General features: G+C 40.1%; 2 protein-coding genes across 3 annotated transcripts; one reads left to right on the forward strand and one right to left on the reverse strand.

Annotated features, from left to right (window-relative positions):
• Nucleotides 1-3,146: 3,146 nt before the first annotated feature.
• On the reverse strand, nucleotides 3,147-6,697 carry LOC139983637 (uncharacterized). Its single transcript, XM_071997311.1, has 2 exons — nucleotides 6,420-6,697; nucleotides 3,147-5,196 (listed from the first exon to the last, which is right to left on the reverse strand). Exons 1-2 carry the CDS (start codon nucleotides 6,559-6,561, stop codon nucleotides 4,310-4,312), a joined length of 1,029 nt encoding a protein of 342 aa, XP_071853412.1. The 5' UTR covers nucleotides 6,562-6,697; the 3' UTR covers nucleotides 3,147-4,309.
• A 4,147-nt stretch (nucleotides 6,698-10,844) lies between these two features.
• Nucleotides 10,845-50,906, forward strand: LOC139982054 (uncharacterized). 2 transcript variants are annotated; one of them, XM_071994561.1, is made up of 15 exons: nucleotides 10,845-11,271; nucleotides 16,809-16,896; nucleotides 17,660-17,715; nucleotides 19,150-19,219; nucleotides 20,981-23,932; nucleotides 24,666-24,912; nucleotides 25,601-26,187; nucleotides 27,421-27,564; nucleotides 28,895-28,993; nucleotides 30,301-30,449; nucleotides 31,930-32,078; nucleotides 40,481-40,575; nucleotides 42,261-42,360; nucleotides 45,281-45,414; nucleotides 46,179-50,906. In XM_071994561.1, exons 3-15 carry the CDS (start codon nucleotides 17,678-17,680, stop codon nucleotides 47,214-47,216), a joined length of 5,802 nt encoding a protein of 1,933 aa, XP_071850662.1. In that variant the 5' UTR covers nucleotides 10,845-11,271; nucleotides 16,809-16,896; nucleotides 17,660-17,677; the 3' UTR covers nucleotides 47,217-50,906. The 2 variants fall into 2 exon arrangements, with proteins under 2 accessions (XP_071850662.1, XP_071850663.1); XM_071994562.1 differs by lacking the exon at nucleotides 10,845-11,271 and adding an exon at nucleotides 16,519-16,542.
• Nucleotides 50,907-57,242: the final 6,336 nt, after the last annotated feature.

The following is a 57,242-nucleotide window of genomic DNA, read 5'->3' on the forward strand; positions in this document are numbered from 1 at the left end:
GTAATAAAAAAAACGTTATTAGCTATAGCATGCTATAATTGGAGCCAATAATGTACATCTTTAAGGGACATCGTGTGACAACCGGTATCATAACGAAATGTGTCCTTTCCGCCGACTACGCCACTGATGTCGCCACCTACTGGGGCCTGAGGAATACAGTTTGCGTGCACACGCGGTAAACTAATCTCAACTCGGTAACACCCCCCCCCCCCCGCCTTCCACCTCCCCCAACCTGGCTTTTCTATAAGTTAGTCCATATTCCGGTTTTTTATGTATACCCTCGACTCAGCATCGGAGCTAGGGGTATTGGTCAGGGGGCGAGAATGGTCTATAGGGGCGCATTCGACACTATCTAAGCGGAGCGCCACCACAGGTTGGCGCGGAGCATAGCCTACAGAATTTTTTTGAGTAAAGATACTCCATAGATCGACGGAAAATAATTACCCTTTATTAAATTACCCGGGCCTTGCTAATTTGAAGATAAACGAAGAATAAATAGGTGTCATCGCCATATTGTCAGAAGATTACACCAACAAAATGTGATAAATGTCAATAGGTATTTGAGAGCGCAATAAAAAAGTAAATAATCGCATTAACTGTATGGACGCTCCACCACTGCAGGCTCGACTAATCATAAACCGCAGACTAACAATAAATTGTTAACATCATGTATTACTGTTTTGAAGATATTGTGCTAGCTTAGGCCGGGCTTAGGGCCTACAGCCAAGAATGTGCCTATATATTCGGTAGTCATGTACCGTACCATATAGGAAAAGGGTTAAATTTAAATCCGACGTAATCCGACGTGCAGTGATTAAACTCGCAAAGAGCCAAATATTCCACACAGTATATGCCAGGGGCGTATCCAGGATTTTCCAATAGGGGGGGGGGGGCGTCAGGCATGAATGATCGCCGTCCTGGGGGATGGGTCTAAGGGGAGGGGTGTACAATTTTTGCTTTCGAAGAAGGGATGAAATGCAAAATGGTGTCATATGCATGGACGGCGATCCGTACTTCCGAGTGGGGGGGGGGGGGGGATATGACCTTGTTGACTATATAAGCGTAGCGCCACCATGAGTTGGCGCGAAGCGTACAAGAAAATTTTGGATTAACAAACCCTCTAGATGGCCGGAAACGGCACTTCCCGAAGTTTCCAAGCGGCATATACCCAACTTAAAAATAGGGATGTCATGTCCGAAATATCTCATAATCAGGATCCAAAATACTTTTTTTTTAATTTCGGGTGTTATTTTGGGAAAATTGCCCCTGTCAATCTTGTTTCAGGCGCAACGTTAGAATGTTCGCGAGCTCTTTTATATTATTCGATGAAGAAAATGGCCTCATGCAGGCTATTATAGGCCTATACACATGCAATACACAATTACACATAGTTACATTCCTAGGTACCGATTGCTAGGGCATCCAGGTGAAACGTGTATTAAGCATTACCCTGGTTACATGAGATTCTCAGCTGTTCGAGGGAACATGTACGTGTGTAGGCCTACTATAGGGCCTATATGAATCAACGAGGTAAATGAATCTGGAGGATTCATGTCAATTGGGTGCGCGCGTACCATGTATGGAGGGTCATGTGATGTGTTCCAGGGTGGTACTATACTGATATTTCTCTGTAGCAGTTCGAGAACAGTGTTAGTGACTTCGTGAAAGATTGGTCGGTTCGGACATGGGAACTAACGGCATAAGAAGGTACTGGTACTTCAGGCCTACGAAATAGTGCTAATATGCTAACGTTCAACCTTATTCTCTTGAATGAAGGCAGGCTTTCTACATAATCTTACTTATTAATACAGCTCTAGGGGCAAGCTTTGTCTCATATGGCTTAACGTTATTACTACACGCTATAAGTGAGTGTAGAAATGGGAAATGTGGGGAAATGTTTAGTTCAGTGCAACCACGAAATTCTCCATGGAACAGAGCCTAATGCTGTTCGACGGGAATATAGCTATCACGTTAGGCTACAGGCACGGTTATTGCTAGGTAACGGGTGTCGTCTGCTGCTCTAAGCGCGCAAACTCATTTACGTACTAGTTGGATGAAATCATCATGCGTAATAGGGAGAGTAGTATATTAGTACCACCCTGGAACACATCACATGACCCTCCATACATGGTACGCGCGTACGCGCTTATTTACTGTGTGATAGTTTCTCCAGATTCATTTACCTCGTTGATATGAATACTATGAGGGTGCATATATGTACTATATCAATACCGTGGGCGCAATAATACATGTTGTTGTTATAGGGCCAATGAAGCCTACAGTCAACTATTTTTGCTTTATAACGACGCTTTATTTGAAAAGATCGCACTGCGTTTATGGTAGGCGAGAAATGAAGCTAAAAAAGAGCCGTACATTAACGAAGATGCATAAATGTAGGCATGAAAATATTCTTATCCCTGGCATTTGGTGGGGGGGTATGGTGCATTACATCCCCTCCACCCATTTTCATCCCCCCTCCACCCAGGATCGCTGCCCATGGCCATATGTGATCCATTTTTCGACCTTAATAATAAGCAACATTTCCAGTAAATATGGACACAAAATGCACAATTTAGTATGGCTGGCATGTCACTTAGTGTTTATAGTGATAATACAAACACAATTACCATCTATGTTTCTAAAACTATTATGCCGCCGAACTTCGCCAGAACCTTTTTTTGGCAAACAAAAAATAAAGCAAACGGGAGGGGGGGGGGGGGGTTGAGCGATCACCGACATCTCACATAAAGGTCGTCATCAATTTTTTTTTTTTTTTTTTTGCTAAACTTTTTTTTTTTGGTGACGGCCAATAGGGGGGCGCGCGCCTGTTGCGCCCCCCCCCCGGATACGCCCCTGTATGCATCCTTATAGTTTCACCGAAGTCTTCATAAGTTTATTTCACAATAACGTGTATTGTACGGTATCAGTTTCACGAAAAGAAAGATTCAATTGATATTCTTACGTGTTTTTGCACTTTGGTCATTTGCAATATATTTGCAAATATATATTTCTTTGGTCCCATGAATGAAGGGAAATTTACTAGACAGTGAAAATCGTGGTTTGTTTTAATTGATATCTTCAAACTTATGTAATGAAGTTGGGAAAGTGGCGTCCGCCAAGGGATCTAGCAATTAATAGCCAACAATTCTGAGTATTTTTTATTATTTTTTATTATTGTCATCTTTAATGAGGGTAGTCCTGCTCAGTGCAAAAGCATTGCTTTCCAGAGGAGCCCTCAATACAAAATACATAAACAATATTATGCAGTAGAAAAACGGTTAACATCTAAAAGCACAAAAAGGACGGCAAAAAGATAGACAAACAAATATCAGACATCTAAACAAAATAAATAGTATGTATATAGTGACTTGTTCTCTTTTTAAATCCCTACCCCTCCCCGACCCTCGACTCCATCCAGGAGGCTTCAAAGGCCAATTCGACAGACATCGGGCCTAGTTTGCACTCTTCATACATATTTCCATATTTTACTGTGCTAAGTCAAGTATTAGTTAAGTGTTAAGCTAAGTATTAAGTCAGACCCGTCAACTCTCCCGGTTTTACCGGTAGACTCCCTGTTTTTACCTGAATCTCCCGGCCTCCCGGTATCATATTCTATTCTCCCGGTTTTTTAATGTTTCATCACTTGCGACATTTCTGAAAATAGTCAACAATTAGTCCTATGCAGTGACGCTGAACAGGAAAGGCATTCACTTCAGTGTAGTTCGCAAGAACAAGACAGACAGTCGAAGCGAGCTGTTGTTAAACTACAACAAGAAACACTGATTGGATGATTCTCTCATTGTATTGCATAAGTAGACTATACTTATTTAGGAGTATTTATGTCATTTCAGTTGAAAATTACAAACCTCCCTTTTTTCCCCTTTTTCTCCCTATTTGTTGGTCCTAAAAAATGTTATTCTCCCTATTTTGGGGTCAAACAGGTTGACAGGTCTGGTTAAGTATCAAAAGTCATCGATTTAACAATTCTCAGCAAATTGATCACTAAATAAATATCTTTCACCATTTCAACATTTTTTAAGAAAACGATGAATTACACCCAGAGAGTGGCATCATTTCAACAAGTTGTAGCAAAATGAGAAATTGATAACTTCAATATCTCTTAAATACAACATTTTGCGACACAACGTTTGTTTCTTTAATAATGATACGTTTGCACCACAGTGTTATCATTTCAACATTTTGCAGCAAAATGATGAATTGCAACAAAATTGCAGAAATGTTCACATCATTTTGGCGGTCCCTTGACATTTTCATATACGAGACACCCTATAAAGAGTCACGTGGTTTTTCAGAATCTGAGGAACCATAGACCTACTTTCCTGAACCAGCTCTTTTTGCTGTCGTGTCTACCTAATCGGTTGCCATGCACAACGTACACATCTTGCCTGTGATCTCGTCTCCACTCTGGTTTTAAGAAAAAAGATTCGCCGGTCGGAAACTGTGTTTTGGGTAATTTGTTCACCTTAAGCAGCCTTAAATCTTCTCTTACTTGCATAACCTTTCCCAGTGCAATCATTTCATTCTCTGCGTGCAGGTTGGTGTAACATTTATTCCTCTGTACCCTGTTTAACCACTCTGTTACCATGGTGATCGTGGCATTGTTAGCTTTCATGTACATAAAACATGGACAAGGTGTGGTCCCGTCGTATCCCATGGCAACCCACATGTCAAAGTTGTGGAATTCAGATGAAATGACCTCGAGTGGGTTCTGAACCCATACTGCGTCGATATCGACGAAGAGAACGTCACTTCCGGTCGATAACAAATCTAGAATATATCGAGGACGCTTGCAGACTATACTTCGGTACTGTTGAGTGTTCACGCCAGGGAATGAATTCTTCACGAACTTTGAGTTGGTGTAATAAAGATCAATAGCCATAAATCTTTTATAACGAGATTGGGCTTTAAAGAATTTTCGAAATGCAGAACCGTCCTCTGCTATCAACGTGACGTTAAATCTAAAATGGAGTCGTTGAAGGCTTTCTAACCAGTTTCTTAAGAAGTCTACAAATCCGTCATTAAACGTCGCCAGTATAGTCACTGACATATCTTCCAGACTTATTCCTCCGATGTGTATTACCTGATGTACAGTACTGTGATTGCCCCACTCACTGGCATTCACTACGCTCTTCCGTTGTGTAACAGAGTTGTCTTCCTCAACACTGCGTAATGAACCTGTTTGGTGAAAGCATTGCAAAAATGAATCTGTGTTTATCGATCATTCTGTTCATTTTAACAACTGCATTTTAACTAATAACGCTGTTACGGCGTCCATTCCTCACCTTCCGAAAGTTGTCTGTCCCTTATAATTTAATGTGTAGAAGTAAGTTGGCCTGACGTTTCGATCCTAGCAGGATCTTCTTTTATAATTTAAAATAGACAACGCCCTCATTTTCAAATGTGTAACTCAACTTGACTAAATGATGAGAAAAAAATTGCAACAAATGATCAAATGTGCAATATATTTCATACTTATATAAAATATGATAAAGGAAAGAAATATGCATGAATTCGCTTTGATATTTGTAGTCAGTACTACAAATCATTGTAATAGATTAATCTTGGATCTTGAATTAGAAATTAAGATGATCAATTGTTTCACACTATAAATCTTGATAGTTAATATTGAAATACATCGATTGTATATCATATTTTCCTTGTTTTTATTGCCTTTAAACAAAAATATAAAAGCAATACAACAGAAAATAAATAATACAAAATATGGTCAAACTGACTTTATGATTAAATTAGATATACCCAAGGCAGCCAGTATTTCTCTCAATTTTTTCAGTCATATTTTCTCTGAAAAATCACCTTTTGCATTTTAATTTTGTAATTCCAATCATTCATATCATTTTAATTTCTTAAGTGAATAATAACCGTATTTTTTGTCAATTGAAAACGTCGCATTTTATCAAAATAAGAATTACATCAAATATATATATATTGTATATATATATATATATATATATGTAAATATATATATATATATCACACGTATAAGTATAATCAGTAGTAGCAGAAAGTGCTCAATACCGTAGTAGAGCAATAATATCACATATAGACAAGATATACAATTTACACCATATTGCTACCCTGGGTTTCACGCACGCATAGAGCGACGATCTTCAGGCCAGTGGATGCCATCCACTGGCCTGAAGATCGTCGCTCTATGCGTGCGTGAAACCCAGGGTAGCAATATGGTGTAAATTGTATATCTTGTCTATATGTGATATATATATATATATATATATATATATATATATATATATATATATATATATATATATATATATATATAAATATATATATATATATATATATATATATATATATATATATATATATATATAAATATATATATATATATCAACCATTTTGTGGACATTTATACATACCATGGTGGTAGAAATGTGGTACAATATGAGTCACTGACCACGTGACAGCGGTCAAGATTGCTATTGTCTGCAAAAACAAAAGAATGTAAAGCTGCTTTTGCAGGGAATGTCGCTCTTTATTCTGCATCTTAGTCTCCATCATCTCGTGTCTGACGTCACCATCTCTTGTCCGACTCCACCTTTCACTTACGAATGGTGTCCGTCGGCACGGTTACAGTTTGACCGAGCAAAAGAATAGCAATAGCGCCACACATCGTAGACTTATTGTCTGTGAAATAGATAGCGGCAGGTTTAATAAGTCACAACCTCGCCATACGAGAAGAAATATTTATACTGTTAATATAGTACCGTGCCGTATACTTGGGTCCAGTCAAGGACATGGGCGTAGATCTGGGGCGACTTGGGCGTCAACATTGGGCGACATGGGCGTCAAAATGGGGCGACGTGGGCGTCGATCTGGGGTGACTGGGAACCCCCCCCCCCCCCCCCATCCAAGCAATTTTGACCAACAAACTAAAAGCCACATTAAAAAAACCGTTTTAAAAAAAATGTTAAATTACGTCTGTAAATTCTAAAGTCCACATTTTGAGATATAAAGTGTAGCTTTCGGTAAAGTAAAGGTTCAAATTTCTCGAGAAAAATAGGTTAAATTTTGGAAATTAAAACGGTTACCAATTTCGAGAGATATGGTTGAATTTTCTAGTGTCTGTCTCATAGCCCACCGTTCGGGGGAAGAAAACTGTTTTGAAAGATGAATACTTCTCTAAACGAAATGTCTTACTTATTCCGTTATGCAGACATGATTGGTGCTCTTAAAAAATTGACACCATTCCTAACACAGGAAACTTGTAACCAGGAGATGTAGATAAACTTCTTTTTACGGGCGTAAGCTATTCCAGAGGGCAGGTAAAGTCTATGTTTTCTATAAAAAATACTTTTTATTTGGGGGGGGGGGGAGTGGGGGCAGACAAATTTTGAAAGTCTTGGAAACCCGCACCCCCAATGTCAACGCCACTGCTAATTGTAAGGGGTCATTTAATTAAGATGTCAAGTGAGGTCGAAACAAGTTAGAATTCCTGGTTCAAGTCTAGTCGTTGACCTGGGTCACACTGTATTATATCCATTAGCAAAAGCCCATTTTTTTTTTGGTTACTTCACTTTTACTTTGGTGAATTAGGTCAAGACTCGTTACAAAACAGTTCAGCAAATATACATAATACGACAGATCTAGACGTTCCCTTGGTGTACTCCACCTACCCCCCCCCTCCCTCCCCTACCCGACCCCCTCCTCCCACACCCACACCACACCGTCCCTCCCCCATCCGTTTCATATTACCACCGCCTATAGATTCAGTAAACAATGTGGAGTCAGTATATGGATGTATATAGCATAGGGAACCACATAATAATGGCACGTGACTTGATTTTGTATAAAAGTGGTATCATTAAAAACCATGCACCCAAACCGAGGTATATTGGGATTTTGCTATATACGCCGTAGTTGGATTAGGCCTATAGATGAAGCTTTAACGTGTTATTGACTACATATAGTTTGCACTAAATTAGTCCTGATAATAATAATAATAATAATAATAACAACAATAATAATAATAGATTCTTATGTAGCGCAATATACCTGAGGCGGTCTCAATGCCCTTTACAACAAAAACAAGAAAAGGTCATTAAGCAAAATAAGAAGAAACTAAATGTGTTTTCATAACAGCAGTCTTAATTAAAGGTTGATATAAAAGCAGAGTTTCTGATAGTAATAGGAAGATTGTTCCATAAATCTACAGCAGCAATATATACTGTAAATGAATATACTTGATTGAGCCTACTGTAGAGATGTATACCAGTTATACGTCGTTGATCAGCCTACTTCTGTTTATCTTCTTCTTCTTCTTTTTCTCCTTCTTCTCAAGAAACAAAATGGCAAGAAAACTGAGAATGATGTCTTCCTTGTCGATCTGTCACAGCCGAGTATATCAGACGAGCTCCTATACAACAACACTTCGTATATGATTGGCTATATAGGTCCTATACAAGAGAAACCGGAGCACCGCTCTATAGCTTTATATAGTTACGTAACTAGGCAGCTGTCCGTATATATATATATTGTACAAGTTCTTCGTGTCAATCCCGCTCAGCAGCGGTCTCATCATATAATGCATGCATCCCACTCTGACCAGACCCATTGACTATGACAACTAAATAGGATGGAGTGTTGGTCTAAAGCAAATAGTCAATTTGATTAAGTATCGGTTCTTTATAGTTAGTGAAATAATCTTGGTCTAGTGTCGTGCATACAGTTACTGCACTAACTGCGTGGTTCCGTCATGTTAAACCGGGTACGCCAAAGACTATTGGAGTACCGTACATATAGTCACATTGTAAACCGTTAACGTTTCTATGTTCTTTGTTATTTCTTCATTTTTTAGGTCATAATAATAATAATAATAAATGAACTTATAAAGCGCTAAAATCTACGGAGTATTCAATAGCGCTGTACAACCCTAATAGAACGCCCACTTGAAAAAACAATGAGTCTTCAAACAAGATTTGAACTGACTGAGGGTGGGAAAATCCGCACAGATATGGGCAGACCATTCCAGAGCTTGGGCCCGGCTGATGGAAAGGCACGGTCGCCATAAGTTTTCAGTTTAGTTCTGGGAACTTTTTATTGTTACGTCAGTTGCATTGCTTAAAATGATATTTCAGGAACTTATAACTTGTGTAGAAAATTTTCATAAACCAGTTCGATTTTTTTATTTTATTTTTTATTTTTCAACGGCTATGAGACGTTTTGTGTCCGATATCAGGGTCTTCAACGTACAGTGGGAGTGGGTATAAGGCACCGAACTTCCAAACTGAGGTCACCATATCATCGTAACAAAGTGAATTAAAATAGTGTAGGCCATGGCAGTATGTGTGTGGGCCTTGCCATTGACCGTGTATCAGCTCCCCGCGAATGTGTGAACCTGAAAGCCTGGAGCTCCATGGCGCACAAAAGTGGAAAATACTGCGGAAAGACTGGGATATATTGTAAACGTATGACTCTAAGAAGTGAGGGCGCTGTGTACTTTCCGTCAGCAGAGCCGTATATGTATAGATACGGCTATGTCCGTCGGCAGAGCAGGAATGGAATCAAATCATAACTGAAATGAAATGAAGTAAAAAATAAAAATAATTATGATAATGAAATCAACAAGTTTGGCTCGAGAAAAATAAACCTATTCTAAGTTGATTTAACCTTAATTAAGCTTGCTGTATATTTAGTTCATAAGATGTTTGTCTGTAGTGCAACTTGTAATCCACCGTAACTGTGTTCTGAGTTGTGTTGTCGCATGTTTATCGTTGTAACCCCAAAAAGCACACAACGGGCTATATGCACGGTAACAATATTATTAAAAGCTTAATGTGATGCAGGATATTGAATGTACTGATTTTTATGTTTTATATTGGTATTTTTTTTAGATTTCCATATTCTTCATCAGCCTCTTTGAGTGATTTTGGTAAACTGATTTAGGGGAGAATTTACTTTTTTAAGATTCATTATCTTACCTCAAGTTCACTTCGAGTATGACCAGAAGACAGTGGCAAAATTCAACCAAAAATGCTGCATTCACGGCCACGACCCCTCCGTCGGCCTACCAATATCCCTTTTACATTGAATAATATATAATAATACGTCGATGTGTTATACAAATTCTATATGTTTTTGTAATATAAGTTATACACGTATGAATATGGAACCATGACTTACCCTTCCCACGCCCGCCAAATTTATGTATTACTAATTTTGTTTATCTTTTTTTATCACAGTTATTATATCAAGAAACATTAGATCATACAAAGAGCTTTCAATAATATAAATTTACCATACATATGCAAAGCCCGTCTCTATAACAGAAAATAGACGTAAAGAAAAATATAAACATTTGAACCGTGATGAGAAATTGACTTGATCAAGTCTTCAGCGTGTGTGTTTGGTATTGTGTCTCCGCCTGTGGAAATATATTGTTTATAATCATGCTTGACTTGTGTAATAGTAAATCTCACCATTATTGCGAAACCTTACCGTATATAACCCTAATCTTTCACAGTCATCTCACCGCTGAGTTTCCTTAGCGTAATGCATGTTGCTTTTTACAATGAGTCAAATGCATAGACCAGGATACTATAACAACTTGGTCAGGTTTCAAAGAATAAAACAACGGAAGCTGAAAAGAGCAATCTTAAAGCTACATTCGTAATTGTTTTATGTATAAACACCCAGTCAATTTATTTGTCGGAATGGCAGAACTGTTTATCCTTACAAAACCAGGCTCCTCCACTTGCGCGAGGTGTTGAGATACGACATTATTTATCACCAAGGCAGTCAAGCCTTTTGAAATACGACTTTTCACGTAAAACCCTTGAGTTTCTTGATTTGTAATTTATCTTATTATTTAGAAGGTAACTAATATAAGGAAAAATGTTGGCGAGAAATTTCAAATTTTAATAAAGGAGAACAAGCATTGCTTAGACTCGTCCATTGTTATGATTGGAAAGACGATAGTAGTCACAGAAACATGAGTTCTGTGACAAGAGCTCGGTTCTGACGTCATTTTGTAAAGAAACCGCATATGTCAGACAGTGTACAAGTGCAATTGCTATGTATGAGGAATTCCTGATCGCGAGCTTGGGACACCCGACTATTTTCCCTCTTAGGAAGAACAATGTGGTAACTTGAAAACTGTACTGTAAGTGGTGCAGCATTATGCAAACGAAGTTATGGTGCTCAAACTAACCAATCAGATTGCTTGTACCATTCGATACAGACTATTATTCAACGCAAGCTTGCAAACTGACGGTGAGTTGAAACCAGAATATTATTTCTGATAAATTTTAGAGGTAAAACGTAGGCTCAGGTGCTCTTAGTTCTGTAAAGCCTCCTAAATGAAACTAATTGTTTTTGTAGATAACATTTATGGATGCAAGTAGCATTCCGGCACCTGTTTGTTGAAGTGTGTATTTTGGTCGTGCAATAATGCTTAGCGGAGTACCAGGTCACGTAGGACCGCTAGCAGGCATTGAATCAACCTCTGTGAGAACATATGTTGATACGAATTTCCCGGGTCTGGCATTCCTCAATGTCCTGCATGTTCAGGCCTTGTTCCTTGTAGTTAAACGTTGCCATTTCCAGTTATGTTTATGACCATACATTTCTGGTTAAACAACGAAGATTTTGAAGCTATTAAAGAAAGATAACTTAGTGACTTCCATTATTAATTCGTGCCGTACTTAGATTAGGCTAGGCCGTATTACGTTTGTGTGCGGGCGAGGGAGGGTAACGTACGCTTTGTGGGAAAAATCATAGTACCAATTGATAAGTAAATTGAAAATCCCACATTAAACTTCCTCTCGCATTCGGAGAACATGAAGAAACAACTACATATTGTGCTAGCCAGCCCTGGGGGTCCACTAACTTAATCTTCCATCAAAAAGTGTACAGATTAAACTGGGGGTTTACAACAAGAGAATTGGTTGAGCAGTAAATTGGCTCTGTAATGACAGTTGGATAGCCTAAGCTGTGCATCACACATTTATAATTTCATGTATGAGGGATATTTACTAAAATTCAGACAATAAAATTGTCCTGTGTTTGCCCCCATGCATTCATGAAGCAACTCTGTTAATTTTCTCACCCCTGCTGAAGGATTAGTCTACAACATGCTTGCATGATTTGCTAATTTTCTTGTTCGTGCAGTTGCATTTTTTGAGTAACTGCAACTTGATATGTATTGCACAGTCATACAAGGTGAACAAAATTAGGACCCAAATGAAATTATTACTACTTATATACCATATATACCTTAAACCTGACAAAACAATTCATTTATGCCAAGAATGACTTCCAGAGCATGCTAGGCTTAGTCTTTATGACTCACTGGCATAACTCAGAGCATGTTAGAAAGTGATCAGTTTAGCTCAAGTTTAGCTGGACAATTTGGTGATAATGTTGGAAATACTATCGTAAAGACAGGAGTAGCTTCATGTATATAGCCATTACTGGTCAGTGGATTTCTTACAAACTTTCACTGTGCTTACAAGATCAATTTCTAGGGGGCAGGGGCGGGATTTGAGTTGTGAAAGTGGGGGGGCAAACCTGCCAGCAAGACTATCTAAGCGGAGCGCCACCATCGGTTGGCGCGTAGCGTACAAGAAATTTTTTGGCTTTACAAACCCTCCAGACGGCCGGAAACGGCACTTCCCGAGTGCTCTAAGCTGCATGTACCCATCCTTGAAATGTGGATCTCATGTCTGCAGTTGTATCTAGATAGTTAATTTTCGTTTAAAAATTTGAAGAGGATTGATAGTAAAACATATGGTCAAGATGGTGATGTACAACTTTTGTTATACGTCACTATCTAAGCGGAGCGCCATCATCGGTTGGCATGGAGCGTCGAAATTTTCGATGAAAGGTACCCTTAGATCGTAAAATCCGCTTTCCCCCTAAAATTATTAGTATATTGTGAATTGGACCGATCAAGAATATGTTCAGCACCCACTTCTTGGAGCACTTGGCAAATATTGGGAGCTGAACATACCTTTACCCCCCCCCCCCCCCCTACCGAAACTGCCGAGTGCTGTATACTGTAACAATGGATTTAATGTGTTACTGTGTTAGTGCCAATTTGTAATTTACATTATTCGATTTGCATGCATCATTCCCAGTGGCGGAGCTAGGGATATCGGTCGGGGGGGGGGCGAGAATGGTCTGTAGGGGCGCTTTTGACACTATCTAAGCGGAGTGCCACCACAGGTTGGCGCGGAGCGTACAGAAATTTTTTGAGTAAAGATACTCCCTAGATCGCCGGAAATGACCCTTTCCGGGCCTTGCTTATTTGCAGATAAACGAAGAATAAATAGGTGTCATCGCCGAATTACACCAACAAAATGTGACAAATGTCAATAGGTAGATGAGAACGCAATAAAAAAAGTCAATAATAGCGAATAAGTAAAAAGTAAAAGAGTGCCAGCAGTCCACTGACTGTATGGACGCTCCGCCACTGATCATTCCAGGATTTCGAGCAGTAAAGAAATTACATCGGCATTGGTTGCCATTGCATATTGTTGAATGACACTGGGGGGGGGGGGTTCATGTCTCAGTGTATTTAATTTAATTATTGATATATCCAATATGAAAATCTGGCTTTCGTAAATCGTTTCTCTGGATTTAGTTATTCAACGCATTCAGTAGAGCAGCAACGTTGAAAATCAATTCCTGAAGCTAGCACTGTAGCACATGCCGGGGATTCATTACATGCAGAATTGAATCGCTAGTGTGTTAGCTCCAGGATTCGTAACCTGTGCTGCGAACCATATCCTAGCTCCAGCTCCAGTTATTCTGCATGTTTCATGTTACGATGTTAAACACAAATTCGACTTAGATTCGAAACAAATAGGCCTATTTGATAGAGCTGTTGTGGGGGAATAATTCGATTAGGGTTGTGCACATTTGTCTGCAAAAACGACAAAAAAGTGAACTAAGGTCTGGGAAAAAGTGGGGGGGCAAATGCCCCCTCTTGCCCCCCCCGTAATCCCGCCCATGGGTATACATAACAAACACTACAGTTCAAAGACTTTCCCAGTTGATTCACTGAGATCTTATGGGTTTCTTCATTCCACAATTTTTAATAATAGTATGGCCTATCTCTAGAAGTTTAGACGAGATTTGTTTCACGTTCAGTGTTGACTTTTTTTCTAATTCCACACAAAGTGAGTAAAAGAGTTAGCAATGGTTTATCAGAGACCCCATTCATCCGTATGTTGGTGTATGGTAAGTTTGCATGTATGATCCCCTGGCTTGGCATAATGTGTCGTGTTCCTGTTGCTCCCGTGCGTGGAAGTGAAACGGTATGCAATTTTAAGCAGTACCGTTATGTGGGAACCAACGTAATGTATGAACAGTAGTACAAGAAGGAAACATAAACTTCACATTTTGAGGCACTATCATAAAATATTGCATCCATTCGAGACAGGAATTGTACTGTAAATTTTAACACCTGTATGTGAATGTTTTCACTCGAGACCATAGCAAGTAGAACTCAAAATCGCTATCTGGTAGTAATCTGATCAAACTAAGTCACATATTTGAAGATGAAACTAAACCACAGAGCAATATAAAAGATATATCTTTGACCATTGAAAGAAATTGCATGCTAAAGTTGCAGTTTACCATCCTGCATAGATCCCTATGGCCTTCAGTGACCTTGTGTATTTAATGAAAACCTGGTGTGGAAATGCATCGTAAAATACTGATTTTCTAAATGCTCAAGGTTTAACGTACATTCACTTTATTACACTGTGCCCTTTTTTTGAAAAATTGTTTGTAGCCATAAATTTCTGCTTCAAATTCAAAGCACAACCTCACAGCCTGTTCAGAGCAGAAGTAAACATCAAACTTCCAACATTTTAAATTGATAATTTAGCTATAATCACTGGTGGTTGACATGGTGGTTAAATGGAAGCTGCATTATTGCATTCTGTTATAAACATGAAGAAATAGATCCTTGTATCTTCCCACTGCTTGGTTAGCTGCTAGAGTGTAAAACTTAGTAACCGCCCAGACACGAGGGTGTACCTCTTTACCATGTTTTTTGCCCGTTCACAAAACTTATGAAAAAGTCAAACAATAACATTGTTGTGTACTGTGTTTGTCAACACCCGGGTCATGAATCGGACGCAAGCAAATGCTTTGGCTGTAACACATAAGTAAGGAAGTGGGCTACAAGGTGAACATTTATCACCGAACTGGACTGCCAGTGAAGAATTTACGTCTGGGGTGGGGGGGGGGGTTGGGTTAAATATAACCTTCAAACTGCTCTCTTTCAGACATATGGAAATGTTTTACATGAAGGACAAGATTACTAGAGCCAGACATTACATAATGCCATCAGTAATGGAACTACTAGGCATACGATACATAGTGATTGCACAAATACATAGTCCAGTGTACTGCCTAATATACAGTTATGCACAGATAGGCCGTCATTAACACCTCATGACAGTGCAAGTTTTTTTCTTAGACTGTCAAGATTGAATGTATAATACGGTTTGTTTTTAAGTGTAAAGTAAAGTCATTTCTTCACTTTGACTAAAGGAAATGTTTTCTGCTACCACTATGCAGTACACCTTAGACATAAAGGGAAATACGGTAGAAACATGTTGAAAATAAACTGCACTGTACATGATACGGAGGTCTATTTGCATGAAAAATAAGATTGAGATTTTTCGAGTCATGAAACATTCAATGCTACTTGGCCTGAGTCGGGATTATAGACAGGATAACAAACAAAAATAATCGCAAGTGGCTTTTTACTAAAGGTTTATTCCAAATATGCGATCTGACTTTAGCGATGAATGTTTTTCTTTATTTCATGTGCATTTGCATTATTATTTATTAAACATGAAATTTAGTTGTTCATAACAACAGACCTGTGAATTGATTGAAAATGTATGTATTTCGGAGGTGTAATGAGAGGTGGTACTGTATAGTGAGCTGCCATTTATGTACATTGTCTTTGGCTAGTTCCGTGATTAAGTTTTCCAAAGGGTGTTTAAATATCGAAGTGATTATTTTAAACAGTCACAGAGCCAAAAATTCACAAAACGTAGTTCAAATCTTAAATCATTGAACAAAGCTTATTCAATATTAGTTCTAGACAGTCATTTTCGGGTACCCGTTACCAGACCAGGTATTGAAAACAGGTACCCGGTTCCGTTTTTTTGCTACCCGACTCAGGCCTAAATGCTAAGAACTTGAGACTTGGCTCAAGGGATTTGAGACTTGACTCAAGGGACTTGATACTTGGCTCAAGGGCTCGAGACTTGGATCTAGAGCTCGAGACTTGGCTGGAGGGCTTCAGAATTGCATCAAGCACACACTGGTACCTGGATTTATGACACTTTACCAGTCCTTACCAGGTTTCTTAGTCTCTCAAAGCAATGTTCATTTACTTTAGAACACAGAGTTGGGGTATTTTAATTAGTTCTCGGGCCAAGTAGGTCTACAGTTTTAAACTACAAGATGAGACGTCAACTTTTGTGAAACAACATCAATCGGCAAATGTGGCAGCAGGTACTACATTTCGCCCATACTGATAGGTTGATTCACTGTATTTTACCGATGATGCATGTGCCAATAATCAGCTCAGAACTGGTTGCATCTATTTTGACTAGATTCATCAATATTTAGGAATGTTTTGTCAGATATATACTTAGCAATACTGGGTATGTGTGCCTTAAACTTGTCAGATTACAGAACCAGCAGTTTATACTGATCTATTCATTCTAGTAGATATCTCTCATACATTATAGCGTCATGTTTCTTTTCTCATTTTACAGAATTACACTAGCAAAGAGTAGTCAATGAGAAAATGGCCAGAAAAGAGTGTGATCCCACTTGAGAAGTCTACCGGTTTTAGCAACACAGGTACAGTACTGTATGATATAGTAAATCTGATCAACAACAGCCAAAGTAGCTTAATTGAATGCTGGTAGCCTAGTAATGATACATGGACTGTTTTAACCATCAATTTCATGATGGTTTGTCATACCTTCCAACCCACACAAACAGAGAATAGGTAAAAACTGGAGAATAGTTTAGGTCTGCACTGAGGACTCATCATCAATTTAACCTTAAAGGGGGGGGGGGTGGACATTCAGTGATTTACTATATTTTAACTTGAAGGTGAATATTTTGACAACCAAAATAGCCATAGAAAGATTACAAGCACTCAATTGTTTTAGAAATAAAGGGGGGAAACATATCAGCAAATATATTAATAAAATATGGTGTCTCAATGATATCATGTTTAGACTTTATCCTTTAAATAAAGTGATATCTCCCAAATGAAATAAGTTTTTCCTAATCTGTTAAGGGAAGTTGTTCGTGACATTTTGACTTGTATCGTTTAGACCAATAATGACAGTAGGGTTTTGTGTCTCTGTTTAGTGGAATGGAAAGGAAGGCTTTATAAAGCAAATTATACCAAATTGTTATTAATCTGAAACCTTGAGCATATGGCAGCAGATAAAACTTATTATTGTCAAGTTTCCATCTTTTCTGTTGCCCTTTGATGCACATGATAATATGCTGTGCAGCACTTAGTGTGTATCTAAATTTAAAGAGGAAAATATGTAATTGTTGCTAAGACTATATTGATTTTAATTTTTTTCTCTCGCTTGTTTTGCAGGCGTTTGTTTGCCAGGAAATGGAGGAAGATGGCACTTGTCTCTTGGATGTGATCAAGTACGTTGAGAACGGTAGAATTGCTCGTTTATTAGTAGAAGTTGCTTCACAACAAATGTTGCTAACAACTTGTTATAGTATTACTAGTTTGCCGTGAGTCAGATTGTTTCCCTTTGAAATCCATCAAAATGGCTGACAAAAGTTACTTTCCAGGTGGGGTCAGTCTGCAAGGGGTAACATTTGAACCTTATGTTACGTGAAATAACATTGGCTATGTCAGGGAATGGATGTGACATGGTATGAGAAATACTGTTACGGAGTGTGGGGAGGTTTGGCTGTCACAGGGTTGGGGAGAAGAGGAAAGGTTGATGGAAAGAAGGGGTCGAATGATTAAAGGCTTGGAAGACTCGCCCCAACTGCTTGCAGCCCTCTGAAGAAAGTTAATTTGCTGAGAGGTTCCCATACATTTGGCTACGTACATAAAAGCAGATACTAAAGACAAAGAGTAATCCCTTCAGTCGCAAATGTACTGGACTCCTTTGATGGGGTTATGACAAACATTAAGGCATTGAAGACTCGCCCCAAACCACGCTCTGAAAAAGTTAACTCTCCGTTGCTTGCTAGTGAAGTTTTCTTCTTGTCGCTACAGTATGAAGACAGTAAAGAAACGTGATACCTTGTTATCTTTTATCTGGACCTGAGATCAGGGAGTTCCATAACAACTCCCTGCTGAGATGGCCATCGCTGCTACTGTATGTACACTGTGTTGTGGGTATTGACCGTAACTGCATGTATTGACTGTACACTAGTGTCTAATTACCGACGGTAGCAAGCTGTGTGTGTATTTTCTGGGATCGATGGAGGTGTCTAACACTTCTGTTACACCTCATTAGAAACTAGGTCAAATTACCGGCATTAGACATTTCTGGTGCACGAGTCTTCACACCCTTTTAGTTCTATATGAAGGTAAAATGTTGTACAGGAGATAAGCTAGCTTTAGCCATGAGAAGTAAAAAACACAATTCAGGGCACAAAATTCTGGCTATTTTCTGCCTAAATGTCAGTGGCTCTCGCTGTTAGCCAGTAGCAAAATAAAGCACTGGCATTTTGTCTTATTTACTGGCATTTATTTGCAAGTGGCTTAATATTTATAGAATTCTAGGGTCTGCAGTTTGGGACAACCCTTAAACCACCAGCAGTTGAGTCTAAACATCATATCTTCCACCACAAAATGACATGCTTATCATATTTTGGAGGGCTTCAAAATAAGTGATAGGAACAAATTTATTTCATGAATCTGGTGGGAATTTTTAATGTGGTTATTGAAGTTGATGGTAATAACATTGTGAGCTGTCAGGCTCACTGACTTTACCAGTTTAAGTTTCACAGTTTGCAATGAAATGATATCATCTTTGCTGGCACATTTGATAATTTTGTAAATTCTCTTCTTGCTTCGAATGACCTTCCATCTTCATCTCTTTCTTTTTGAAACAGTGACCCAGATGCCTTAGGAGCCTTTCTTACAAGTGACCAACAAGATGAAGAGGATAGCAAACAGACCATGGTGAGTCCAGACAGTGGCAGAGCTAGGGGTATTGGTCAGGGGGGGGCGAGAATGGTCTGTAGGGCGCTTTTGACACTATCTAAGCGGAGCGCCACCACAGGTTGGCGCGGAGCGTACAGGAATTTTTTGAGTAAAGATACTCCCTAGATCGCCGGAAATTACCCTTTCCGGGCCTTGCTAATTTGCAGATAATGTGACAAATGTCAATAGGTAGATGAGAGCGCAATAAAAAAGTCAATAATCGCGAATAAGTAAAAAGTGGTAAAAAGCTGAAAAGGGCGACAGCAGTCCATTTGAGTCCGTCAGGGGGCTTCCCTCCCCCCCCCCTGACTGTATGGACCCACCGCCACTGAGTCCAGAACTGAACTAGCATTCAGTGAAATAACATTGATCCCATAGTAATAACCACCTCATGCATTAGCTATTACAGGAAAGGTAACCATGGTGAAATTAACTGTCACGAGAAAAGAATTCGCCACTTGCAGGTGGTGGAAACCACATCTTGCAGGTGGTGGAAACCACAGAAGTGGAAGCTCAAGTCATTTGGTCAACGATCGTTTTCTAATGCCGCTCCTACTCTTTGGAACTCACTTCCACCGCACATCAAGTCGGCACCCAACGTTAACATTTTCAAAAACAGACTCAAAACTTATCTATTTTTGTGACTGCCTTCACTGAGCACTAGTGCCACTGAGCATTGGTTTTCCTCTGGATAGTGGCGCTATTTAAATTTGCATTTATTATTATTATTGCTTGTTAGCATGGTTAATGGGCAAGGATATGTAGATTGGTGTTAAAGTTAACGTGAAGTGTATCTGGTAAACAGTAGAGTGATGGACAACCCCACGCATGGCAAATGTTTATGATATTATGCCGAGGGACAACCAGGTCTTCTTTTTCTTTTTTTTTCTTAGCAGTAAATTTGGTTTTTTTAAAAATTGGGCAGAATAAATAAACAGGGTTCCCACTGCCTGGAAAAGTCATGAAACTTGATTTTCATTTGCCAGGCCTGGAAAAGTCATGAAATTTTGTAAAAATGATCGAGGTCATGGAAAAGCCATGAAATTTGGTAAAGACTAACTTTTTTTAAATGCAAGTGCAAGGTGTATATTTATATTTTTATCATAATCCCTATTGTAAGTAATCGGGTTTGAAGTTCGCCATTTTGGTTGGATCATGTTTGTTCATGTGTTTTGCAAATGATACCTGTGTGTTGGCTGATAATTGAAGTACAATACCCAAGCTCAAAACATGTGGAACATCAAACAGGCAAAAACAGTTTTTGGTAAACTTTGAGGATTTTTCATTTCAAAATAAGGCAAAAAAACCTCCTGAAATTTTTGGTACAAACAAGGTGTGGTACTAAATCTCTTCCAGAAAAAAATAATAAAATTTTTTCAACATGACACGTTTTGCGTTACTGGCTGTCAAAGATTGGTATTCCAATCATATAATAAATTTGGTAATTTTTAAAAGATGTCGAACTACAACATACTCCAAAATTTGGTGATTTGATGGAATGACCCTGATAGTACATGGGATTTAAATACAAAAACCGGTTGATATTCTCTGAAGCATATATGCCTCTTATTCAGTGTTTGAAGATGTTCGGGTTGGCAATGAATGAAGAGAAATTCAAAAGATCTGCCTCAGCTATAATACCTACTACCAATCGATATTTGAATTTGATTCCAGTGGCCAACAATGCTTTATATCGCCTCTTCTTTGGACCGATGTCATTTCTCATTTTGTATCTTTCAGGATAACATGGACATCATGGCTGATGGTGGTGGTGGTGGCATCGGTTCCTCGTCCTCCTCTAAACCAGCGTATCCTGACTTCCTCAGCATGGCTATGGCCGAAGCGAATCTGGAGCCAGATTTCGGTAGCCTCGACCAAGAACCCTTCTTCACTGCCACGGTGGACTCCGCCGAGCTCGGTGGTGTACCTGAGCAGAGGACTTCAGTGACTTTAGATTCCCTCGTGGAAGATACGAACATCAGCGCCAACAATGCAAACGAGGAGGGTTCTGTGGGGATCGTCCAAGTGAAGGATGAACCGGTCAAGACCCACGAAACATCAGCAGCTGCCAAAACGGCCATCTCAGCAGTACAGAGATTGATCTCTCAGTCATCGCAACCGCTGCACCATGGCGCTCTGGCTCCAGACATCCCTACTCAAAAGATGATCCACTACAAAGCAGAGGATCACCCTCAGGGTAGTAAACTACTGGGGGAGGCGATCGGTCAAGCGGGGGGTATCATCCAGCCAATCAGCATTCATGCAGGCACGAGCCAGGTGGTAACCAATCCAGTGCAGCAACTTACGACACAGGCACTCGACTCTCTGCAGCATAAACAGGTATCGGCGAAACAGCTGGCCACTCAGCAGCAACTGGTCCAGCAGTCGGGCCAGGGGCTACAGCTGAATGCACAGCTACAGTCTCTCGGTCCTGCCGTACAGCAGCAGACCGGTCTGCAACAAGTCCTGATTGGTCAGTCACACCAGTTGCAAGGGGCAGGCAATGTACAACAACTCGTCCTAGGATCAGTCCAACCACAGATTAATGTGATTCAAGGACAGGCCAACATCATTCAGCCAGGTCATCTCGGTACTCAGGTCCTCCAGTTGCAGAGACCGCAGTTGCGCCCCAAGATGGGGGTAGTCGGAGCTCAGCCCGCTATGAAACAGATACAGCTAGTTTTGAACCCTCAGACTGGTGTCATCAGTCAGGTGCCTGGAAACATCCAGCTGAGAGGCCAGTTGATATCGCAACAGCCTGGAATGATCGGCTCACCTCAAGTTATTATTCAAAATCAAGCCCAGCAGCAGCAGCCCCAGCATTCACAGGCTCAGCAGACGACTTCGAAGGCCAAGACGATAACTACCAGCGCCACCGTGAGCTCGCAGCCAGTCATAACTATGGCAGCCAGTGAGGGTAATATCATAGTCCTCACAAACTCCACTCCGATAGCTCAAACTTCGGTCTCCCAAAAAACAAACACTGTAACCGTGAACAGTTCTACTACACATGTTGCTAGCAGCAGCAGTAACAGTAACAGTCAACCGAGCAAACAGTCCAAGAGCAAACCGGGGAAGACTAGTAAAACTAAAAGTAGAAGAAGTCAACAACGAACCAGTAGCAGCAGCGGCAAGCCAGTCACGACAGTATCGGTCACTACGGTCACAAACTCTTCAGCCGGCGGCCAATCCCAGAGTGTCCAGAGTCTAGGCTCCATTCCCTCCATCCAGGCAAGCTCTCCCTCCCCTGTGACGTCCCTATCCAACGCTTCCGGTCTGACCTCGGCCGGTGGGCCTATCGCCACGAGAATAGGACAAGCCGTCACTACTTCCCAGAACAATGTTCTCCAGCATTTGAATATTCCAGGCATAAAGCAAGGTACTTTGACTATCAGAAATAAAGATCCTCCGAATAGTGTCGTCGTGTCGGGCAGTTCTGTACATACCAGTGAACCAGCTCCGGTCATTTCCCACCAGGCAGGAACGGTCCACTACCGCCCCAGACAGATGGTACCGAAGCAGCAGTCAGATAAGAACCCGGCTTTACAACAGCTGGTTCAGAACCTCAGAGCTCAGGGTGACAACGAAAGGCTACGTAGCCTGAGGCAACTACAGAAGCTGTTGCAGCAGAACCCTCAGGCCAGCCAGCAGTTGCAGGAATTGATGAAGAGTAAACTGGTGGGAACGAAACCGGAGGTATCGGTCAAGAAGCCCCCAGTGACCAGCTCGGACGTGACCAAACCACCCAACGTTTACCTGCAGCCTCAACCTGCAAACTCGTTACCCTTTCAGACCGGTAGTAAGTTATTCAATACCAGTGCTCCTTCTGGAGGTTTGACCATACCACCTCTGTTCATAAACAAATCGAACGCCAGGATGTCTCACTCCCTGATCGTACCAACTTCCACCGAAGTCTCTAAACCTTCGACCCTGCAGAACCTATCCGGAGTTCTCTCGAGTTTTGTGAACCAAGCGACCACTGCGACTTCGACTTTGCAGCAAGTGAGATTCAGCGAAGACAAAGATACCTTCTTAGATAACCTTGATTTCTTGGATGCAAAGACTGTCGGGCAAACTGCGGCACCTGCCGGTGAGAGCCACTTGGCTATTCCGGGGGTGAACCAGTCGCCTGTTACTGCTATAAGTGCAGCGACCGGTTCTAGTTTGGCCGCTGCCAATGGTAACTCGCTTTTACAGCCTACACAGAAGATAAGTGTTACTACTGCTGCTCAGTCATTCACCTCTAATCCGTTACCGTTGAGCAGCGTACAGCTGTCTGTCGGTAGTGATAGTTCAGCAGTGCTGGATGTACCATCATCCGTAAGCCAAGCAACAGCTCAGTACTCGGTAGGATTAGCTAATGCTGCCACCGGTCTCTTAAACAACCAACCCAAACTAGTCGTTTCGACCCTCGCGGAAACGATCAGTTCCTTGGTGAACACTTCCAAGGCGAGTTTCATGAACAAAAATCCACCGGCTGGAGAGGGCAAAGACGATAAGCGAGAGTTAAATGTTGGGGTAAGTGCAATTCGCGGACTGCAGGGTCAACCGGAGGTCGCCGCTACCTTGAGAGTCACTAGTCCTGTCCAACAAGCACCAGTTCAGGCAGCACGTCCCGAAATGATACAGTCAGCCAGCCTTCAGAACTTGAATGCCAACAGCGGTGTAGTATCAAGACCTGCTATAACACTGGTGAGTGCACTGTACACAACTGACTATATTTCAGTTTTGACTGTACTGCCAAGTAATTCAGGTGGTGTGTGATATATCATTGCAGGAGGCAAGACTAAGAAACTTGCAATGATTTGTGGAAATGACTTAAAATTGTCTTACAAAATTGGTCATGGTGGAAATAAATGATGAAACGTTTATAGTTCCAAGGATTCACTGTGCTTTAGTGCAGGCAGTGATGAACAAGGATTGGAAGAATGGGTATGTTTATGCCAGCCACGTTTTATTATCATGAAGTTTTAAGTTTAATGCTAATACACATTATTTTCCCAATTGCATTATATGCAGTGGCATATACCTATGCTAATCCTAGAAGTACCATGTTGGTTTTCTACCATTACTTAGCCTACATAACATTATGTACATTATCACTGCATATGGCATAAGGTCTAATTTAAGCACTAAAGTCGATATATTTCATCGTAATCTCCATTCTACCTTAGTAACCTTACATTTTACATATGAACACTGCCTAATTGCTGGTGTTAATTCTCCTTTAATGATATCTGTGTGCTTTAAGTTAGATCTGTCATTAAAACCTCTGCCATAATACATGAACTCAACTTGACAGGTTTGGCTTTCATAGTAAAACTGTAATTCCGGAGAAAACAATTACTGCATGTTTAATTACGCACAAAAAATTAATATTTCATATTGCCACAAGTTGTTGAACCTGAGTTATGATAATTCGCAGACGAGTGAGCAGATCGGTATCCGAGCGCAGCAACAGCTCCAGCAGATACAAGCACGCATCCAGCAATTGATGAGTAGACAGGTGCGTTCTGACATTGAGAACAGACAGTTACAACAGCTCCTCCACTACAGGCAGAAAGTCATTGTGAAAGTCAAGGCACAGCTAGCACAGTTAAGCCATCAGCAGAGGTTAGCTAACCTCTCAATGGGGCAACAGTCAAGGGATAAGCCGGGTACAGCTGATGCTGGTAAGTAATATCAAAGTGTTTGGATTAGTCTAATCCTTGTATCAGAGACATTTCATATATTGTGACATATGATAGCTACACTCTCAATGGGGCAACAGTCAAGGGATAAGCCGGGTAACAGCTGATGCTGGTAAGTAATATCAAAGTGTTTGGATTAGTCTAATCCTTGTATCAGTAAGTGAAATCACACTACAAGCAATCCTTGAATCAGACAACCAATCCTTGGAACATTAAAGGGTGTGAAGACTCGCGCAAAAAGAAATGTCTAATGTCGGTAATTTGACCTAGTTTCGAATGAGGTGTAACAGAAGTGTTTAACACCACCATCGATCCCAGAAAATACACACACACAGCTTGCTACCATCGGTCATTAGACACTAGTGTACAGTCAGTACATACAGCCGCGGTCAACACCCATAGCACAGTGTATAAACAATACAGCGATGGACATCTCAGGTCCAGCTAAAGTTAACAATTAAGGTATCACGTTTCACTACTGTCTGCATTTTGTAGCAACACAAACAAAACATCACTTGAAAACAACAGAAAGTTAACTTTTTCAGATGGCCGCACACGGTTTGGGGCAAGTCTTCAATGCCTTTAAGTAACTCTCCATCTAAAACTTGAATAACCCTAGGTATCTATGCAGATTACACTAAACTTGTTTTTCCTATTGTTACTTTTTCAGGTCCTGTGACCCCTCCATCCTCTCAGATCAATGTAGGTGCTGTGAGCACTCCATCCTCTCAGATCAATATAGGTACTGTGAGCACTGCTGCCCAAGTCGCAACCAAAGCTGGTGGTGCCTTCTCTTCTTTGCTGGTACCCCATGGGCAAGCAATAGGAAAGAATGCCTCTACTGGATTGAATGTCCATGTCCTAGCACAATCCCCTCAGCAGCAGCAACAACAGCAGCAGTACAGCCCTAGTGTCTCGCCGGCCGGTGCATCGGGGCAGAAGCAGATCCAGAACGCGTTGATCACCTCCACCACCAGCAAACAGGACACCTTGAAGAATGTCAGAGTTGGCAAGCACAAAAACAGTGAATCGGACAAGAAGAATCAGAAGAAGATCAAGATGACATCGGAACCGAATATCACACTGTCCCAATCTCTGAACTTTAAAGGTGCTAACAGCACGGAATCGAGTGCCCTAAAGGCCAAACTCGAGGAGGGTTCTTCTTCATTGAGTAACTCCCTGCCTGCTGGACAGCTTCAGTTTCAAAGTGGTGGCAGTACTCAGGGGATGAGCATGCAAAGGGCTCATCTTTCAAAGGTAACACTTCTTCTTATTAATTAAAAACTACAACATTATTAAGATATTTTGAAGGGCCACCTATTTTTCTCTGACAGAATTGACCACCGAACCACAGAGAGAAGTTTTGCTTTTTATCATGGAAATAAGTCAATTCTCCAAAATGCTTTGTTTGGCTAGGCTGGAAAGTGATGCATCCTAACACACAATCCAATATAAAGTGTTATACAAATCCCGTAATTTTTGCACAATATGGGTGCAAACTGAAAATGGCCGACTCCAAACTCAGTGACACAGAGTTTCATAGAGTTTGGACATATCGTTACAGAATGAAATGGAACTTTGTAAGCCAATTCTGAAGGTTAAATTTTATCAGTGTGTAGAAGCCAAAGGGAAGACCTTTTTTACTTGGAAACACCATATTAAAACATTCTTGTATTTATAAACTCATGTCGTAAAAATTTCATCCTTGAGAACACATATCTGAAGAATATTTAGATACCAAAGTTACCTTTACACTGAATAATTTAGTGTTTAAATTATATGTAGCAGTTTGAAGGTTCTGATTTTTATCAGAGATATTACTGTTCCTGTAATATATATTATTGTTCATATTTAAGATATTATTGTACCAGAACTGCTGTACATCTTTGCACTTTGTACAGCAATTTGCAAAGCATAAATTGTTAGATCTGGGAATGGTTAAAAGGTCCTTTAAATTTTCTGGAGGCAGGCCGTGGAACAGTCTTCCCCCAAATTTGAAATGCTTGCCAGATGTTAAAAAATTTAAACGCAATATGAAAACTTATATATTTTGTTTAGATGTCTGATATTTGTTTGTCTATCTTTTTGCCGTCCTTTTTGTGCTTTTGGATGTTTACCGTTTTTCTACTGCATAATATTGTATGTATTATGTATTGAGGGCTCCTCTGGAAAGCAGTGCTTCTGCACTGAGCAGGACTACTCTCATTAAAGATGACAATAATAAAAGTACAAAAAATAAAAATATTTTGATGAGGTACCGGATAAGTGATACCCTGCTTTATGACACCTCTTTATTTACAGACAAATAAATTCATGCACAAATAAATTCTGTGCGTGTTTTTGTCCCTTCTGTTACTTGTCATTTAGCCTCTGAAGAAGATCCTGCTAGGATCGAAACGTCAGGCCAACTGACTTTTACACATCATCTTACACATGCTCTCTAGTGGGATAAGCAGTTTGCTAACAATTTTATTTATTTTTATTTTACAGACAACTCAGGTTAAACCTCAGCAGTATCAACAGACGATGAAGATGTTGGAGGAGAAGTTGCGGAGTATGTCACCGGCGCAACAGAGACAATTCCTGATGCAGTATCAACCACTGTTACAGAAACTCTCACTGGCTGGACAAAAGGTAAAACAACACAACAACACTCTGATCATTGTAACACAATAGTCCAAATCATTGTACAGGGAAATGAGGTACCTTGAGGACCCTTTGTTGACATTCTCCGGTGACAGGCTCCCTGTTTTCATATCTGTATGTCAATCATATTGAAATAGAAGGTAAACAAAAACAACACTCTGATCATTGTAAAACAACATTCCAAATCATTGTACAGGGAAATGAGGTACCTTGAGGACCCTTTGTTGTTCTCGGGTGACAGGCTTCCCTGTTTTGATATCTGTATATATGTCAATCAAGTTGAAATAGAAGAGTTTGCAAACATCTGACAACCTTAACAAGCATGGTAATTTAAGGGGGTCATAGGGTCATGTAACTTCAATGGAAGGTAATTACTAAAAATGATAATTCCAACATGTATCTTTGGTATTGAGACCACGGACCCCTTGCACGGTTAAAGTGGTTTTATTTTGGTTTACAGCATGGCTTTTAACATTTTTTTTTTTGCATTACATTCATTGAGATCATACATATTTCCACATTTACAACACTGCAATGCTTTAATGCAGATGTTCCCTAACTGGGGTGCATAAACCCCAAGGGGGTGCGTGAGTCCATCCCAGGGGGTTCGTGAGACGTTTCTGAAAGTCTAAACTAGAGTACTTTTTGTTGAACTAAACTCTGATATATCATACAATTTAGTAATTTACAAAATTTGTACCAATCAACAACCTACAATATTACACTATGAGCTTGATCTTTTACGAAGCACTGTTATATTTATTATAGTATAATAATGACTCAGATAGTGTCTCAAAAAGTTTGGGGTTCGTGGACAACTCTGACATCCACAGGGGGTTCGTGGGGGGATAAAGTTAGGGAAACCTGCTTTAATGTCTTTTCAATTGCCTTGTAAGGTTAACATTTGTGTCACGTAATAGAGAAACAGGGCATATGTGACAGGATGCTATGCTAATATCTGGTTGCCTCATGAACATCAAATTACTAGTGTCTTTAAGCACTTGTACAGGTTTACCTAATGCTTGTTGCATGGGGACCAATTGTCAAATGTGATGAGCTGTGAAAAGCTGATTGCCCCTGTACATTCATGAAAGCTCACATAAATCAGTGCATGAGGCATTGCAGATCTCTTGAATAAATGGGTTATAATGAAGTAAACATTGTTGCATTAATTAGTAAATGAAACACACTAACAACTAATGTTGATCTCCAGGTTTTATCCGTGCTGGGATTTAAGATCCCTATCTGCCAGCTTCTTGTTGTATGTATCTCAGGCTTATATTAAAGTCACTATGTTGATTTGATTTGACACACACAGATAATGGCTGGTAAGGCAGCAGCAGCATCTCAGAGTTCTCTAGCCAGCAGTAACAGCCAGCCTGAGCAAGGAGCGACTGCTCAGAGGAAAACATCTCAGGTAAGATGATTAGAGCTCTAGAATGTTGACAATGATGTGAGATGAGAATGCAGACTTTGCTGTGGTGAACACACACAAAAAGAGAGACATATTCCAAGTACTGCAAGAGAAGTGGTTTTATATGATTTAGTTGCAAAGGGAACAAACTATCCTGATGTAATTAGTGTTTCTCATCTTTCAGCCTTTTTAACATTACGTTCTTGCTCGTTAATACGGGTTGCCGATTTGAGTCAGAAGACATTTGATTTTTTTTTTTTTTTTTTTTTTTTTGTATTTAGAAAGCTCATGCCATATTGTTTGCCTAGGCATTGGGTTGTGTAGCTGGCTAGAGCAGTTTAACCTGTAATGTCACAAATCCCTTCATAGTATAAACTGATGCATGCATGAGTTGCAGAAGAATGAGATGTGAACACTAATCTTGTGTTGTAGAGTTCATTTCTGCATGTTCTCTCTCGCTGTATTCTTGTACAATACTCAGTTTGCATTGAGAGTAGTAGAGGAGGACAGACTTAATTGAGATAGTAAAATGTAACATGTCGAATTGTAAAATATAGGCAAGAACTGTTCTTTTTGCAAATTTATTTTCTTCGATAGTTTGAATAAGAAAAAATTGAATAAATTTTACTTAACTCTGTTAAGTATAATAATTAGGATGTTTGTGTGTTGCATTCAAGTATAAATATTAGATCATCCAATCAAATATGCTTATTTCCCCCATGTGTTTGGTGTCCTCAAAGGGATGTAAACAGAGACCATCTAGAAACAAATATAACCAAAAAGACCATCACCACGGCAATTTGAATCAATGAACTGTCCAGAATTGTGACCTTGTTCTTGTTCTTTGGTAATGCACAGATTTCTTTATTTGCAAACTACTGTAAGAAAAAACTTAGTGGGTACTGCCCAAGTGGTTTGAGGTTATGGAATTACATTGACCCCAACAAAAGCCTGCTTGGAATGAAATGTGTCTTGGCCAGCCATTCGGGCCATTTTTTTCTCCTCCAATTGTTAGTACCGTCCTATATGGTCCTCCTGTATATCATTCTTCAAAGCACTCATGCTGGCAGTGTGAACAATTTCCAGCCTTTAAACTTACAGCAATGTTCAGACCGTTCGTACTGCTCGTGCTGCCAGTACGAGTGCTTTGAAGCATGACATGAAGGTACAGTATAATAAAAGTTTGTCCCAACTACTGGGGGCCAATTGGTTATTAAATTATGAGTATTTGAGATTGTAGTAATGTTGTGTAGTGTTATCAGGCTCTGTGCATGGTAGTAGTAGGTAACATTTGTTTTTTCCATCTCCAGGGAAGTATGTCAAAGGAGAGCAAGTCACCGAAGAGAAACAGCTCTAAACCAGTGACTCCAACTCTGCTGCAGCTCATCTCTGGAGAGGTTGCGGAGGCAAAGACGAAGAAACATGAGAAAATGATGAAGAAACAGAACAGATCTGAAATGTAAGTTTTCTTGTGTAACGGCGGATACCATCCAATGTAGCACACTCGGTTGACAAGTCCTTTAGTGTTTCCACTGGTCAGTTAGTGTCAGTTAGAAGCAGGTAGCATCCCATCTAAGTCATTCTGGCTGGGTCTGTGGCATAACATCATCCTGGGGAATATAATGTTCTAAAACATTGTTAAACAGGTGTGGTTGATTCCAATACACGGCAAACATGTTAACATACATAGTGTATCAAATCCCATTACATACATTACAGGGTAAGACATCATGGGAACGTCATCGTTGGGCACTCACTCCAGTACCTGGGCATTCACTCCAGTACCTGGGCACTCGCTCCAGTACCTGGGTAGTTACTCCAATACCTGGGCACTCACTCCGATACCTAGGTTCTCACTCCAATACCTGGGCACTCACTCCAGTACCTGGTCACTCACTCCAATACCTGGTCACTCATGCCAATACCTGGGCAGTTACTCCAATACCTGGGCACTCATTTCAATACCTGGGCACTCATTCCAATACCTGGGCACTCACTCCAGTACCTGGGCAGTTACTCCAATACCTGGGCTCTCATTCCAATAACTGGGCACTCACTTCAGTACCTGGGCAGTTACTCCAATACCTGGGCACTCACTCCAGTACCTGGGCAGTTACGCCAATACCTGGGCACTTATTCCAATACCTGGGCACTCACTCCAATACCTGGGCACTCGGTGCAAACGTTACAAGGTGTTACTGTCCACGTTGAATATATATGAGATTGGCTCAAAGGAAGCCAGCAACAAACTGTTTCCTCATAAATTGTTTATGCAGCCCTGTTAGGATGAAGTCATTATTCCTTAGTGGTGTAAGAAATGTTAATAACTTCAAAGCTCATTGTAGATGTCAGTTTTTTTCAGTTGCACTTGTGTGGTAGTGTGTAAACCAGGGGGAACAAGGTCAAACACCCCTCACCCCCTTAACCCCTCAAATTTCAAATATAAAATGTGGCCAAATGCACAGAAAATCCCCATTTCCTGATTGAGCTCTTCATAGTGTGAATGAATACTGGTTGTGACACTGTCATCAGGCCTTACTACCATGTTGGAACAAAGTTGAAAGAAGATCTTTCATGATTTGTTGGTCAAAATGTCATTTGATTATCATCAGGCACCTAATCAAAATGGAAAAAGAAGAAAAAATAATATGTTATATGATTTCTGCAGTTTGGCATTAGGATGTGAAAATATATCCTTAAATAATCTATTTCAGGTTTTGTAATATGACAGCTTTCCTGATCCATTGGTTCTCTGGTCAAATGGTGTGAAAGACATTCTGGTTTAACGGGTTAGTCTAGTGCGAGCAAATTGTACCAACGGAGTCAGCATAGAAAGGTGTGAAAGTTTGGGAAATGTGTGAACTTCTTCCTTGCCTTATGAAGTTGCCTATCCAGCAAATTTGTATTACATTTAATCAACCTCTGTGTTCTTGTAACAGGTTCTTACAGCAACTCAAGAAAGATCAGCGACTGGTCACTCATGCTGAACTGAAGAGAGAGTTTACCTCCCGATCCGAGGCCGTCAGTAAACTGCTAGCGTTTCATGTCTGTCAGAATGATTCACCCATGGAAGAACACCTTGAGAAATGTAAGTAAAATTAGTCAGTTTGTATGTATGTATGTTAGGGAACGTAGCCAAATCTAGTCTGGGCCAGGCGGAGCCACAACTGCACAATGACCCCTTTACACTTTGTGCACACACTGTAAAATGAGCTCCCTAGCCCTGCAGAAGTCCTATGCAGAATGGGAGGAGCTTAAAGATATGCATGAGTAACTCTCCGAAGCAACTTGAACGATCCTGGTAACAGCGTTGCTACGTTCTTTTGTTCTGCAGACAATACACTTTATCGTGGCAAAAGTGTGCCGATCTTTTGTAAATTTTATCTTTGCTCAAACGGTTACCCTTCCAGTGTTTAAACACAGACTAATAAATGAGAAAATTGTTTGTTTTGTGTCATTTCGATCTTCTTATCATGTTATTTTCATGTTCACATGTAAATTATACTGAACCCGAACAAACTTCCATCCCAGTCGCACTTACAAAGGAAAGAAGAAGGAATAGAAAATATATGCCTACATTTGCAACATCGACCTTGTAATACATTACTACCAAGTTTATACTGCAAATTCCATTTGTTTTATTAACATTATCTTAAACAAAATTTGTTCAAAAATGCCAGACTGTGCTCTGGGACCGGTTTTGCGATAGTTACGTGTCAGCTAGCTGAAGACAAAATTTACTAGTTTATACAGTATTTCAACGGAAATACGCAATAGACTTTACTGTATGTGAGACTCAGCACTAATTTTCCATAGATATTTATCGGCGGGGCAGTGTTGCTGGTCGCGTTATTTGATTGGACAATAATATTCCCGATATACTTGGGCTATGTGTGTGAAGAATTCAAAATTTTCAATGACTTTTTTATCGAACAACTTTGAGATGCATTCTATTTGTAACAAGTATACGCAGAAGTAAAAGCTAGGCCACTTAGAAAAAGTTATCGTGCAAGTTGGTATACGTTGTGCGTAACTTAAGAATTAACTAACATGACCACGTACAAACACAGTACGACAGGTAAAAGGCTATGACAAATAAGAAAGGAAAGGAAAAAAGAAATAATATTGAAAGCAACGGATACATGTAGAACTTTCTGATAAACTTTCAATAACGTTATAAAACACGACATATCTTTAGAAAGACCAAAAGGTACTGGTGTAAGACAAGAATAAGCCTTACTAAAAAAAATTACTGATTAACGTCCAATTATTTTCAGAAAGGTGAATGTTCCATCAAGCTCTTTGCAAGTCCCAGAGAGTTAGCAGAGTTGAAAAGAAATAATAAAAAAGTCACTTCTAAACGGCATCCTGTCGAACATGCTGCACAACTCTCCTGCATTCTTGGTTAATGGCGTCTCTCATTCTCGAAAAATTTACCGCTTGAGTTGGGGAATTTTAGTTCGACCTGACCTAGGATGGCCATGATGCGATCTCCGTCCAAACATTTTTTTACGGTCGTCCCTATCGCAGATATCACCGATCCTCCGCTGAAGTTACTTTCGGCCAGCTCCTCCTCTGAAAATGTACATTTCATTAGTTTCCTCAGGAAACTCGTACCTGTTTTCGAATCATCAAACATTCGACGGTAAATTTCTTGTTCGATAGATAATAGCTTACGGTCTTTCTTGTAACAAGTTATAAGTCCATTTTCTACCAAACCAAATGCCGGTTGGATCCTCTCTTCCCGTTGTTATTGAGGAGATTCTCTGCTGTTCCTGGGCTTTCTCTCGAGCGGCGACCCTGCCTTTCATCAAATTTTGAGTTTCGCGTGCAGTGTCATGACTATGGGTAATAGCTTCAAGTACGGCCTGGAATTGTTGGGTATTATTTGTATTTATATCCGATAGAGTATTTTTAAGTTCTTGATGATCCTTCCTCAGTTCTTTCAGGTCTTGATTATCCTTTCTCATGGCTTTCAGTTCTGTTGCCATTGATGCCACAGTTTCTTCCAGCATGACGATTTTGTCTTGGAGCTCTTTCACATGAGGAGACTCATGTTCTTCCTGTTGAACTTTCTCAGCAGTAACACTCTGGTATACTAGAGGCATATCGTCTTCCGAATCAGGCTCACTCTCGTTGGCTGTTCTTAAAACTGCCGGTTGACGTTGGCTGGAACTCTGCTTGCGTTTAATTTTCGCCACAAGATTGTTCAAAAGTGTTGCCTTGTAAACTCGGCCAGTTGACCTCCATTTAGCTTTGACAACAGTTCCAGACGGAAGATCCTTTGAACGATCGCATATTAAGTCAACTGGTTCAACCGACTTAAAAAGAAAACCAAAATTCTGTAGAGTTTTTGGTTCCTTGCTTTAGCAAAAGGAACCTATGCAGTCAGGTTGGCGTGTGTGTGTATGTATGTATGTATGTATGTATGTATGTATGTATGTATGTGTGTATGTGCGTGTGTGTGTCTGTGACACTTGCTTGGGTACGCTCTATCTCCATAAGGGAATGTTGGATTGAGGCCAAACTTGGACTATAGATCCGCCATATGGAGAAGGTGTGCCCTATTGTTTCTGGTGCCCACAAAGGTCGCCAAAGGTCAGTTATGGTCCAAAAACCGAAAATATTAAAACTGCAATAACTCCCAGTGCCAATGTGCGACAAGATTGATATTTTGGGACAAGTTGTGAACTGGTTAGGGGAGCATTTTCAAACATAACGGTCATGTGATCCGAGGTCACCAAAGGTCAATTAATGATAAAAAACTAGTATTTTTGCGATAACTTGAGAACGAAATGTCTGTTAGGGTTGGGAGTTGCCTCAATGTAATCCAATTGTCGACCCGCATCTGGGTGACCCTTGACCTCAATTTGACCTCTGGTGACCTTTTCGTGTTTTGGGGATTTTTACAGTTTTGATGTTATTTTCAGATGTCAAAGGTACCTTCTGATCATAAATGTCAATAGGTTGACCCCATGTGACCTTTATGTGCGAAGTTATATGGGGTCAAAGTTTTTCGATCGGAGTTAGGATGGTTGTACAGACTTTTCGTTTTGTTTTTTGGAATCAGGAGATTAAACTACATCTGAATCCAAGGTCAAAAGGTCAAAGGTCACATTAGAAAAAATGTGCTTATTTTGGGAGGAAACAAGCAAAAAAGAAAATGTTTGGTTTTGATGCTAGATTTGGATATCAAAGGTACCTTCCGATCAAAAATGTCAATTGGTTGACACCCGTGTGACCTTCGTGTGCGAAGTTATACAAGGTCAAAGTTAATTTTCACACATTTAATGCAACAACTCCCAGTTCCAAGGTGTGATATGGTTGATATTTTTGGACAAGTTGCAAATGGTATAGGGGAATATTTTCAAACTTACCGGTCATGTGATCCGAGGTCACCAAAGGTCAATTAATGTCAAAAAACTAGTATTTTGGGGGTAGAAAATGGGCAAAGAAAAACATGTTTGAATTTTTATAGTTTGATGCTCTAATTTAGGTCTCATCAATCAAAAATGTCAATAAGTTGACCCAAGGTGACCTTTGTATGTTAAGTTATATGAGGTCAAAGTTAATTTTCAGACAATTAGTGTAATAACTCCCAGTGCCAAGGTGTTACACAGTTGATATTTTGAGACAAGTTGCAAATGGTATAGGGGAGCATTTTCAAACTTAACGGTCATGTGATCCGAGGTCACCAAAGGTCAATTAATGATAAAAAACTATTTTTGCGATAACTTGAGAACGAAATGTCCGTTAGGGTTGGGAGTTGCCTCAATGTAATCCAATTGTCGACCCGCATCTGGGTGACCCTTGACCTCAATTTGACCTCTGGTGACCTTTTCGTGTTTTGGGGATTTTTACAGTTTTGATGTTATTTTCAGATGTCAAAGGTACCTTCTGATCATAAATGTCAATTGGTTGACACCCGTGTGACCTTCGTGTGCGAAGTTATACAAGGTCAAAGTTAATTTTCACACATTTAATGCAACAACTCCCAGTTCCAAGGTGTGATATGGTTGATATTTTTGGACAAGTTGCAAATGGTATAGGGGAATATTTTCAAACTTACCGGTCATGTGATCCGAGGTCACCAAAGGTCAATTAATGACAAAAAACTAGTATTTTGGGGGTAGAAAATGGGCAAAGAAAAAATGTTTGAATTTTTGGTTCCTTGCTTTAGCAAAAGGAACCTATGCAGTCAGGTTGGCGTGTGTGTGTGTGTATGTATGTATGTATGTATGTATGTATGTGTGTGTGTGTGTGTGTGTGTGTGTCTGTGACACTTGCTTGGGTACGCTCTATCTCAATAAGGGAATGTTGGATTGAGGCCAAACTTGGACTATAGATCCGCCATATGGAGAAGGTGTGCCCTATTGTTTTTGGTGCCCACAAAGGTCACCAAAGGTCAGTTATGGTCCAAAAACCGAAAATATTAAAACTGCAATAACTCCCAGTGCCAATGTGCGACAAGATTGATATTTTGGGACAAGTTGTGAACTGGTTAGGGGAGCATTTTCAAACATAACGGTCATGTGATCCGAGGTCACCAAAGGTCAATTAATGATAAAAAACTAGTATTTTTGCGATAACTTGAGAACGAAATGTCTGTTAGGGTTGGGAGTTGCCTCAACGTGATCCAATTGTCGACCCGCATCTGGGTGACCCTTGACCTCAATTTGACCTCTGGTGACCTTTTCGTGTTTTTGGGATTTTTACAGTTTCGATGCTATTTTCAGATGTCAAAGGTACCTTCTGATCATAAATGTCAATAGGTTGACCCCGTGTGACCTTTATGTGCGAAGTTATATGGGGTCAAAGTTTTTCGGTCGGAGTTAGGATGGTTGTACAGACTTTTCGTTTTGTTTTTTGGAATCAAGAGATTAAACTACATCTGAAACCAAGGTCAAAAGGTCAAAGGTCACATTAGAAAAAATGTGCTTATTTTGGGAGGAAACGAGCAAAAAAGAAAATGTTTGGTTTTGATGCTAGATTTGGATATCAAAGGTACCTTCCGATCAAAAATGTCAATTGGTTGACACCCGTGTGACCTTCGTGTGCGAAGTTATACGAGGTCAAAGTTAATTTTCACACATTTAATGCAACAACTCCCAGTTCCAAGGTGTGACATGGTTGATATTTTTGGACAAGTTGCAAATGGTATAGGGGAATATTTTCAAACTTACCGGTCATGTGATCCGAGGTCACCAAAGGTCAATTAATGTCAAAAAACTAGTATTTTGGGGGTAGAAAATGGGCAAAGAAAAAAATGTTTGAATTTTTATAGTTTGATGCTCTAATTTAGGTCTCATCAATCAAAAATGTCAATAAGTTGACCCAAGGTGACCTTTGTATGTTAAGTTATATGAGGTCAAAGTTATTTTTCAGACATTTAGTGTAATAACTCCCAGTGCCAAGGTGTAACACAGTTGATATTTTGAGACAAGTTGCAAATGGTATAGGGGAATATTTTCAAACTTAACGGTCATGTGATCCGAGGTCACCAAAGGTCAATTATTGATAAAAAACTAGTATTTTTTGCGATAACTTGAGAACAAATTGTCCGTTAGGGTTGGGAGTTGCTTCAATGTAATCCAATTGTCGACCCGCATCTGGGTGACCCTTGACCTCAATTTGACCTCTGGTGACCTTTTCGTGTTTTGTGGATTTTTTACAGTTTCGATGCTATTTTCAGATGTCAAAGGTACCTTCTGATCATAAATGTCAATAGGTTGACCCCTGTGTGACCTTCGTGTGCGAAGTTATATGAGGTCAAAGTTAATTTTCAGACATTTAATGCAATAACTCCCAGTTCCAAGGTGTGACAAGGTTGATATTTTTGGAGTAGTTGCAAATGGTGTAGGGGAATATTTTCAAACTTAACGGTCATGTGATACAAGGTCACCAAAGGTCAATTAATGATAAAAAACTAGTATTTTTGCGATAACTTGAGAACAAATTGTCCGTTAGGGTTGGGAGTTGTTTCAATGAAGTCCAATTGTCGACCCGCATCTGGGTGACCCTTGACCTCGATTTGACCTCTGGTGACCTTATTAGTGTTTTGTGGATTTTTACAGTTTCGATGCTATTTTCAGATGTTAAAGGTAACTTCTGATCATAAATGTCAATGGGTTGACCCCCGTGTGACCTTCGTGTGCGAAGTTATATGAGGTCAAAGTTAATTTTCAGACATTTAATGCAATAACTCCCAGTTCCAAGGTGTGACAAGGTTAATATTTTTGGAGTAGTTGCAAATGGTATAGGGGAATATTTTCAAACTTAACGGTCATGTGATACAAGGTCACCAAAGGTCAATTAATGATAAAAAACTAGTATTTTTGCGATAACTTGAGAACCAATTGTCCGTTAGGGTTGGGAGTTGTTTCAATGAAGTCCAATTGTCGACCCGCATCTGGGTGACCCTTGACCTCAATTTGACCTCTGGTGACCTTTTCGTGTTTTGTGGATTTTTTACAGTTTCGATGCTATTTTCAGATGTCAAAGGTACCTTCTGATCATAAATGTCAATAGGTTGACCCCTGTGTGACCTTGGTGTGGGAAGTTATATGAGGTCAAAGTTAATTTTCAGACATTTAATGCAATAACTCCCAGTTCCAAGGTGTGACAAGGTTGATATTTTTGGAGTAGTTGCAAATGGTATAGAGGGATATTTTCAAACTTAACGGTTATGTGATACAAGGTCACCAAAGGTCAATTAATGATAAAAAACTAGTATTTTTGCGATAACTTGAGAACAAATTGTCCGTTAGAGTTGGGAGTTGCTTCAATGAAGTCCAATTGTCGACCCGCATCTGGGTAACCCTTGACCTCAATTTGACCTCTGGTGACCTTTTCGTGTTTTGTGGATTTTTTACAGTTTCGATGCTATTTTCAGATGTCAAAGGTACCTTCTGATCATAAATGTCAATAGGTTGACCCCTGTGTGACCTTGGTGTGGGAAGTTATATGAGGTCAAAGTTAATTTTCAGACATTTAATGCAATAACTCCCAGTGCCAAGGTGTGACAAGGTTGATTTTTTTGGACAAGTTGCAAATGGTATAGGGGAATATTTTCAAACTTAACGGTCATGTGATCCAAGGTCACCAAAGGTCAGCTAATGTTAAAAAAGTAGTATTATGGGGGGAGAAAATGGGCAAAGAAAAAATGTTTGAATTTTTACAGTCATGCTCTATTTAGGTCTCACCGATCAAAAATGTCAATTGTTTGACCTCCGGGTGACCTTCAAAAGTTCAAAAGTCAATTTTTTGACATTTAATGCAATTAAATCTCAATGCCAAGGTGTGACATGGTTGATATTTTGGGACAAGTTGTGAATGGGGTGGTGGAACATTTTGAAACTTCAAGGTCATGTCATCTGAGGTCACCATTGTTATCATATCTGTTGACACGCTTGTAGGTCTCTTATATTTCTTACATTTTCGACGCCATATTTAGATCTCAAAAGTGCCTTTTGATATAAAATCTGATCACATTTACGGTGATCACAAAAGTGTTGGCTATAGTGTTGGTTACTTTATGGGAACATGTAGGACAATTACTTGGACTATTTCAGCCCAATCTTGCTTGATAATATGATGTGTATTGTCATATACCCCAAGCAAGGAACCACAGTGCCCTTGGGCTCTTGTTTTAATGAGAAATCCAAACATGTTTCGTTTGATCTGAAATAGGAGCAGAAGAAAGCATTAAGAACTTTAAGAAGTTGTGATTTGGCACCCCGCCACACCCACCCATGTCAACACTGTATGTGATATGACACCATACTGTGACATCTCGCCTGAAGTTGCCAGAAGTTTTCACCCCTGGTTTGCAAGATGTCTGCCACATGATTCAGGCATGAGCTTTTTCCGCGAACTCGCGGAATATCCATAATTTCTTTTCTACCTCGTGGACAAATCCTATTATCCTAACACACTTTAGCATACGCAAACTGGAGCCTATACAGCAATTTTTGCAAAATTCCATGATTTTTTTTTTTTATCCTAGGCGGGCTGATGATTACAAAAACAAACAAAAACTTTTACAATGTTGTGTTTGATTCTTGAAGACGAGTAACACATTCTTATATCTCGATCAAGTTGAGATGACACCAATTTATAAAATGTCTATATGTGTTAGATGGCAAAACAAAACTGACGCTTCATTAATCCTGTGTAAAAGTAAGTTGGCCTGACATTTCGATCCTAGCAGGATCTTCTTCAAAGGCCTCTTCGTGTTCACCATGCTCATTAACTTGTCTCAATTATGTGCATGTTTTTGTCCCTTCTGTGTTACTGTCACTTGTCATTTAGCCTTTGAAGAAGATCCTGCTAGGAAAGTCAGGCCAACTTACTTTTACACATTCTCTTACACAGGCTCTCTAGTGGATGAGCAGTTTGCTAACAGTTTTATTTTATTTTTATTTTCATTTATCCTGTGTTTCATTACAGTGTAGCTGTATATATTTAGTTCTTTAATTTATGGCTTTTCAGTTGACAAAGAATTTGAAGACCACAGTATGCATCTTCTGGATAAGAAAGATGAGATGTTGGCTAAATACAGATACCTGTTATTGAGGGAGAGCATGGTAAGAGGGCAACAAGCCCCTTTGATTATTATCCTAACACACTGTAGCATATGCAAACTGGAGCCTATACTGAAATTTTTGCAAAGTTCCGTGATTTTTTTTTTTTTACCCCAGGCTCATCCCTGGATTATGTTACCATGGATTTATCAATCATTGTCTCTCCTGTTTATTCATGGAGGAGTAGAACAAATAGATGAAGACTTGTTCCAACAGTCTACATTAATGTGTGATTGGGAAATGTAATATCCTCAGCTGTACAATAGTTTGACAAAACCTCCAAGAAAGGATATATTCAAATTACATCTTGGAGATGATTACTCACTGACAAATGAATCTCAAACAATAAGGAATGCCTGCTGGTGACATAAGGTGAAAATTTATGCCCCCCCCATGGGTTTTAGTTTTACCTGTATTCGTAGAGGAAAACCTTTATCTCCAGGTTGGAATAGCCATGGTAGAAATAGTTCTTACAGTCATTGTCCAAATGATTGCAGAAGAATACACTTAAAGATGGCAAAACATCTCCTTAATTATTTCTTAAGGCATTTTCCTACTGGCTATCAGTCATAATTCACAAAGTATAGAACAATTTAAAGTGTTTTGAGACTAGTTTGCTGTTCTTGCTGCTAGGATTTTTTGGAAGATAGATGCTCTTAATTCCTCAGATTTTCATTGTGTAAAAGATCACTTTGATTTAGGCAGTGTAATGGGGTAAAAGCGAGATGTTTTCGCGCACCAATCTGCAGCTAAAAGACAATATATGAGCCATAATGTAACAGAAGCCAAGCTATCTTCTTAGGTATTTTTGCAGATGTTTCATTTTAAATTGTTTGAGACATTACAGTAGGCCTAGCTGCCTATTTATGATTCAGCGACATGTTTTACTTTGTGAACACTTACTTTTGGTGTAAAAAAGTTCAAATTTCATACTGCACAGAAACATAACTTTCCAATGTGTAGCACCATGTATCTGCCTGAGTGCCTAACTTTTGTTCATAGATAGTATTGATGTTGCGGATCTGTACTATGGAGACTTGAGCAACAATCTTAGGCCTAGTGGCAAGTTAAATTTGGCGAGTAGATTTTTAGTCACGGTCGCCAAAAAGTGAGTGCTTTGAAAAATATTTGTCAAGGCCTGAAAACCATGAAAACATGATAATCATGGTAGAAATCATGAATACTTTTCATACATGGTATATGGAATTGCCATATTGATGACAGCACTCCTGTTGCCTTTGAGGTTAAATATCATTTGAGGTCACCAGATGTCAAACTCTGAAAACCCTCTTTACATGATATCTAACGATAGGCATCGTGGATTTATTGTTGGTGTGTGGATTCATAACATTGCGTACAAGACCCCTATTGTTTTTGGTGGAGGTGTGTATTGCCACGGACCTGGTTTTATGATGCCATAGTGTAATTGTAGCAAAATGGTAGTTCGGGCCATTTCTATTGTACAGTTAGTTCTGGTTACCTCAATGCAATATGCATTCTAGTTTTATTTTTATTTTTTTATCAAATGGACTGGTAGGATTGATGTTGGTAGCTGAAGGGCATTTGTAAGACTCAGAACACAGAAGGACCCTGAATTGAAGGGAAACGGGTCTTACTTTAAGTATTGTATGTATGGGGATCAAAACATGATGGTTTAATAAGGTTATTGTACTTTGGTCTTTGTACAGAGAAGAGGTCCTTCAGCAGAAATGGTCATGTTAGACAGAATGGTGCTACAAGATGAGAGGATGAACTTTGAATATGAGAAACAGCTATCCAAGAACCCTGGTAAGTTAATGTTTGCTGCCTGCTCTGGTCTTGTTATTCTTATGTCTCTGTGACTAGCTCTGTATTAAAACTAGGACTAAAACAGCTATCCAAGAACCCTGGTAAGTTAATGTTTGCTGCCTGCTCTGGTCTTGTTATTCTTATGTCTCTGTGACTAGCTCTGTATTAAAACTAGGACTAAAACAGCTATCCAAGAACCCTGGTAAGTTAATGTTTGCTGCCTGCTCTGGTCTTGTTATTCTTATGTCTCTGTGACTAGCTCTGTATTAAAGCTAGGACTAAAACAGCTATCCAAGAACCCTGGTAAGTTAATGTTTGCTGCCTGCTCTGGTCTTGTTATACTTATGTCTCTGTGACTAGCTCTGTATTAAAGCTAGGACTAAAACAGCTATCCAAGAACCCTGGTAAGTTAATGTTTGCTGCCTGCTCTGGTCTTATTATACTTATGTCTCTGTGACTAGCTCTGTATTAAAGCTAGGACTAAAACAGCTATCCAAGAACCCTGGTAAGTTATGTTTGCTGCCTGCTCTGGTCTTATTATACTTATGTCTCTGTGACTAGCTCTGTATTAAAGCTAGGACTAAAACAGCTATCCAAGAACCCTGGTAAGTTAATGTTTGCTGCCTGCTCTGGTCTTGTTATACTTATGTCTCTGTGACTAGCTCTGTATTAAAGCTAGGACTAAAACAGCTATCCAAGAACCCTGGTAAGTTAATGTTTGCTGCCTGCTCTGGTCTTGTTATACTTATGTCTCTGTGACTAGCTCTGTATTAAAGCTAGGACTAAAACAGCTATCCAAGAACCTTGGTAAGTTAATGTTTGCTGCCTGCTCTGGTCTTGTTATACTTATGTCTCTGTGACTAGCTCTGTATTAAAGCTAGGACTAAAACAGCTATCCAAGAACCTTGGTAAGTTAATGTTTGCTGCCTGCTCTGGTCTTGTTATTCTTATGTCTCTGTGACTAGCTCTGTATTAAAACTAGGACTAAAACAGCTATCCAAGAACCCTGGTAAGTTAATGTTTGCTGCCTGCTCTGGTCTTGTTATACTTATGTCTCTGTGACTAGCTCTGTATTAAAACTAGGACTAAAACAGCTATCCAAGAACCCTGGTAAGTTAATGTTTGCTGCCTGCTCTGGTCTTGTTATACTTATGTCTCTGTGACTAGCTCTGTATTTAAAGCTAGGACTAAAACAGCTATCCAAGAACCCTGGTAAGTTAATGTTTGCTGCCTGCTCTGGTCTTGTTATACTTATGTCTCTGTGACTAGCTCTGTATTAAAGCTAGGACTAAAACAGCTATCCAAGAACCCTGGTAAGTTAATGTTTGCTGCCTGCTCTGGTCTTATTATACTTATGTCTCTGTGACTAGCTCTGTATTAAAGCTAGGACTAAAACAGCTATCCAAGAACCCTGGTAAGTTAATGTTTGCTGCCTGCTCTGGTCTTGTTATACTTATGTCTCTGTGACTAGCTCTGTATTAAAGCTAGGACTAAAACAGCTATCCAAGAACCCTGGTAAGTTAATGTTTGCTGCCTGCTCTGGTCTTGTTATTCTTATGTCTCTGTGACTAGCTCTGTATTAAAACTAGGACTAAAACAGCTATCCGAGAACCCTGGTAAGTTAATGTTTGCTGCCTGCTCTGGTCTTGTTATTCTTATGTCTCTGTGACTAGCTCTGTATTAAAACTAGGACTAAAACAGCTATCCGAGAACCCTGGTAAGTTAATGTTTGCTGCCTGCTCTGGTCTTGTTATACTTATGTCTCTGTGACTAGCTCTGTATTAAAGCTAGGACTAAAACAGCTATCCGAGAACCCTGGTAAGTTAATGTTTGCTGCCTGCTCTGGTCTTGTTATACTTATGTCTCTGTGACTAGCTCTGTATTAAAGCTAGGACTAAAACAGCTATCCAAGAACCCTGGTAAGTTAATGTTTGCTGCCTGCTCTGGTCTTGTTATACTTATGTCTCTGTGACTAGCTCTGTATTAAAGCTAGGACTAAAACAGCTATCCAAGAACCCTGGTAAGTTAATGTTTGCTGCCTGCTCTGGTCTTGTTATACTTATGTCTCTGTGACTAGCTCTGTATTAAAGCTAGGACTAAAACAGCTATCCAAGAACCCTGGTAAGTTAATGTTTGCTGCCTGCTCTGGTCTTGTTATACTTATGTCTCTGTGACTAGCTCTGTATTAAAGCTAGGACTAAAACAGCTATCCAAGAACCCTGGTAAGTTAATGTTTGCTGCCTGCTCTGGTCTTATTATACTTATGTCTCTGTGACTAGCTCTGTATTAAAGCTAGGACTAAAACAGCTATCCAAGAACCCTGGTAAGTTAATGTTTGCTGCCTGCTCTGGTCTTGTTATACTTATGTCTCTGTGACTAGCTCTGTATTAAAGCTAGGACTAAAACAGCTATCCAAGAACCCTGGTAAGTTAATGTTTGCTGCCTGCGCTGGTCTTATTATAGTCTAAATTGTGACTAGCTCTGTATTAAAGTTAGGACTAAAACTGCTATCCAAGAACCCTGGTAAGTTAATGTTTGCTGCCTGCGCTGGTCTTATTATAGTCTAAATTGTGACTAGCTCTGTATTAAAGTTAGGACTAAGCTGCTGGCTGTACCAAACAGGCATTCAGTTCATAAATAGCTGAGTGATGATACATTTTTCAAAATTTGTCATATTTCAAGCAAGGTTTTTATCAACTTTATAAAACAAGATATTAGAAAAGTGCAACTGCCCCATATTTAACATAAAAATTAGCTGGGGCACCTATAATTTCATTTTGGCACCTAAGGAATTGATCATTGCAATTATTGAGTTACTTGATGATTGTTTATGCATTTTGGTATCTTATGTTGTTAATTTCTGGATGTTGTTGATGGCTTTTAATCATTTTTCCCCCTCCTACTCCTTCTCCATCTCCAGACACTCAAAACCGTCTGCTTGCCATCATTAAACCAAATCAAAGTAAGAAGGAACGTTTCTTGAGCGCTGCTGCAGCCGCTGCAGCCCTATCGTCAAGTATCGAGAGTCCTGCGACTCCTGTGATCCCGAAACAGGTGAGATGATGTGCAACACACATAGTAGTCTGTAGGCAAAGACACTAAACTATTCATTCATTCATTTATTTAATTGTTTCTTCACAATATAAATACATAAGTTAACTAAGTCACAAAACATATCAACAACAGGGAAAATTGTGAAAGGAAGCACTCCACAAAAACTAGAGGGCTTGTCTAGTAGAGCGCTCACATATGTAACTAGAGAGAACAATAAAAGAAAACAGTCACACTTATATCCACCCACACACCGACCCAACACGTATAAACCACCCACAATGTCTTCATTAGGTACTAATCTTGAGGAACAATTGGAGAAGAATATTGCAAGTAACTTTATGTAGGATGCAGCCGACCACAACTTGCCCATTTTTAGCATATTTAGCACTTTGCGACACTGGCTACATTATTCCCAGACTTCTCATACGATGTACAGGTTGAGTGAATGTATTGCGCCTAAGTCTAAGTGTACAGTGTGAGGATTGATGAATGCATTTATTTTGCAATTTTTAATACAAATAGTATGTTGTTTTACACTCTTGTGATGGTTTAGTCTCTGCATTGTTAGGGTGCTCGTTTACCCTCTTTGTTTCAGAAGTCTCGTGATGGTTTCTTTAAAGGACTTCAGATCTGTAACACCCTTGTTATTTCGTCGTCCCATAATCACATTCCTGACATAATGATGATAAGGCTTGCTACATTATCTTACAGACATAGTACAATTTGCTGTTCATCAATTTTGTGTTTATTCTTTAATTTTTTAGGAAACATCGCTACCTCCAAAGAAACGAGCTCTGATCGAACCTGTGGTCACAGTGAAACCGTTGGAACCTGAAGTATCGACTATCTCAGAGGTGCCGATCAGCGAACCTCAGATAACGAAGAACGACTTCAAGACCAAGATAACGATTAAGATTCCTAAGCAGTCCTACCAGCCCCTGTCTCCCTCCCCTAGTAGTTGCGACACCATACATTCCACGGTCAGCTCACCCGATCTGAGATCGCCCAAGTCAGAGGCAGGATCAGAATCCGGTGCATCCTCGGTCCGATCTGACATCTCCTCGCCGAGGGTACGGCTTCGTAGACATTCCACCCTGCAGGCTCTCTTGATGAGGGACTCTCCGTTGGACGTATCCATGGACGAGCTGAAGGGTAAAAAGAAACCATGGAAACAGACTTCGAATTCGTCGTCGCTCTCGTCGTCCGATAAGACGCCCGCCAAGGACACCGCCGAGAAGGCTAGCAGATCCAGACGAAACGGTAAAGACGGACTGACGAACGGCAGGAGGAGCAACAGCAGTGCCGTCTCCGAGGAAGCGATGAGCGTGTTTGACTTTGACGAGGATACCGGGAGCAAGGATTCGTACATCTTACCGGTCTCTGCGGCCAACAGTCCGTTCGAACCCATGGACGTGCTGCAGGACTCCCTGCAGGATGAGATGAACAGTACCATTAACAGTATACTAGGACTGCAGAAGGCGAGTCCCGGTGAGGGGAGCCAACAGGAGGATGGTGGAGGCGGTTCTCAGGATACCCTCCTACCCAGTGCCGTGTTTGAGAGTCATTCGATCGATGACGACGATGATTTCTATGACAGTGTAGACACCTTGAGTAAGATCACATCTTATAGCAGTATGTTAGATTCAGGAGGAGAAGGGATGCCTGGAGATGGCAGCAGCAGCAGGGATGCTGTGGCCAGCCTACAGGCAGAGCTGGACATCATGATGGAAGGTGATGACTCGCAGGAATCTAAACCCTCTGACCATGACCTGGAAGCAGCGGTCAATAGCATACTCTTCTAGCAGGGTCAGGAATCTAAACCCTCTGACCATGGTCTGGAAGCAGCGGTCAATAGCATACTCTTCTAGCAGGGTCAGGAATCTAAACCCTCTGACCATTGTCTGGAAGCAGCGGTCAATAGCATACTCTTCTAGCAGGGTCAGGAATCTAAACCCTCAGACCATGGTCTGGAAGCAGCGGTCAATAGCATACTCTTCTAGCAGGGTCAAGAATCTAAACCCTCTGACCATGGTCTGGAAGCAGCGGTCAATAGCATACTCTTCTAGCAGGGTCAGGAATTACTACCCACCCTTTCAAGTGTTTATTTACAGTTCAAAGGTCATCATCACTGACAGTACTAGTCCATATATAGCAGCTCAATGATATGGTTGAACAAGACAAGAATCGGCTGGTTATTGATACGATGGGAACACTCTGTCCATGTACTTCTAAACAAGAAAAGGAGCTTAATATGAAAGGTTGTAAATGCAACTCCTATAACTAGTTACAGAAGTAAGTTTGAAGCAGGAATCAGTTAAACAGATTGGTGGACACATTGAATAAGATAAATGGTTAGTCCCACTATATATGTAATTTATTGCTCAGATGTGTGATTAGTCCGAAGAATTTGGTGCTGTACGTTATAAAGTCCCACCACGTTGTTGTTGTTTAAGGAGGAATTTGGAAAGTTTGTAATACATTTGGGTGACCAGTATTGAACTGGAAAGTGTTAGTGTTTGGTCTGAGTGTGCTTCCAGAGTTGTGACAAGGATAATAATAACATGGAGAGCCAGTGTATAACATTATTTAGAACAGATTTGGGATGAACTTGATGACTAAGTATGCAAGCCCCCCCCCCTCCCTAGGATGTGAATTTATTGAAGGTAATAACAAAGTGTGAGGTTAAAATTATACAGAATCGACCTTGTGTAACGTTGGTCCAACTCATGGGAAGTATAATATTCAGTCCCCAATCATCTGTGGTGACATGATATGGACTGCACCAACAAACTGCATTTGTTATCCGTCCAAACTTGAAAAGAAGTCAGTTCACCTGGAAGATGGTATTTCTTCTGTACATAGGATTATATTTTAAGTTGGAAAGTTGTGAATCCGATAGCTTCATCTAAATTACACATTAAATTTAAGTGTGGAAGGTGTCCTCATTGCATAGGTGAAACATTTGATGTGTTTGTTTAAGAGAGAGTCTCTCAAATGAAATAAATATGAAAGGTTTCAGAATCATGAGCAGTTTCAAACAGGAGTTGGACCAAGGTCTTCCTTGTGAATGTGTCTTGTTAGCACTCGGACTGTTACACAATTGAAGTTCTGATTATCCAGATTGGGGGTTACTTTGAGACATTTGTAAGGGCGTGATGTTAATGCTTTGTTACAGCAGTTTGTATGGGATGGTTGAAGGAGAGAATTAAACAGGATGTCATGATACCATCTGAGGTTGGATTCACTCAGATATGGATGATGCAGGTAGTCACCCTGTACAGTGTCACATCAGCACTAATGACCTGCAAAACAATCTAACAAAGTCTGTTGATTTATTGAAGGAGCTGCAGTATTAAACAGCATAGAGAGGACGGAAGCTTTAAAACTATCACATAGGGTTTATAACCTCTTTTCAATGCTTGAGAATGCCTTGCTAGGTTTAAACTGTGTGTTACCAGGGTGAAGTAGAAATATGGGACTTTGGCAGGATGGGAGTTGCCAGTAACTTGCAACAGATGGTATCCAACACAGGTCCATGTCGTTTGCATTGAGGTCTGGGATGCGGGACGTAAGGAGTCTTAAATGTCATTGTGTGATAATCCTTGTACCGGATTATCATCCATGGTTTCACTATGTTAAATGCTGGTTAATGCATGGTTTCACTATGTTAAATGCTGGTTAATGCATGGTCTCACTATGTTAATGCTAGTTACTGCATGGTTTCACTATGTTAATGCTAGTTACTGCATGGTTTCACTATGTTAAATGCTGGTTAATGCATGGTTTCACTATGTTAAATACTGGTTAATGCATGGTGTCACTATGTTAATGCTGGTTAATGCATGGTTTCACTATGTTAAATGCTGGTTAATGCATGGTTTGGCTATGTTAAATGCTGGTTAATGCATGGTTTCACTATGTTAAATGCTGGTTAATGCATGGTTTCACTATGTTAAATACTAGTTAATGCATGGTTTCACTACATTTAAATACTAGTTAATGCATGGTTTCACTGTGTTAAATGCTGGTTAATGCATGGTTTCACTATGTTAAATGCTGGTTAATGCATGGTTTCACTGTGTTAAATGCTGGTTAATGCATGGTTTCACTATGTTAAATGCTGGTTAATGCATGGTTTCACTATGTTAATGCTGGTTAATGCACGTAAACTGAATTACACAGCACTAGACACAACCACCACACACGGTTTACCTTTTAATCTTTATGCCACCGCACACACACACACTATGCATATAGTATATCACAGTCACAAATGGTTGTCAAAGACAAACATATCATGGGAGGGTTCTGCTATTCAGAATAGCATGTACTTGTTGGTAAGATTTGGAACAGAGACTGACTTTGCTGGAAACACAGATGAATATGGAATAGGAATTATGGTCACAGAGATGAAATAACATTATATAATATTAAAAAAAAACAGTATCATGATATGGTCTAGGTGGTAGGAAATATTGTGAAGAAATTGTTGTTGCAAGGTAACATTTAAGATGATTTTATATGGGGTGCGTCGACGGTGAATCTAGGGCTAGAGCAGTATATGCTGATCTTCTGCCAGTGGCTAGGTTCAAGAGACCAAACACAACCAGAAAACTGAAAATGAAACTTTTAAGAACTTTTGAAATAAAGCATATTGAGTACTTTTTTTCCATTAATTTAATGCTGTTTATTTATGTTATTTATACAAGACAGAATCTTGGTAGTTTTGTGTTTGAAATATGCTCTCCAAGGTTTCTGATATTTCTTGTGGTTGGTTTAGAGTTGTCACTTGAAATGATCAGATTGTATTTGATTCAAAGCTCATAGGATAAGAAGAGAGCTTAATATTCTACTTCTAAGATGCCCCCACCCCTTCCCCTCCCCTCGCATTGAGTCATGATGTAGAGACTGGATAGTTCCAGTTGATCTAATTGTGTTCATAATTTACTGTAAGTGAAATGTGAGCATGTTGATGTTCACACTTATACCAAGATAACATTACGTGTGGCTTTTCCATCTGACTAAATCTTTGTTTCAAATGCAACATGTTCATATCATTGAATGGTCAACTATGACTGGTTTGTTATTGGACCACACACACTGACAGGGTACCTAGCCCTGATATCGGTAGTAATATGGTTGATACTGTGTGCACTACGTTAACATAAAGTCAACGGAGTAGTCTTGACAGCTGTGAGGAAATACAGGGGTGGGAGATGGTGGGGGGGGGGGTGTTTCAACAAGGATGGAATCATTCTCCTATTATACCGTGCAATATTCTCTCATTGTGACCTCTGTCAATGTGTCGGCATCAGCAATGAAATGGAGTTTGTTGACAGAAATTTGTATTGAAATATTTCTTTTGTATGGTATGGAGATGAAACTTTTGTTGCAAAGGAACATTTTTGTAATGTTCTCTGTTATTGAGCAATTATGGTGATATTTAAATTATATGCAAAGAGGGAAAGAATAAATGTGCTCCAAATTGATAAGATATCTTTATCTGTGATTTGTTTATATGTAGATGTAATTAACATAGCCAGTTGATTGACCGGCTATGCTGCCATAACTGTCATGAACCATTCCATCTTTTAGATTCCTATATACTAAAGCTTGCTAAGCAGTATAATGGATAAGCAAGATTAACATTTCACTTGGGTTAGTATTAAACTGTTAAAGTCAGGATAAATTGGTTCAAGTGTGATGTCAGTATTAAAACAAACCCATTTCTGTCTGAATAACTGTACTTTTTCCTTGGACATTGGAAGGCATCATATTATATGAAAATTAGATTTAGAAGGCAGTAAGGCTTGGTGTGGTAACCATGGAGATGTGCATGACCATTGAAACTTTCAGTTAATGAACTAACTAAACATATGTATAGGACTACCAAAGCAATTTAGTGTGTTCTAGTCCATAGATGGGGGAGAATTAACCCAACAGTCTATGGCAACAGAAACTGGTGAAATGGGACAATTTACATTTGACATTCTTTGTTATAAGCATTGTTTGAACCTCTAAGAAAATCCAGTTTGTAATTCTGAAGTGAATGTTACAGTATGTGGAATCTTGGCTGGTGGTTCATGTGATGGAACAATATATCAGTGTTTTATAGTGACTTGATGTTTCGACACTGGTCCCAATGATTAGAAATTGTAACCCTTAATGTTGGTCATAACCCCATCAAAGAAGTCCAGTAACTTTGCGACTGAAAGGATTACTCTTGAAGCTTTAGTATTTGCTTTCATGTACTGAGTGGCGGAGCAAGGGGTATTGGTCAGGGGGTGAGAATGGTCTGTAGGGGCGCTTTCGAAACTATCAAAGACGAGCGCCACCACAGGTTAGCGCGGAGCATACAGAAATTTTTTGAGTAAAGATACTCCCTAGATTGCCGGAAATGACCCTTTCCGGGCCTTGCTAATTTGCAGATAATGTGACAAATGTCAATAGGTAGATGAGAGCGGAATAAAAAAGTCAATAATCGCGAAGAAGTAAAAAGCTGAAAAGGGCGCCAGCAGTCCATTTGAGTCCGTCAGGGGGGCATCCGCCACCCCCTTCCCCCTGACTGTATGGAGGCTCCGCCACTGTATGTACGCAGCCAAATGTATGGGAACCTCTCAGTACATTGCACCAGACTCTTAGAGGAAGTTCAAAATGCCCCCACCAACTTAGGTAAGTTAGTTCAACCCTCCTCTACACACTTACTGTTCATTGCCCAGTAAGTTCGTAGCAGAATTTAAACTGCTGGCTTTTGTGTATATTATACTTGGGTTACACTCCTGGGATTCGATGCCAAGCTGAATAGAATTGAAAGTATAGACTAGTGTAATGTGAGACAGGTAGTACATTTAGTAGTATGCATACCTGCATTACATTACACCTGCCTTACTTGCAGTGGCTTTATATATGTATAGAATTACAAGCAGGGTGACCAGGCTATAGCAGCATCTTCCCGCTCATCAACCTTCAAATTATATTTTTTTCTGAAACGGTTCATTCAATTTCTGGTCACGGTTGTCTTTCCTGCCTCCCACTCGGATGGCATCAAGTCTAAAGTAGAATTTCACAAGTCAGTTTAAACTGTTGTAATCTTAATGTGGTCGGTCCTATCATGGTATATATGTAAATGGAACCACTATATACTAGTATTTGAGAGCTAGTCACTTTGGTCATTGCAAGAAAATCTGTCATTTCACAACTTGCTTGTAAAGGGTGTGAAGACTCGCGCTAAAAGAAACGTTTGATGCCGGTAATCTGACATAGTTTCGAATGAGGTGTAACAGAAGTGTTAGACACCACGATCGATCCCAGAAAATACACACACAGCTTGCGTATACCGTCGGTATTTAGACACTAGTGTACAGTCAGTACATACAGCCAGTGTCGTCGCCAAGGGGGGGCCAGGGGGGCACGTGCCCCCCTGGAAAACCTAGTGCCCCCGAGTGCCCCCCCCCCATCTGAGATTTGGTTTGGTAAAAAAATATATATATATTTTGTTATATTCAACTCCCATCATCTGAGTTGGTTTTTCATAAGGACAAAGAAGCACAGTAATTCGTATTTTCTTCAAATGAGCTGCGAAAAAATGAACAAGTTTATCCTTGAACGTCGGGTATCGAAGTCGTAACCCGCGCCATCACAACAGGTGTCGATATTTACATTGAGTGTGTCAGTGCTCACGCCATACCAGCGGATATACAAGTCCGCTTCGCGAGCTACATGATTGTGAGAAGGGAGGGTACTTGCAATATGTTGCCTTGGTCTGAGGTTGACAGGTTAGAAGCTGACGAAATGTGAGAATGTGAGGGTCCGCAGGCACCATACTTGCCTATATTCGTGGACCCATATATTAACCCTGTTGTGTAGGGGGTGCAGAGGTCATTTGAGGTCAGATTCTTGTAGGAACAAATGGCGAATGTTCACACCTGCATACTGAGCCATACTCGATGCGTGATCAAACTTTGGATTGCATGGTGAGATCCCTGATAGGAGCCAATAACGATGCTGGAACCTGTTACATCTTAATAGATAATGGGCGAAAACGAGAAGGACAAGAAAGGAGTCGGGGTCATGCACACATAAATTCAACAAATGCAGGTTCTATTGATAGGGTTAGGCATAATATCGACAGCATGTGGTTCATATCCTCTGCAAAATTCTGCGCCTTGTTAAAATCATTACCTCAAAAATAGCAATTTCTGGAGATATCTTCAGATCGAATTTAGCATCAAATGTGGCAGCATTTTGCATCTAGCCCATCCTCCGTATGCGAAAATTTTCCAAAGGGGAGGGGGGGGGCAGTGGCGGCGGAACCGAGGGGGCCCCTTACTACACTCAAAAACGTCTTTGCGAGAACACTACGAGTAATAGCTACTCTCTTAAAACACCATCGAATATACAAATTACAATGTTTTTACAGACTTTTACGTGCAATCTGAGAAATTGCAGGCTTGAGACCCATATTTTAGGGCTAGGTATTCGCAGCATAAAATACTCGGGAAGTGCCGTTTCCGGCCATCTGGGGGTTTGAAAAACCCAAAATTTTCTTGTACGCTCCGCGCCAACTGATGGTGGCGCTCCACTGAGATAGTCTCTACACATTGGCCCCCCCCAATAATTTTCTCGTTCCGCCGCGCCTGGAGGGGCACCCCCTTCCCTTAGGCCCCTCCCCAGGACATTGATCCGTATCCATCTAAGTGCCCCCCATCAAATGCTAGTGCCCCCCTGTGCCCCCCCCCCCCCCAGACTGAAAAGTCTGGTGACGCCACTGCATACAGCTGCAGTCAATACCCACAGCACAGTGTAAAAACGATACAGCGATGGACATCTCAGGTCCAGCTAAAGATAACAATGTATTACGTTCCATTACTGTCTGCAGTTGGTAGCGACAAGCAGAAAACTTCACTTCCAAGCAACGGAAAGTTAACTTTTTTTCAAATGGCCCGGGACGCAGTTTGGGGCGAGTCTTCAATGCCTTTAATCTGGCAGGTCCTATCATGGTCTATGTAAATGGAACCACTATATACTAGTATTAGCTAGCCGCTTTGGTCATTGCAAGAAAATCTGTCATTTCACAACTTGCTTTTAACTGTATTTTCATCCCTAGCATTGCATACAGTATCTTGGGTTGCCTTAAAGATTGCAGATTTAGTTCACTTAAGTTAATTTGAGTTCTCAACTACGTTGCTCAAGCACATCCATCTGCGGTGTATTCAAATCTTTCTTTAGCTGACAAATATTGCAGAGATAAACAGTATTACTGAATATCAATGAATAAAATGCATGTTCTGTCTATGGTAGAACAGCAATCTCAGCACTGTATGTTCAACTGGCTTCAGGCGGGTAGCGAGGAATTTGCCAAGGGAGGGGCGAAACTTGTAGGCAAAATATCTTAGCGTAGCGCCACCATAAGTTGGCGCGACGCGTACAAGAAAATGTTGGCCGAAAATGCCTCCCAGATCGCTGGAAATGGCACTTTCCAGGCCTTGTAAGTTGCATCTAAGCATTTTCTATTTTAAAATTACTAGCGATATCATAAGAAAATATGCTCAAGGGGGCGATCGCCCCTTCCCCCCCCCCCCCCTGGCTACGCGCCTGACTGGCTTCAAAGTTTTGTTCGATTTCTGAGAGAGCCTAATACCTTGTGTGGTCCCCATAGAGAGGTGACCATTCAAACCTCTTAGTGAACTAGCACAGAAGATATAGGCCTAGCACTAACACAGCCATTCAGTGTGCAGTCCATGTATAACATCAAAATCTGTATCGCCCTATTACAATTACTCAAAGCTCCTGTAAAGTGAGTCATTGGCCTAGCAGTCTCTTACTTCTATTACTCACCCCTCCCCCATCCCTCCTCCCCCATCATGAGATAAACTTGTAACTGTCAACATTGACAAAATCAAAAAGGAAAAGAGCTCTCGTCTTACTCTTAAATTTGACAAATAAACTAGGTCACTCATGAGTTATACTCACCGATTTAATACACTGAAACTGCCGTAGCAAAAATACTGAATATGTACTGTAGTAGTACGTATAATGTGAACTTAGTAGAGGGAGCACTGAATCAGGCAAGGAGCGCGACGGTTAAACTGCTGGCTCGTAAACACCGAGTTACTGCTATGAAAACTAGCTTCAGAAACAGTTTTAAGAACAACCTTAGGGAATACTTGGTGCATGATACAATGAATGCAAAGCTCATCAAGACCATATATGCCCTTGCCTTCTCTTTCCTCGAAGAATGTGAAGTATTTAATTATTTAGACGTTAGGAAACTGGGGGGGGGGTGGAGGGGCGGGGTTGGAAGGAGGATCTGTCTAAGTGATGCAAATCTCCAACATAAGTGTCACTATACCACAAAGAAGTACATTAGCATCCTTCCCATCGTCGGGTGACCAACTATCTATTTGTGTTTTTTTCTAGATATTTTTATTATCGATTTTGACTTAATTCTATTACAGATCTGTTAACTGTTCCAGGCACTGAGCTAAACAGTGGATGTTGTTACTAGGAAGTCTAATTGCTTGATAGTACAGAATCTCCTACCCCTTTCACATCTCGCGGTGAGTTGAGTCTTCGTTCATTTCGAGCTACAAGTTGCCATTATGACATCATGGCCACCCCAATAATCCTGATCTTCTAACTCCAAGGAAGAATCCAGGCTTTAACTAAGTCAAACTTGGTCACAATTTATATCAAATATATCTTTAGTTAGGGACGAGGTATTGAGGTGGGGTTTTCAAATAACATTGTAGAATATTGTTATTTTTTTGCTATATTAGTGTCGCATGTTCTTCTAGGGGAATTATTCGTTTAGTGCAGGGTTTCCCTAGCTTTTGGAGACACGATCTGAGTCATTATTATACTATAATACGCATAACAGTGCTTTGTAAAGATCAAGCTCATAGATTAATAATGTAATGAAAAATGCACGGTACGGTACTACTATGGCAACATATATGCGTATGGAACGCGAAAAGGGTTTGTCTATAGGTACGACTTTTGTGCATTACTAAATTATGATATATCAGATTTTAGTTCAACAAAAGGTACTCTAGTTTCGACTTTCAGAAACGTCTCACAAACCCCCTGGTGTGGACTTAAGGCCCGGTCACACTATACCGATTTTTTATCGGAATACTATCCGATTTTCCCGGACGAATCGAAACAGCCAGTTTTTCGTTCGGGTCTTCTAGCCACAGTGATAAAGGACCTGATTTGCTATCTGTTGAGCCATTCCGATGTGGAATAGCCCTCTCCTAACTTTTGATATTGACTCCGTTTCCTTTTATCGGATAGCTATCCGATTTCTCTTCCGATTTTTATCGTTTTTCGATGTGACGTCACTTCAGAATATAGTCAGTTCTAGAACCCCTCAGATTTGAAGTAGGTATTCGAATATTCCACTGCATTCATCACATTCACTACCACAAACCTCACTCTTCGGCCTAAAATCGGAAAAATCGGACCGTATTCCGATAAACTATCGCTGTAGTGTGACCGGGCCTTTACACAACTACTAGGGGTTAATGCACCCCAGTTAGTGAACCCCTGGTTTAGTGGTTGAATGAACAATTCATACTTGAAGGAACACTTGAGTAGATGAGTATAGAAAGAGACAAAAATATGAGATGAGATTGTTCATGGTTCATGTGTGTTTTTTCTGTCACTCATATTTCAATTATTAACAATCTTCATCTCTTTCCAATATACACAATAACAAGACAGAAATGAAAGAATAATTAATTATCTTCAATCTAAAATCTGCACAATAAAATATCACACTTCAAAAGTATATAAATAATAGAAAAAAAAAAAACTGACAACTAAAC

This window comes from Apostichopus japonicus, chromosome 16 (assembly GCF_037975245.1).
Source record: "Apostichopus japonicus isolate 1M-3 chromosome 16, ASM3797524v1, whole genome shotgun sequence".
In the NCBI taxonomy this organism is placed as follows: domain Eukaryota; kingdom Metazoa; phylum Echinodermata; class Holothuroidea; order Aspidochirotida; family Stichopodidae; genus Apostichopus; species Apostichopus japonicus.

What these genes read in the sequence shown, in the direction of transcription:
- LOC139983637 (XM_071997311.1), bottom strand. Translation starts at nt 6,561, where the DNA reads ATGATGGAGACTAAGATGCAGAATAAAGAGCGACATTCCCTGCAAAAG. An exon ending in ACCACATTTCTACCACCATG is followed by an intron (nt 5,197 to 6,419) that starts GTATGTATAAAT and finishes TTCACCAAACAG; the next exon opens with GTTCATTACGCAGTGTTGAG.
- LOC139982054 (XM_071994561.1), top strand. Translation starts at nt 17,678, where the DNA reads ATGGAGGAAGATGGCACTTGTCTCTTGGATGTGATCAA. An exon ending in GCCGGGTACAGCTGATGCTG is followed by an intron (nt 24,913 to 25,600) that starts GTAAGTAATATC and finishes TTACTTTTTCAG; the next exon opens with GTCCTGTGACCCCTCCATCC. An exon ending in AAAGGGCTCATCTTTCAAAG is followed by an intron (nt 26,188 to 27,420) that starts GTAACACTTCTT and finishes TTTATTTTACAG; the next exon opens with ACAACTCAGGTTAAACCTCA.